Here is a 50,584-nt window from a genome sequence, read left to right on the forward strand (position 1 = left end):
AAATACCGTATAAAATAACAATGCCAATGGTAAAAATAAAAAAAAGAGAGGAGGAAAGTAATAAGGGATGGTATTTACAAAAGTAATTTAAATCACTAGATTGAGATCATTTTCTTGTGTGCACTGATATTATAGGAATCAATATTCTCCCTCGCAGAACATTTCTACTGTATTAGTTTTCCTTGTGCATTTTGTAATCCCATGAATTTCCCATCATTAGTAAAAAAGTTTCCTGTTTTTTCCTACATCAACATGGACTCTCACAATAGAAAAACTTGAGAAGCCAGACTAAATATTTTCTATTGAAAATGGGATGATGAAATGGTTGGAACAAAGACAGAATCCTAATGTCACCCATTGAAGGGTTAATTCAATAATCCCAGTATAAAATTGTCACACTTTGCAAGGTATAGCAATTACAATTTCAAGGGAGAATGAGAACTATAAATTGATTATACAATAAGTACCAATAAACAGAGAAATGAATTCTTGGGAGTTCTTTTCTAACAGAAGACCACTTCTGCAACCTATGGAGGATTCAGAGCATCTTCACTTCACAACATATCCAACTTGTTGCAGTTCATGATTGGTTCAGCTCATTCACTTAATAAGGGCTCTCCACATCTCCACAAATTTCACATCCAAAACCCCTCTTGGTTAAGGATTGAGTTGAGTTGAAAAATCCTATATGGAAATGCTTAAAAGACTAGAGAGTTCAAAGCAACTACAACTTCACATGACCAAATGCTCCTTTGAAGGAACCATAAAGTGGCTGTGATCTTCTGAAACTGAAAATATCATCTATTTTTACTGTGTCAGGTTGAAGTGGTTGACTTAAATCCGAAGAATACTCTGAAGAATGAAGATTTCCGTAAACCCGAACACTTAGAGCCTTCTTATGAGGTGCACCAACTTTTATGTGTTCATTGAAAAAGTTGATCAATTCCTGATGTGCGAGTGTCCTTAATGTTGCAACCTGGTTAAAACCAGCGGTAATAATAAGCAGAGATGAACATTTCTTTCTTTACTGCTCAGAATCTACTAACAAGGTCATGCTCGGTAAAAAGTCTGCTTACAATTTTCTGTTTCGAACGAATAAATTGTTTACTAAAAATTTATTTATATTGTCTTCCAGTCTTTACATAACAACTTGAATATTTTATCCAAATTTCAAAAACAAAACATAGAATGTTTCTATTATTTTTGTAGGATTTTAAAACTATTTAAGTAGATTCTTGATAAAGAAATCGTCAGTGGTAGTGCATAGATCATGTCCTGAAACATCATATGAAAAACTTGAATATAATGACTTCAAATCATACCTCTGATTCTCTCCTATCGAATTTCAACGTCCCATCAGAAATCTCCCGCCAATAAAATCCAGATTCTTCCCTCAAGTTCTTGAATTTCTCAAGCTTCATATCTATTAGAGCATTTACATTGCTCTGCACAACCACCAGTTCATAAACAATGCAAATGATAAGTATAACACAATCCTTTGAAAAGCTCAGTATCTGAAACAAACAGACTCATACCAAAGAAGTCCCAAACAAACTTTGCCTAAAAGTATCATGATATTTTGCAACTACTATGGTTAGGGATTTCAGACACACCATATATGATGTCCCTTTTTGTTCCTTGAGTACTGCTCCTTAGTATTCATACATTAATCTACATGTTAAAAATGTAAATGGCATCTTTACCTTTTAGAAATATTGGGTATGGTATATAACTTCATATATATTCTTTCAATGCAAATATCATGATATAAAACAAAGTCAAAGAAATTCATTAAAAATGCATATCGTTATAATGTTTTATAACAGAGGGTGTTAAAGGCAAATTTGTGTGTATGAATCCTAGTGATCATACACAGTATGAATATACTTCTAATTTCTAATACACAGTACGAATATACTTCTAATTTTTTTTTTTTGTTTTTTTTAATGTCATGACCCCTAGCATGTGTTTCTTAAATAAACTGTAAACAAATAATGTATAAGTAAGCTATTTAAATCATTATACACTGATTTATTGTAACATCTTCCCCCAAGTTAGAGCATTTATGTTAGTCAAGTCAAACTTGATTACAAAAATAGTCTATTCATGCTCTACTGATAATGTTTTTGGGAAGATATGTCCCAAGTGCTATCCAATCAATGCGTTTAATTTGTTCACTAAATAATGGATTAGAAGCAACATGAAGCATCAATTGCGACACCACATTTTGTTTCGATTTGGCACTTGAGTGTAAGACCACATTCTGTTTTTCACTCTTCCATGAAACTAAAATGCCCTCAAATGAAAATATGAGAGCTTTGATAATAATTGATCTTTTAAAAAAGATTCAACTTTAGTATTGACCATCATCTTTAAGATTACATCTACTCCGTTTTAACTTCTGAACTAAAGATCAAGCTTCAAGCAGCCCATCATATGGGTATTAAACTATCTTCTCTTCTCTAAAGTACCCAGTCAAATGCATCTTTCCAATTGAGCTACTTGATAAAATTTTTAGTAGCTAATTGTCGCCAGAAAACATGCAGCCACCACGTTCTATGTTCATCTAATCATACAATGACAATTACTACTCTCACCTTGAATTCATCAATGGTCATGTCAACTAGCTTACTCTCAAACATCTCTAGGAAGGCTTCAACTCTCAAATCAATATTTCGAGGACCCTGCCACATCAAAATAAGGAGAATATCCATGAGGTGACAAGGATACAATAGCAGATGAGATCATGACACTTACCTTCGCAGTGGATTGGATAATAAATTGAAGTCCGCGGATACCAGAGTCATTCCTGCATTTCAAGATAAGTTAATTACTTTGGTAAATTTTCCAATTGAATTGGGTTAAAAGAAATTTTACCTTTGCATTAGAAAAGTAATATAGCCAAGTTGTTCAACAGTTCTAAGCTGATGAAAAGCTGATTGTTTTGCCACAAGAGCAAAAAGCTGAAGCTTCACATTCTGTAGAAAGTCATCTCGATGCACCTAAACATTAAAGATAGCAAATTGCATCAAACCTTAAAATAAAAGAAGAGTTTAGTAGAATTTGGCTGAGTAACAGAGAGTTCCTTCATGTCATCTTATTTCTTTTGTATAACTGTAAAATTTAATTTATCATGTTTCACTGTAGTACGTAGTTTCCAACATAACATAGGGTTTTCGGAGATTGTAATTTCTCTTCACAAAAATTATAACAAATGCTTATTTTTCTACACGGTCTTAGAGCAATGCTGTGAAAAGACCTTAGCATGCAGCTTTACTTGCACCCAGTAAACATAAAGAAAGAAACACTAGCAGCCAGCCAGCAAGGTTGTATAGATCTATTCCAGTTCGTCGGACTCAATGATTTCACAAGCCTAGAACGAAGACTTGCCCATTTAGAAGAAACACGGGATAAGTAACTACTCAAACTCAATGATTTCCAAAGAAACCAATACAGCTTTCATTAAGGTCAGTATATCCGGCCAATTCATCAAAGACGAATCGAACACAGACAGTAAAAACCAGGAGCCAGGAGCTAATAAGCAAGGCTATCAACAAAAACAGGTAGAAAGGTTAATCCTTTTCCTTGACCAACCATTGGCAAGTGCTTTAGATGTGAGCAGATGGAAAAGATGGATAATTAAGCTTGTTGCAAGTCTACATGACCATACAGGCCCTCAACAAGTCTATTCATCTTTGACATCAGCAGCACCATGATGCCTCGTAAGATCACAACTTCAAATGTTGATCTCTATGATGATACACATGACCCATTCAACCATTAGGAGAAAAATTAGGGTGAAGAAGAAGAGAGAAGGGAAATGAAATTAGGAAAAAATTAAGGTTTACTTGACTTCTTTGTTCAATTTTGCGTTTAGGATAATTTTTTAAAAAATATTAGCATATTTAACATTATAACATTAATTAAAAAAATTAACATATATGGGCTATTGACTGGGCTTATTAGCCAAATTAAAATTAGTTGCCTGGGCTTATGAGCAAAATAAAATCACTTACTAAATCTCATGGACTGAAATAGAGTTTATCATAAAAATATGATGAGAGATCCACAAGGATCCTCACTCTAAGGTAGACTCCCAGGCTCTTAGTTCTTAGGAAGTTTTTTCTTTCAATATTCGCCAAAAGTTTAAACATTTACTTATTACTTCTTACTTGTCTGGGTCTGAGAGAGGGGGGGCATGAAACCACCTCGCCAAGTCTTATAATGCACAAGTGACAGGCAGTTGAATCAATGATCCTGCAACTTGTCAGAGAGCCTTTCACCTCTCAACCATAGGAAATGTTATCTCCACCAACTAAATTTTGTTTCATCATTCAAATCTAGGTACTAATACCCACCCCACCCACCCACAGACACACCAAAGGAGAAAAGAACCCGGGGAAAAATAAGAAAAATATTAATATTGAAGGAAAATAAGTGAATTAGTTTAGAACCTGGATATAGTGGACAAGAGCCGAATTTTCATCATTTGGGTTAAGACCCTCTGCGGAATAGAAATAACCAATGCCCCTCGCAAGCTTCACAACTCTATTTGTTGGATGCTGCGATGGATATAATGGTCGTGATATTGGATTTGGCCCCTTGAAAAATATATCTTCAATGTGTTCGATCATTGATTCAGATTCATTCCTTTCAATGTTTCCTGAATAATTAACCATTAAAGTCAAAAGCCTGTGATCCCTAAGATGTTCAAGAGAAGAGAAAGTAATACAGACCTGCAATGTAACATTCCAAGCAAGCACTTGAGAGCAAAGTTGGAGCAAATTTAACTAGATCTTCAGCCCCCAAATGTGGAAGGATTGCAAGTTCCTCCATCAATGGCCATGTGTGATCTTGAAGTATTAATGAACAATAGTACATAGCCTGCTGATATGGCTGTTGAAACTTGAAATTTTGGTACTCCTTCATCACAGTTTCCTAATAGAAAAATCCAATGTTAAATAAGACAATTTCCAACAAATTCACACCCTGAAATAATTTATTTAACTTCAAAGTGACGTATTGCATTTTGCTACCTAATCATCCACCTGCCATTTAGTGACAGTTATTAAATCTTTTTCATTTCTACTTCAAGAAGTACTTAACTATTTACTTCAGTACGTAGTTCTTAAAAAAAGAAAAACAGAACTTTTCATAGATTCAATGAGTACAAAACCTTTGATTTACTTCTATTTTTATTAGTTGAATGAATTTTTTTTTGGATAAGAATATTGATTGAATGATGCAATCTCCTAACATACCATATAACTAATTACTTAAATAATAAATGCTCTAGTCTTTATTTATCTTGTGCAATTTTAATAGCCTTGGGGTGGGCGCGAGTGCACAAGAGAGCAACACTCTGACTCCCAGTTATCCATAAAAGAAAAAAAAAAATTTAATATAGATAATATCCCAGTTTCAACTTTAATTAGTGGATAAAATCTGGTTTCAACTCCTATTAATTAAGGGCTAGTTTGGCATTGATTGGTGTGACCAATTTAGGAGAGAATCTATTAGCTTGGAGATTAACCCAAAAGAGAATATAACAGCCTATTTTCTACGGCTTTACAAGGTAAGGTAGCCGTTAGGCATAAGTAACCAGCTAATAAAAGATCTAACCACCAACCAGATACTTAATCGAATATTGAATAAGAAAATAGTTAGTTACATCACTGATTTTCAAGGCCTTCAAAGTCATTATGATACAATTTTAACCGTTTCTGTTGTTGGGTAAAACTTATTCTATATTAATTTAGTTAAATTTCTTTTATTACGTGATTAGCAAAATTCGGACAGCTTTTGAGATTAGATTCCCCAAAAATCTGGTACCTCTAACAAACTTTCAAGAAATACCTTTTTATCTTTTAAACGATTTCATTATTCTTTTTTTTCTTTCTCATCAATTTCAAACTTAGATTTTCTAACCCATGGAGCTCCCTCAGTCGATTGCTTAGGTAGCATGGTTTCAAAGCAAACAAAACATTTTTAGCCATTCCAGAGCTTTTTTACGATAAGTGTCAAAATAGTAGCATTAGTTAATATTTATGTATTTTTAAAATTTAAGTTTTTAATCAAGTTTCATTAATTCTACTTTTTTTTTTCTAATCTTCTAACAAATAATTTAAAGTAAAAAAAAATATAATTTAAAATTTAAACGTATAAAAATCTAAATAATTATTTTGTGAAAAATTTATAAATTATCATATCAACATAAAGATTATATATAATTGAAATAATATGCAGACTTTGGTCATTATAGCTTAATCACAACAATTTAGTTTTAATTTACCAAACACTATAACCTATTTAGTTATAATTGAAATTTTCTCAACACTTAATTTACTTCATTTTACAGCTAATTTGTTCTAAAGCACAATTAACAGCAATTATTTACATAATTGCAACTATTCCAAACTAGGCCAAAGAAGAGAAGATTTCGATGTTAAGATAGTTTATGCATATGAATGGCAACAATACCTTGATGACGAGAAATCTATCAGGTTTCACATTGAATCTTGCAATTTTTTCAACTACAGTTTCCAGTAGAACCCTTAATTTGTGGTTATAACCGATCAGAGTCACCTAAAAAACAACAATTTAAAAGCAAGAGAGAAATTATGCATTTGATGAGGAGGTGACAAGTTATGAAGTCATAATCTAGTATCAGTTTTGACAGATCATGCACCAAAAAAGAACAGCAAGCCTATCACAAAAATGAGTACTTTTTAGCAAAGCGCTGGTAAGATTATGGAATAAGTCCAAAACGGAATACTTATCCTATATTTATCAATTACTTCCCTAGGGTATGTGGCACAAATAATACACTTTCTACATAGTGTTATCAATTATCTGAATCAGATGGAACAAAAATGGAGTAAATGAATAGCATTCAAGTAATTCAGCAAAGTGAATTAAACTAAGAATAGTATTTACATATTTCATAAATCTGCCACGAGTAACTCCTTGTGGTCTGAAGTCTGATGTAAGACAACAATGTGCATAAACATAGCAATGACTGAAGCCTCAAACATAATGCTAAAGATTATCAATGTGCTTGATAGAACTTAGCTACTATTGATATATAGAATACATATCCAAAAGGGAGATTTCGGGAGCTCCTATCTCTCTTAAACCAAACGAGAGCAATATCCAAAAGATACCTCTCTTCTCTACCTAAGTAAATATATTGGCCATGTTGAGAATCTATATAAATGAATTAAATTTATCCAACCCATCAGCTTAAACTTTTGAGCTGAGTGGTTGTCCATTCATCCTTAACATGGTATCAGAGTGGGATGTCCTGTGTTCGAACCTCTGCGTTGTTGTCTTTCCTCCCCATTTATAATGATTTCCACTTGTTGGCGTTGTGCAATTATCCAAGTCTACAATTGAGGGGGAGTGTTGAGAGTCCATATAAATAAATTAAATTTACCCAACCTATCATCTTAAGCTTTTGGGTTAAGTGGTGGTTTATTTATCTTTAACAGGCCAAATAAGGTCACATTGCAATTAGCAGCTCTGAGCTTCCACTGGAGTCATGTTATCAACAAGTCTTCTACTGCAACAGCTAGGTCGTAGAAGTTTGTATGATACTATCCAGGCTACATATTGCCATGGCTATATCGTCTTGGACCATGTCACCCCATAATTCAACTTTGTCATGAAAAGTCATAAAACTTCTCATGCCTTAACAATCTTACTCGAGTTTTTATACTCTGTTACACGTGGTGAGGTTCTCTTTCTATTTGCCCGACAACCAAACTAGTCAGAGGCATAAGCATTGACTTGGCACTTATGCTCATTAACTCATATGCTTTTTCATTGAACACATCTCCCTCATGCATGCATCCTGTTCCTGTACCCCTATATGATATTTTATCTTAAGCGGCTCAAGGTCATCTTGCCTATTCAATCGGCAAAACACCTAACATATCAATTCCTCTTCTCTATACCAAGGCATTATCAATGCTTAGATGCTTGTTTATTTTCTTAAGTGGCTTATGATTGACCCATTTTAGCCCATGATTGGGACATCCCTCGAAGTACAGCCACCTTGCTATGTGAGATAAGGCTGTCACAATCCATGCTCATGACTAGGGGTGTCTTTATGCACCATCATTTGCCTATAGGCATCATTCTTTCAATCAAACAAGAACTACTTTTTTTTTTCTTTTTTTATTGAGAAACCAAATTTTCATTGAGAGAAAATAAAAGAATATACCAAGGCCATAGAAAAAACAAGCCCAACAAAAGGGAATCCACTTATAAGAACAGATCCCAATCAAACAAGAATTACTTTAAAGATAGACCATAACTAAACTTCCATCCTCTTGGTCCTAGCATGACATACCAAGACTCATGCCTATGCCAATCCAAGATCAAGTACTCATCCAAAGACTAGCACCAAGATCGAAACCTACTGCTTATTGGACGAAGAATGTGCCCATTGACACTTTCCAAGGATTCTTATACCTATTAACTCCATGGATTTGATGGAAAATCAACTAATTTCGTACAAAAGCCAACTTGTCTCCCAAAGATAAAAATTGGAATAAATTGAATCCTTTTTTAACTTATGATTGGATGGAAAATTAATTTAGCCCCAACTCCTTGATCTTTTGGCTGATCAGGTTTCATGTGCCGCCACTTTTGCATCATTCAAAGAAAGTTCCAATTCGGCATTAAAATGATACCTGGAAACCAGCCTCTGTAGGGTTTATGCCATAATATAGTCCAGCAACCTGAGCACTATAAGCTGCAAGAAAAGAAAAATTTAGCTTCCGTCCCTTGAGATTCTTAGAAAATAAATTTGAGAAGCTTACAAGAAAAACCTTTTATTTAAAATTATAAATAAGACCCTAAATACTATGGGTGTTCACAGTTAGGTCCAGTTCGAGAGCCAAACCAAAATTGAACCGAATTATAAAAAAAACCATGCTGAACCAAAGTTGGTGAGCAAACTGCAAACTGACAGTTTGATTGGTTCAGTCTGCAGTTTCATGGGCAAAAAAGAAAACTGAGGGAAAGGAAAAGGATGACAGGGGAGGGGAGACACAGCTGACATGTCATAATTTTTGGCTAAGAAGCACAGAAAAGGACACGCAACATGGACACGACACGGACACGGCGACACGCCAATTTTCGAAAAAGTAGGACACGCCACGCTGGGGACACGTTAATTATTTATATGATTTTTAATTAATATTTAAATGAGAATGATTATATATATATAACTCTAGCCTCAAATTCTCTCATAATAAAGGACTTATTTTCATCTTTGATTCCCTCTTCCCACTCTATAATCTAGCCCTAGTTTTTATCTATTTTATCACAACCCGCTACCTCCTCTCCTCCTCCTCCTTTCTCAACGTTGCTGCGTCTTCCTTCTTCTTTATCTTCTTCTTTGTTCACCTATCTTCTATAAGTTTGGGGGAGTAGTGACTTTGGGTTGATTTTTATTTGGTTTCTAGAGAAGAAAGAACTAAAGGCCTCTAGCTTGATCGTCGGTTGATGAAGAAGAAATAAGAAAACTAGGTAAAAGGGGAAAAATATTAGAATCTGGAAGTGGAAGGAGATCGAAAAAAAGACAATCGCGTGGATTGGAGCCCTTTTATTTAGGGGTTCCCCTTTGTTGGGCTGTTTTTTTGTATTCCCTCTTTGTTTTTTTTGTATATTTTTCATTTCTTTCGATCAAAATTCTGTTTCTTATCAACAAAAAAAAAAAAGACACTTGCATGTCCCAGACGTGTCTCGAGCTTGTCCTCAACGTGTCGGATTTTTTAAAATTAAAAAAATAAAAAAATATTTTCGGACACGTGTCGTGTCGGACACCGACACTTCTTCATTTTGAGCGTGTCTGTGCTACCTAGATTTCTGGGATTGGGATTTGGGAAGCCAATAATAATAATATACATATAAAACCCCATACAGAAACTGCAACACCATATTTTGGTTTTAAACTTTTGAAAAACCGAACCGGAAACTGCATAAACCGAAAAATGGGTTCGCTTTGGCTCAATTTTTTTTTTTTTTTATATTTTCAGTTCCATCAGTTTCAGTGTGCGACCCTAGTAAATACAAGTAAAGTTGCAAGAAAGATTAACAGAATATTATGCTATTCTCAGTAAATCACAGAGAAATTAAACCAACAGAACAAAAAAGAAGAGACAGATATAGAAAAGGAGAAAAAGGAACAAGAACAAGAAGCTGTGAGAGTCCTAGTAGGGATAGTTTGAGAATATTATTAGTGGGATATTATGGTAATTAGTTAGGTCTTAGGGGTGGGTTGGATATAAATAGAGGCTAGTAGGGAGAGAAGCGGGTATCTGGGAGAATAGTTAGTGTGACGAACTTGAGAGAGTTCTTGAGAGATAGCCTCCTCAAAAGGCTATTGATATTGTAGTTTCTCTTTAGAAGATTGCAATATAGTTATCTTGGTTCGTTTGGTATATATGGGTTCCTAACATAAGCCTAGCAAAATACCTCTTTTACTTGGAATAACTTACCGTATTCATTCAAATAATCCATCAATAACCTCGTGAAAATATCCGTTAGGACTTCTGCTTCAGGTGAGATGCCAGCATGAGGACATCTAAAATCAATCTTAACATATGCCTTGGGCGTGAAGAACATTGTGTCAGGTTTGTACCATAATGTTGAATATGATGATTTTCTTAGCAGAACTGGAAACTCAACCTGTTTCAACTTTCAACGGCCAATCATATTAGGAAAAACTTAAACCCACAGAAACTAATAACATCATCTTAATGTGAATAGTATAGTTCATATACAACCTTTTCATGTGCATCCTTAAGTGATAAATCGGTAGGGATGAAAATATTAGGAGCTGGTAGATGCAATTTTACGTCAGGAGCAGATAGCATCCATTCCTGCAGTAAAATAAATAAAATCGTAATTTTCATTTCCTTTCATAGACTTTGCAGCATTTTAACGAACACCCAAAAAGAACAACAGAAGAAAACATGTCAAACTTTCAGAAATGAAATTTAATTATGTACTCGAGACGAATGAATTGAAAATATATATAACATAGAAACTGTATTTGCTTCAATTCTTCTATTGTTTCCTAGCTAGAACGATTTAAATTCATAGACATTCACACCTTAAATCTGATGTAGTTAGTTGTTAGATATGAACACTATTGGTTGAGTTTTAGCTTCTTATATCCTTTCTTTATTTTGGTTTGTAGTTACCTTGTATTTAGTTTTCCAGCAGCCTCTATAAATAGGTGCTGGCTTCTCTAATATAGGCAGATTACTATTTCCTTCAAGAAACTCCAGCACTAGTGTCCATCAAATTGGTATCACAGCACCCAATTTTCAGGGCACTCTTATGGCGGGAAAGAAGCCAGCCACCAACGGTGATTCTTCTCTTGTCAACAAAGAAATTGAACAAATTTCTATCCTCTCACCACGATCATCAACCGCACACTTGTTGTCGGTTGAAGGAGAGGCTAAAGCCATCCAACAGGACTTAGGTGAGATTAAGCAGATTTTGGAAATCATCCATGAGAAACTCGAAGCTTTGGCTATGCAGCAATTCCCGGTTAGAACCACCACACAACACCGAGCAAGAATGGATCAAGAAGTTGGGTTGGATGGCCGAAGGACTGCCTATCCACAAGAAAAGCAGACAGCCCCACCAAGAAGACCCAAGACAATCAATTTGGGACCAAGAAACTTTCAAGAACCGAAACATCTTCGCCCAAAAGTCAACCGAAACCCTTTATTTCAGCGGCGAAATGAGCTGACGTTTGATTCCTCGAGCAACGAAGAAGACAAGGTATTAGCCTATGAAGGTGAGAGGTTTGGTAGGTATCCTAACCCAATTAGACAACAAGAAAATAGTGAATACAAGATGAAAATTGACCTTCCTAGTTTTAATGGCAAAAAGGATATTGAGCTGTCTAGTTTTAATGGCAAAAAGGATATAGAGGGATTTTTGGATTGGATAAAAAATGTAGAAAATTTTTTCAGCTATATGGGAACTCCCAAATATAAGAAGGTTGGGTTGGTAGCTTTAAAACTAAAAGGGGGAGCGTTTGCTTGTTGGGATCAATTGGAAGTTAATAGGCAACGTTATGAAAGCAACCTATTAGGAGTTGGGAGCGTATGAAGAAACTTATGAGAGAGTGTTTTCTCCCAATCAATTTTGAACAGATCTTGTACAATCAATATCAAAATTGTAAACAAGGTTCAAGATCCATAGCCGATTACACGGAAGAATTTCATCGCTTGGGAGCAAGGACAAATCTAGTGGAAAGCCAACACTACCTAGTAGCAAGATACATTGGTGGGTTGCGAGCCGACATTAAGGAACAATTAGCTTTGCAGCCGATTGGGTATCTAAATGAAGCTATTTCTACGGCAACTATCATTGAAGAACAGGTTAGTAACCACTTCAAGAAGCAATATTCAAGAAGGAACAATTGGGAACAAGGAGGGACGTCCAAAAAGAATGTTGCTTCCAGCGATCTTCTTTCTTCCCCAATCCATACCTCTTCTTTCTTCCCCAATCAATGTCTCTGCCACAACCAAAGGTAGGCAACCCGAACTAGATCTTGTTAAGGATAAACAAACTGGCAATGTTGCAGGCAAGAAGAGTGGAAACACGTACAGCCAACCAACATTGGGTAAATGTTTCCAGTGTGGACAAACCGGGCATTTATCTAATGAATGTCCTCAGCGAAAAGCTACAACCTTGGTTGACGAGGAAGACGGCCACGAGGACAGCAGTGAGGATCTGGAAGAGGATATTGATTATGTCGAACCAGATGAAGGAGAACTGGTTTCTTGTGTTCTCCCACGGGTATTGCTGACACCTAAAACCGAAGTAGCCTACCAATGACATGCTCTTTTTAAGACAAGATGCACAATCAATGGGAAGATTTGCAATATCATAGTAGATGGTGGCAGTGGCAGTACCAAAAATATCATTGCAAGTAAGTTAGATACAGCTTTGCATTTACCCTTGACACCTCACCCTGCTCCATATAAGGTGTCATGGATTAAGAAGGGTGGTGAAGCACAAGTCATCCATACTTGCACCATGGCCCTGTCCATTGGTGCTACTTATAAGGATCAAATTGTGTGTGATGTGCTAGACATGGATGTGTCATGTGTTGCTCGAATGTCCATGGCAGTAGGACACTCAAGTTCTACATAAAGGATGAGATAAGAATACTTATGGATTGGTAAAAAGGTGGTTCTCCTACCCTTGAACCCATCTAAATCCCTTGCACAAAAAGAAAATGGCAAAGGGAAAGGGAGTCTGTTCACCATTGCTTCAGCTAAGCAATTACTTGCTCATCCAAAGGAGCCCGTCCTTGGTTTGATTGTAAAGGAGTTTTGCTCGGATAATGGTAGCACGGATATTCACCCGATGGTCCAACAATTATTGAATGATTTTAGTGACATTGTTGAAAGAAACCCCAACAGGATTACCCCCCCCCCCCCTCCGAATATTCAACACAACGTCGACTTCCTTCCGGGGGCTACACTTCCTAATTTAGCCCATTATCGTATGAGGCCATCAGAGTATAAGATACTTCATGATCAAGTTCAAGAATTGCTTGATAGGGGCATATACAGCCTAGTCTTAGCCCTTGTGCGATACCCGTCCTCCTCACACCAAAAAAGGATGGTACTTAGCAAATGTGCGTGGATAGTTGGGCCATAAACAAAATCACGATTAAATATAGATTCCTCATTCTTAGAATCAGTGATCTATTGGACCAATTAAGGGGAGCTACAATTTTTTCTAAAGGAGATCTTAAGACTGGTTATCACCAGATTCGCATTAGACCAATTAGGGGGAGCTACAATTTTTTCTAAAGGAGATCTTAAGACTGGTTATCACCAGATTCACATTAGACCGAGCGATAAATGGAAAGCAACATTCTTTTTTTTTAACAAAATACGAACTTTTCATTGATGGTATGAAAAGGAACAAAATTGTTCAAGGAGGAAAACAACATTCAAAACAAATTAAGGCTTGTTCGAGTGGCTAGTAATGTCGTTTGGACTATCCAATGCCCCCCGCACGTTCATGAGACATATACATGAGGTTTTGCTCCCTTTTATAAATAAATTAGTTGTAGTTTATTTTGATGACATTCTTATCTATAGTCACAGCATGACCGACCATATAGAACACCTTAGATTGCTGTTTTCTACACTAGCCTCTAATAAGTTAGTGATAAATCTTAAGAAATGTCTATTTGTCACAAATGAAATTTCCTTCTTAGGATTCATTATCGGGTATAATAAAGTCAAAATGGACCCTTCCAAAATTCAAGCAATAGCCGAACAGGCCAAACAAAAAACAGTAAAGGATGTCCAATGTTTTTTAGGGATTGCGTCTTTTTACCAGAAATTTATTCGACATTGGCCAATTGTTTAAAAAAGGGCCAAATCTCATGAGCCACAGATTGGAAGTTTCCACCTTATAAAAACTAAATTAAGCCAAAGCGCAGTTCTAGCTCTTCCGAATTTTGATCTCCCTTTTGAGGTAGTTGTAGACGGGGGTTGGAATAGGGGCAGACCTATCCCAAAACAACCATCCTATAGAATATTTTAGTGAGAAACTTATCCCATCTCGACAAAAGTGGAGCACATATGAACAAGAGCTTTATGCTTTAGTCTGTGCATTGAAACAATGGGAACACTATCTTCTAAGAAAAGAGTTTATCTTATTTATTTATCATTTCTCCTTAAGGTCTTTGCACATCAAAAAACAATCAGCCGTATGCATGCCCGATGGTTATCATTTTTACAAAGATTCGATTTTGTAATTAAACACAAGGCCGGTAGCACTAGTAAGGCTGCAGATGCCTTGAGCAGAAAGGGCAGCCTTTTTACACTTCTTAAAGGTGAAATTATTCCTTTGACTACCTACCGGATATGTATGAAGGAGGCAAAGATTTCCAAGACATTTGGCATAAATGTAATAACCATATGGTTGTGGAGGGCTACCTTTTTAAAGAAAATACACTTTGTATCCCCCATACATCTCTTAGGGAGGTTATTTTACGAGATTTTCATGTTGGTGGCCTTACGGGACATTTGGGACGAGACAAAACTCTTGACATTGTCACGACCGGTTTCTTTTGGCCCAAGTCCGTAAAGACGTCTCCAATTATGTTAACAAGTGCTTTACATGCCAGACATATAAAGGTACCACACAAAACAACGAACTTTATACACCTTTACCTATACCCGAAAATATCTGGAAAGATCTTTCAATGGATTTCATCCTGAGGCTTCCTCGAACACAGAGGGGGTGTGATTGTGTTATGGCGGTGGTAGACCGATTTAGCAAAAATGGCACATTTTGTTGCATGTAAAAAGACATCTGATGCCGTAGCTATTACTACTTTGTTTTTTTAGAGAAATTGTTAAACTTCATGGCATTCCGAAATCCATAGTATCTGACCAGGATGTTAAGTTTTTAAGCCACTTTTGGCATTCCCCATGGAAGAAATTTGATACATCCTTGAAATTTAGCACTACTAGCCATCCTCAAACAGATGGCCAAACAGAGGTCACAAATAGGTCACAAATTGGTCTTTGGGCAACCTCATTCGATGTATTAGTGGTGACCACCCTAAGCAATGGGATATCTCTTTGGCTCAAGTGGTGTTGGCTTATAATCACATGAAGAATAGAATCACAAGGAAGTCATCATTCGAGGTTGTTTATACCAGTGACTATATTAAACTCCCTAGATTAACTATAGACCTCACTAATCTACCTTCCTCTATTGATCTCAGCCTTGAAGCCGAGGAAATGGCAAACCGCATTAATGAGCTGCATCAGGAAGTGCGTAATCACATTGCGAAATCAAATGAGAAGTACAAGGCTGCAGCTAACAAGAAGCACCAATTAAAGGAGTTTCAAGTGGCCGATCTCGTCATGATTCATTTGAGGAAAAGCAGATTTCCAGCAGGCACATATTCTAAACAGAAGAAAAAGAATCTAGGCCCCTTCCAATACTCGAACGCTATGGTCCTAATGCATACAAACTTCAACTCCCAGCAATGTATAACATCAGTCCCGTCTTCAACGTTGCTAGCCTTTATAGTTATCATCCTCCAGATGCCTTTACAATAGCTCCATAACTCGAGGACAAGTTGTTTTTTTGGGTCGGGGAAATCGATGTAGTTAGTTGTTAGATATTAACACTATCGGTTGAGTTTTAGCTTCTTATATCCTCTCTTTAGTTTGGTTTGTAGGTACCTTGTATTTAGTTTTCCAGCCACCTCTATAAATGGGTGCTGGCTTCTCTAATTAAGGCAGGTTACTATTTCCTTCAAGAAACTCCAGCACTAGTGTGCATCAAAATCATGAGGATACTCCAACACTAAAACAAATTTGGGAAATTTTAATAATATTTAACTTGGCAGGACAATTTTTACTCTAAACTTTCAATTTTATCAAATTGGACATAAGTATTGTAATATTTACCTTTTGTCGAGCTTTTCTTAAAAGTATCATTAAACATATTTTCACATGCATTCAATGGATTACATACGTAAAGGCTTGATATGAAATTGATGGAGGTTTTAGAGTAAGGCGACACTATAAAGCTAGATTGCTAAATTATATTAAAGTTAAAAATAAAAATGGACTCACACCTCCAAATTTAAGGGTAAGAATTTGATTTTTTTTTCCACATTTCTAAAATTTGCTCCAATATTTTTTTTAAACTCTGTTAGAGTATAGATATTAGTATATTTTATATTCTTGTATTAATATTAATTTGTCCTTTGTCCTTTACCTTCTCCTTATAGGATTAGGTCAACCTTGTATATTTGTCTATCTATATAGACTTCAGTAATGAGAATAAGAATAATCGGGTTCTCTGAAACCTTAGTTTCTACATGGTATTAGAGCTGTCTATATATATAGACTTCAGTAATGAGAATAAGAATAATCGGGTTCTCTGAAACCTTAGTTTCTACATGGTATCAGAGCTCTAGGGTTTTGATGCCCATTAGGGTTTTGATGCCCATTAGGGTTTTGTGCCCATTAGGGTTTTGATGCCCATTAGGGTTTTGTGCCCATTAGGGTTTTGTCCCTTAGAGTTTTGTACATTGCTATCCAACTCAACTCACTACTACCGTCGTTGCCGCCGCCGTTTGCTGATTCGCCAGCGCTGCTGTTTTCCGATTGCTGTTCGTGGGTTTCGTCTCGCCGCCAATCGTCATCGCCGTCACCGTGTGCTTTCGTCGCCGCCAGTCGCCACCCGTCGCCTTCGCCCCTCTGGTTGTCGTGGGGTAGCACTTAGGGTTTCTGGTTTCAGAAAACACCTGATCCGGTTCAAGCAGTCCAGTTCAATCGGTTTGGTTTCAAGTGGTTTGATTCATCTATTTTGTTTGGTTTGGGTGGTTTGGTCTAGTTCTGTCGTTTTGTTCAAATAAGTTCGTTTGTTTGTTATGGCTGAGAAGAAATCAATCGTAACTTCTGAGGTGATCCCAATGATATCAAAAATCACAGAACACAAGTTGAATGGAGCACGAATAGATTATTTGTCTAACAAATTGGGCATGATTAATATCCCTATATATATATATATATATATATATATGCACCAACTTGAGGGGGAGTGTTAGAGTATAGATATTAGTATATTTTATATTCTTGTATTAATATTAATTTGTCCTTTGTCCTTCCTTCTCCTTATAGGATTAGGTCAACCTTGTATATTTGTCTATATATATAGACTTCAGTAATGAGAATAAGAATAATCGGGTTCTTTGAAACTTAGTTTCTACAAAATCAAAATATACATTTATAATCTAAAAAAAAATTAATATGAAATGACAAACCTGAATCAAAGTGCCAGAAATATTCTCAATGGAGTAAGTAGTTCCATACCACGGCTCAACCTTATCAGTCTGGCCTTCGAATTTCTTTGACTCCCAAAAGATGCTACAGAACATAAATTAATCAGTCAATGTGTTTTCTTTAAAAGAAAACAAATCTTTGATTGATGGTATGAAATATTACAAAATGGGAGGAAAGTTTTGTCCTTAACCAAGGAAGATTAAGAAATTTCTTCCAATTGGCCAAACGATCATTAAGAGAATCCTTAGTTTCTGAAGGGAGAGAGATTTACACAAAGATCATGTCTTTTAGGCAAATGGTCCGATAACAAAAGTACTGATACTTTGATTATTCAGAAAATATACAATATTTCAATTTAAATTAGGAAAAACATTACATTTTTTCTTTTAAAATAAAATCAACTTATGGTAAATAAAAGGAACAAGAGTTAATGGGAGGATACCTTATCATCTCTACCATTAGGCGTCCGTATGAAATTAAATTGATAGAAGACAAGTCAAAATTATTACATTTCGAAATTCAATATAAACTTTGTATAGAATTGCATTAAGCTCCCTAACTAAAACAGAACATAAACAGTTGTAAGAAATAAATGCATCTTGCGAGTTTACTCGGTCTATTAGGGGCAAGTTCTTGGACATTGTAGGGGTGTCCTTTGCTCGTAATAGGAAGTGCACGGGTTGAGGAGGTTTGCTCTGCCCCTCTTCAGTTGTGGCAAGCTTGTTTTTTTCGCTATTTTGTGGTATTTGGATTAAGAGGATTAGTAGATTTTTTTAGGGGTGGATAGGTCTTGGGGGAAGTTCGGGATCTAGTTAGGTTTAGCGCCTCTTTGTAGGTGTCGATTTCTAAAGCTTTTTGTAATTACCAGATGGGTGTCATTCTTTTGAATTGGGGTCCCTTTTTGTAGGTGGTTCCCCTCTTGGTGGGCTTGTTTTCTATATGCTCCTTCCTTGTATATTCTTTCGTGAGAAATAAAAGCTCAGTTTCTTATAAAATAAAAATAATAAATTAATATATATATACATATACATATATATATACAATTAACGCTCGTCATTTTGAGACTTTAATGCTTAATTAGAATCAAACCAAACAGTAACTTACCGGAAATTTTCTACAGAAAGCTGATCCAGAACTGTTCCTATTAAGTTTGGATTGAATTTTGAAGGCAAAGACGAACCAACTAACCAATCTTCCGGAGGATACAACTGAACAAATTCCAAAGTAAGCATTTAGACTGGAAGATTACCACTGAAAAAATTCCAAAGTAAGCATTTAAACTTTCTTATCAAACACCTTTTTATTTTAAGATAAGACACTAAAGCTTTTTCTTTCACAAAATCAGCACATGGAGTTTACAAAAACCTACACCAATTGGAAAGAATAAGATATAGGGATATACAGGGTTTTATTTTTTAAAAAATGGTATTTGATCATACTCATGTCATTTCATCTGAATGTACGTGTCATGTTGTGTCATGCTTGGTTTTAGGGTCAAGCAGTAAAGTTTATGATATTCACTGCATTTTTCTACATGCAATTTACAACTTTATTAATTAAATTTTATCAATGCTACATCTCCAACTAGTTAAAATAAAAAATGTAAAAATTAATAATGCACACGCCAAAATGAGTAAACAAAAATGTAATAATGGCATCTTTTTGCCAAATAACTACAAAGCCCCCCATCCAATTTTAAAAACGCATATCTAGAAGAATATCCAGCCAAATCCAAAATTTCAAACCTAGGCTAGGCAAGAGTTCTTCGGGTCATTATTGATGATGCTCAAGTTGCTTTTGTGGAAGGAAGACAAATTTTAGATGCTATGCTTATTGCGGCCGAGGCAGTTGGGGACTTTGAAAGTATGAAGAAGAGGGGTTATTTAATTAAAATTGACTATAAAAAAGCCTACGACATGGTTGATTGGGGCTTTCTAGATGCTGTGTTGTTGCATAAGGGTTTTGGTAAGAGATGGAGGATGTGGATTAAAGGGTGTGATTCCTCGGCAAATTTCTCTGTTTTCATCAATGGGAGGCCTAGGGGGAAAATTTTTGCTACTCATGGTTTGAGACAAGGGGACCCTTATCCCCTTTCCTCTTCACCTTGATTGGAGACTCCTTCAGCCGGCTTGTTAATTTTTGTTGTGAGAGGAGAATCATTCGGGGTTTTACTGTAGGTCGAGAAAGGATTGTGGTGTCACACCTACAGTACGCCGATGATACGATTATCTTTTGCCCGACATACAAAGGTAATTTGGATAGGTGGTGGGCTCTTATCTCCTTGTTCATTAAAGGCTCGGGTCTCCGTATAAACTTGGCCAAGACTTCTCTGATAGGCATCAATATTGGGGAAAATGAGGCTACTTCCAAGGCAGACAAAATTGGGTGTCGGGTTGAGCAAATATTGTTTCGTTATTTGGGTCTTCCTCTTGGAGGGAATCATAGAGTGATTGAGTTTTGGAGACCTCTTGTGGAGAAGTTCAAATTCAAAATTAGAGAAATGGAGAAAATTACTCTTGTCCAAAGGGGGAAGACTGACTTTGGCCCAATCTCCAATCTGTTTTGAATAGTCTTCCTATTTTCTACTTTTCTCTTTTAAGGGCACCGATGAGCATTACGAAGGAGATGGATAAAATTGTGAGGGACTTATTTTGGAGTGGAGCTACCTCTCACGGGTGTAAGAATTTAGTGAAGTGGGATATTTCTTCCCTTCTGGTGAAGCTTGAGGCTTAGGCATTGAGGCTTTCCGCCCAAAAAACAATGCCCTGCTTATGAAGTGGCTGTGGCGTTCTACTCGGGAGGAAAATGCTCTCTGGAGGAGAGTGATTGCTAGTATTTATGGAGTCGACAAATATGGGTGGTTGACAAAAGCTCCCAAAGGAAAGGCAAAAGGTAGACCCTGGTTCGATATAGCCAAAAATCTCTCCGCTTTTCAAGAAATGGTTGTGTTCAAAGCAAATCAAGGTGACCGGTTAAGTTTTTGGATGGACAAATGGGCTGGAAATTTGCCACTTCTGCATGAATTCCCGGGTATGTTTGCTCTTTCCTTAAAACAGAATGCTTATATCAAAGATTGTTGGAATGAGGAGAACCAGACTTGGAGCATTCTAAGATTGTTGGAATGAGGAGAACCAGACTTGGGACCTAGCATTGAGAAGGGGTCTTTTTGATAGAGAAATGGAGAGTTGGGTGAAGTTAGTACACTCTTTTGTCCTTGGCAGAGAACCAGATAACATGGTCTGGCACCCTGAGGGGGATGGTCAGAAATCAGCTTTGTTGAAGCAAATGGCCACCGACTCCCCAAAGCTACAAGCCCCCCTAATCAATTTTATTTAGAAAGACTCTATTCCGAAGAAGGTGAAGGTTTTTCTTTGGTCTTTAGCTTACTGAGCTCTAAACACTTCTGAGAGACTTCAGAAGAAATGCCCAAATTTGTCTATTTCCCCGTCGGTGTGTTGCCTTTGTCTAAGGGAAGCAAAATCTTTAGATCACTTGTTTCTACATTGTACGTTTGCTTCTAAAAGTTGGCAGATTCTGTTTGAGATTTTCGGGTTTGTTGGTTGTATGCCGAGAAAGGTTGAGGATTGGATGATGGAAAGCTTTGCTGGTTGGCATCTCAAAGGAAAGGAATGTTTTTTGTGGAAGTGTGCATTTCGAGCACTTCTTTGGAACCTATGGATGGAAAGGAATATTCGCTCTTTTGATGATAAGTCCAAATCTTTTGATTCTTTTTATAATAGTGTACATATTACAACCTCTTGGTGGTGTCATATGAATACGAAATTCTTTTGTAACTACAACCTCTCCATGATCCTTCAAGACTGGAGAGCGTTGATTCGTTAGTTCCTTTTTGGACGGGGTCTTCTCGTCCCCTGTCCCTTAGGTTGTTTTTGTGTTTCTCTCATTAATGAATTGTCTCTTTATCTAAGAAAAAGAAATAATAAAAATAAAAATTTATACCACATAATATAAACCAAGTTCATTTGGAAAAAAATTACAAATACCTGCATATTTAATGAAAGATTGACTACATAGTCAATTGGACGAATTTTGTCTTGATAATGGAACTTCGTCTCACAAATAGCTGAAAGCTTCATGAAGGTAGAAAAGTTGTCTCAGAATCTTTTGAAATCAAAAGCACAACAACTACTTCATAACAAACATGGACTAAAAATAGTATAAACGAGTAAAAAATTGATTAAAAGACGGTCACTCTTACTTTTTTTTTACCACAATAAACCGCTATTATTCTCTTGTTTCAGACTTCTGGGTATTGAATAACTCATCATCTAACAAGCTATGTGCTTACAAATACAGAAACAAATAAATTTTGGAAGAATATTTGGATATGAAAATTTCCTCCTAACGTCTATATTTCCCAGGCACTATGCAACTTGTAGCATTTCTGTTTCAAGGTTACCTTCCTCATTGAACAATCTATATGGAATTTAAACCAAGCAATATGACCTAAAAGGGCAAGAAAGCAGAATAGGAGAGTCCTTTGTATCATATAAATACTTGGTCCAAACTCCAGACAGATTGGAACTATGTTGAATCATCTACTATTTCTAGACATGTTACAGAAGCCATCTTTGCATATGATAATGATTTTTGAAAAATCAAAGCTGCAAAAGCACCTAGAAAAGTTCACCTTTTGGCTCCACTAATTCCTTGGGAGCTTTTGTAGATTCATTCTTTTAGGGAGAAAATAAAAGAATACAAACGAAAATATTAAAAAAAATGAAAGCTGGAAAGGGGAACTCACAAAGAAATCAAACTAGAGATTATAAAAAGAGCTTCAGTTCTGGAGAATAAAAGACAGAATAGTTATAAAACTCCTTGAACACAAACATCAGAAACGAGGCACTAAAGCTAGCTGTCGACCACACCTCCCCAAAAGACTCTTAATCCTTTTAAAAGTTCTTCTATTCCTCTCAAGCCAAACATTCCAAAAGTAACAACAAAGGTTGCACACCAAAGGGCCCCAGTAAAACAATACCTCTCTTCAATCATCAAGTCGCAGGATCACTTATGAGCAAAAAACACACCAAACCTCCAAGAAACTACTCCAAATCGAATGTTAAAACAAGTACCAAATGTCCCCAAAAAACACAGCAAAAATCTCCAAGAACCCTTTATTTAGGGCTTTGCCATGAAGGGAGTCCTTCCCCTCAAAGAGAACCTTTATGCAAAAACTACTCTAATTAGCTTAATAGCACACTGCAATGGTTATAGCAATGCATGCACATACCTCATCAAATATCCATTTGCATATACCAGATTGCTTCAAAAGGTCAATGTATTTAAAGAGTAGCCCAACAATATCCTGCATGTGCTCTGCAACCACAACAAGAGATTTTTTTTTTTTTTCAGTTCAACAACAAGAAGAGAACTTTTTAAATGATACTCAGCGAAACAGATGAAAAAGAGATAGAGATGGAGGGACAGAGACCTTGACCAGCATCAGTAAGATCAATTATTACTTTGAAAAAGGAAAAGTTCGTGGTAGAATCAGATTCACCAGCAGAGAGCCCTGTTGCCCACCCTGTATTATTTTCCAGGCAATAAAGATTACATCAGATTCCAACAAGAAAATAGTTAATTGAAGGCTGTAAATTGAGATAGAAGACAACAAACAGCTATTATTTTGATGAGAGATTTTTTTACTAAAGAGATAACAAACAAATAATAGAAATTGGTAAATTTATATCATACAAATAAAAACAAAGGCTAGCTAAAAGTGAAACAACCCAATATCCAATCCTGTAAAATAATAATAATAATAATTGAAATAAAAAAATGCTCAAAATACTTCTCATTTCTCTTTATCTTCTATTATAACCTTGCTTAAAATCAATTAAAAAAAATCCATCTGTTAAATATAATTTATTAGTTGCTATTTTACAATTTTATTAATGACATAAATTTAAAAGTTATATATATTTTAGTTTGATATTCTCATGTCTCTTTGAATTTTTTTTTTCCTTTCCTTTCTTTTTCTAAAAAGGAAACAAGAGAAGGTGAAACATTACTACCAAAACAGTACATGAATGTCCCTTTTGGAGTTTGCAAAAAGGCACCCCCAATTTCATTAATTACATAGGGAAGATAGTTACAAAAAAGAAAAATTAGAGTGAAGCACCAGCAAGATAAATGAAATTTTGCCAAATTCAAAAGACTGCCACATTCTCTCTCTCACGCACACACTCTCGATTCTTCTCTGTCTCTCCCCATCTCACTTTCTTTCCATTTGTGTCTCTCACTCCGCACTCTCTCTATCTCACACTCTTTTGATGTTTTCCTTTCTCTCTCTATCTTGCTGTCAATCTCACTCTCTCCAACTCTCCATCTAGAATGTTTACTTGATGTTTTCTTTAGAAAGAAAGTTTATTTGATGTTTATAATTATTACTCTTTTTTTCAATATTATTATATACATTTCATATTTTTTATTTTTCATATATAGTGCACCTCACTGAAATAAGCCCTCAATTTTTTTGTGCCTCACGCTTGAACCCTAAAGGGCTATTGCGCTTTAGTGAGTGTCAAGCTTTATTGTTGATAATAAGATCGTTGATGAATGTAAATGTAAAATACGAAAAGGTGGTGATTAAACAAATTGAGAAGGCGAATGACAAAGTCAATTGAATTTTCCTTGACAGAGATTTGGAAGTTAATGCTTTGGTTTGACTTAGAGAAAAGGGTTGGGTAAAACTAAGGTCAAGAGAGGAATTAAGCTCTCCCCTCATTGGTGGACAAAGGCTTATCTAAGGATTTGATCAATGGTCTCTCTATGGGAATTGGTGTATCAAGTGTCAAACCTTCAATGCACGTTAACACCCTCCTTTCTTCTGTAGCTAACGCTTCTAGCCAATTTGCGTAACATTATGAAGGCTATTGAAGCTGCTTCGGAACTTAGAATCAATGTGAGTAAGTCAGCCATTGCTAGATTAACTTGACGACACCGAAAGCTAAAGATTTCGATGCTATCTAGGGATGCCCACCCAATCAATGATTCTTATCTTTCTGGGATCTGGTGGCTCAAAATGTATCTTCTAGATTGAATAAGTGGAAGAAGAGATGCTCAAAAGGGGGTAGACCATAGACTAACACTAAACGAAGTCATGCTTTCTAGTCTCCCCACCTATTTCTTTTCTACGTTTCGTGGCAAAATAAAATTTGCAAAACCAATGATAGATAAATCCAAAAATATTTGCGGGAAAGTGCTAATAAAGTGGGGGGTACAAACATTGTTAGCTGAGAGATGTGAAATCCCCCTACTCTCAAGGTGGCCTTGGCTGATGTAAAAATAAAAAACAAAAAATAAAAAATAATAATAGTGCTCTACTCTTAAAGTGGCCAGGTAGATTCCTGGATGAACGAGTTTGCCATTGAAGCCAAGTTCTCATCCATTAGTGGTAGTTGTTTCCTGATTGAATGCAAGGTCGCTAGTGGAAGAAGCCCATGGTGGAGCATCCTTAAATTGAAAAGTACTTTTCAAAGGATTTTTGCTAAAAAAGGAGAGACAACTCTACCATTTGCTTTTGGACATATGATTTGTGTAAGGTAGGATGTGGCTACTTAAAGGACAAAATTTCGAGACTATTTGCTGTCTCCAATTTGAAGTTCTGTAGAAATGAGGCTTGGGACTTGAGCTTGATGAAATGGTCTCCATCTTTTAAAAGACAGCCTCGGGGAAGAGAGGTAGGTGAGTGGATACCTTCAATGACAACCCTGAGTAACTTAAACCTATTACCGTTACAAGATGAGAAGTGTAGACCATTGAGAAAGATGGTGTCTATTCAATTAAGCCCAGGCCCTAGGCCTTTCCCTCTTAACTTCGAAATACTTTGGAAGTAAAAAGTTCCCAAGAAGTTCAACACATTCTTGTGGACACTAGCAATTGGGTCTGAGCACAACCGAAAGGATTCAGAAAAGGACTTTAATCTTAATGGTGTGTGGTTTGCAAAAAGAATAGTAAAACAGAGAATATTTACTCCAAAATGAAGTCGTCTAATATAGTCAGCCAAACAAGTCAATATATGAAAGTTGAAGTGCAGATCTCACTCTTGAAAGTCTGAAACTTTTGGTTAATATGTACAATAACGCACCCAATGTTTTCAGAACATAATACAAGGATCCTTCTCCTTCATGGCCAATAAGATGACCTAGATATCGGCATGGTCCTTCCTTATAATGATGAATCTCAGGAGTTATTGGCCAAACAATTCTCAATTTATGACCTTGTTTAATTGGGATGGCTCTAACAAGAACCTGAAATGCAGAGAACATAAGGTTGTAACCAGAAGTAATCACATTTTTTAATTAGTATCAAAAACCTCCCGTTAAGAAGAGAGCAGCCACTTCAAAAATATACTTTCAGAAGCAATCACTTCAAAATTAAAAATCAAGTCAATAAATTCAAGTCCCAAAAAGTTCCCTCCAAATGAGTGCATACACAATCCTTTGTCAGCATATCATTAGGGGTGATGAAATACATATACCTTGAGATGTTCTGACGTGCATGGCTGACCAGGAAAATGAGCACAATTGCAGTTATGGTTTGGAATATCTTGAAATATGTTTTCCACAAGGCTTTGTACTTTATCTAGGTTTTCTGAATAAGGTAATAAATAAGAAAGTCAAGTTAAAAATGATTCATTCTGCAAAGCACAAAAACCCAATTTATAGTGGGCAGGATGAGTACTAACCCTTTGCATATACAACCAGATGCATGATATTGGATGAATAATTTTTTTCATGGAATCTTATAAGTTCATGTCTTGTATCAAGCCCTTTAGCTTTTGGTTGAACCTCCAAAGTGTCCCAATTCCCTGTGTAAGTAAAAATATCTGGCACAATAAGGAAACTAGTCGCCTTCTACACACAACCAACAGGTAAATTGCATGAACTAGAAGAATTTCCCTGGAATCATGACATAGTTAAACTAATTCCAGATGTACTATCTTCCAGAAACGTATTTCACAGACTCACGGTTAAAATATAACTGTTTCTTAATGTAAACTAGAAGGGAGGATTATAAATTTTAACAAATTAATGAGGGAGAAGATATTAACAAGCCAATTCCCTGAGCAAATAAATCTGAACCATCTTCATCCACATGCAAATAATTTACATATTCTGATATGCAATAAAACTTGTAGCTTATCAAATCAATCAAATGACAGCACTTATGAAATCCATATAATGTTATAACCTGTGCTGAATTTATGGTATGGATGACTTTCAGAACTTATATGTCTCTGAAGCTGCATAAAGTGACAACTTTTAGTCAGAAAGGTGATCGACAGAAATATAAATAAGTCCAAACACTAACTTGAGAAAAAGGTCATACTGTTAAGTGTTATGATTAGAAAAATATTAAGGTAACATTTATGTCGTTGAACTCCTACAGTTCTGGAAAACCTCCCTTCTATATTATTTTGTTCCCTTACTTCTGCAAAGCTGTACAGGTTCTTTCTTAATTATTTTCCACTTAATTCATAACATAGTCAAGTTACATAGTGTATAACTTAGTGTAGTATCATATCAATGAGTTTGCTAATCATAGAAGTACTTGTGTGGTCCGCAATATGGTATCGAAGCAATTATTCTGAAAGAAAAATTGAGAGAAAATCGGGTAGCCCTGGCTGTCACAAAGGACAGCTACATGTTTAGGAGGTTAACTTTCTAACCCAACTACTACTAGCAATATCAGAAGCTCCAATGAAACTATTATCCCTCTAACCAGACATAAGCTTACTGGAAAACTTTCCCTTTGATGGTAATAATCGGTTAGGATGTTTATGAGCAGTAAAAGCAAAGATAACTGTCACAAAAGAGCAACTGTTAAACCAGCAACTCCTATCACAAATTAAAATTTGGAAAGCCAAGAACAATATGGTTATCTCATTAATTCAATGATGAATGAAACTGGTAGAAATTTTACTCCTTTAGCAAACGGCAAAGGAGAAATGAGATGCAGGCAAAAACGAATTAAACCACATGCTCCACCGCTTGTGCGGGCCCCCGTCAATTCCTTTGATATCAAGGAAAATCTATTCTGGTTTCAAAAGATACGCCACTAGCCTACCTACATTGGAAAACACTTGAAGAGCCATTCAAAACCAAAGACATTCTTCAGATCTCAGCCAAGGCAACCAACCTAATATTGCACCTTATTCTTTTCTATTTTCTTTCCTTTCCTTTTTGAAAGAAAACTAAAGAATATATTTGTTAATTTGAGAGAGTAAAAAATATACTCCTTGATTCAAACATGTAACTTAGGTCATCTTACATAGGAGAATGACCTACTACAAACAAGGAAAGTAATAAACACCATAAAGGCTGAATATCAACAATAAAGACTAAATATTGACAACTAATATTGACACTTAATATTTACACAAATATTAATAAATCCAACACTCCCCCTCAAGCTGGTTTGAAGATGTCGTCCATAGCCAGCTTGCTGATTAAATTGTCGAATTGTTTCTTTGGAAGTCCCTTGGTTAAAACATCGGCAATTTGCTCTGTTGTCGGAAGATAAGGGATACATATTGTACCTGCATCAATCTTCTCTTGTCAACCTCGATATGTTTGGTTCGGTCATGTAGCACTGGGTTATGAGCTATAGATATGGCAGACTTATTGTCACAATAAATTCGTATAGGTGTCGGCTGAGGAATCTTCAATTCTTCAAGTATCCTTTTGATCTATATACCTTCACAAATTCCATGAACCAATGCTCTAAACTCTGCTTCAGCACTACTCCTGGCCACTACATTTTGTTTTTTGCTCCTCCATGTAACTAGGTTTCCTTCAACAAAGGAACAGTAACCAGAAGTAGACCTTCTGTCGGTAGTACTTCCAGCCCAATCTGCATCAGTATAAACTTCTACTTGGAAGTGGTTATTCTTTTCGAATAAAATACCTTTTCCAGGAGTTCCCTTCAAATATCTCAAGATTCTGTAGACAGCTTCAAAATGAGTTGGTCCAGGTGCATGCATGAATTGACTTACCATACTTACAGCAAATGCAATATCTGGTCGTGTATGTGACAGATAAATTAATCTTCCCACGAGTCTCTGGTATTGCTCTCTATCCTTTATTTCTTCTGCGTTTTCTGCTTGTAATTTCAAGTTAGGTTCAATAGGAGTTTCTGCGATCCTACAACCAAGCAATCCTGTTTCTCCAAGTAAGTCAAGAACATATTTTCTTTGATTAACGAATATACCTTTCTTCGATCTTGCGAATTCCATTCCTAGAAAATATTTTAATGTTCCCAAGTCCTTGATTTGAAACTCACTTGCCAGATTTTTCTTGAGACCAGCTAGTCCTGCTTCATCATCACCAGTGAGAATAATATCATCTACATAGACAATCAGAATTGAGATTTTATTATTCTCAGAGTGTTTATAAAATATAGTATGGTCAGCTTGACTCTGGAGAAATCCATAACTCGATATGACTTTTCCAAACCGTTCGAACCAAGCTCTAGGAGACTGTTTGAGGCCATAGAGAGATTTCTTTAATCTGCAGATTTTATTCCAACCGAGTTCTTTTTCAAAACCTGGTGGCAAATCCATAAAAACTTCTTCCTCAAGGTTGCCATTGAGAAAAGCATTTTTCACATCAAGCTGGTGGAGAGGCCAATTTGAATTAACTGCAAGAGACAAAAGAACTCTAATAGAGTTAATTTTTGCAACAGGAGCAAACGTTTCCTGATAATCTATCCCGTAGGTTTGTGTGAAGCCTTTAGCTACCAATCTAGCCTTGTATCTCTCGATGCTACCATCTGCATTACATTTTACGGTAAACACCCATTTACATCCCACTGGTTTCTTATCCTTTGGCAATTCTACTATCTCCCAAGTACTGTTTTGCTTTAGAGCATTCATCTCCTCCATGACAGCTAGTTTCCAATTTGGATCTTCTAAAGCTTCATGTATATTCCTTGGAACAAACAAATTAGTTATCCTAGATGTGAAGGCCTTATGACTATTTGATAGTTTTTCATATGAAATGTAGTTCGAAATAGGATATTTGGTACAACTTCGAACGCCTTTTCTAATGGCTATGGGAACATCAAGGTCAGAGACAACAGGTGAATTATTTTGAAAATTTGAAGAAGAGGGATTACCAGACAATGTTGAAGATGGAGGATTATCAGACAGTTCAGTTTCATTTCTCGGAGTCTCAGATTGGCTTTGTGAAGGAGTAACTATTTGATCTTGGTTCCTCTGATTGAATTTCCTTCTAGTATAAAACTTTAACTCTGAACTAGGATTCGCAAAATCGTTTTGTAGTATTTCTCCCCCTGATTGGACAGTTTCTATGCTTAGCATCGAAGGACTAGTAAAATCCAAATAGGTAGGACTAGGAAGGGGAACAGAAATATCCCAAAAATTATCTTCCAAATTCATTTTCTCCCCCTGAAGAGAATTTTGGGTAAAATATGGTTGATTTTCTAAGAAAGACACATCCATACACAAAAAATTTTTGTCTGAGAATCAAAACATTTGTAACCTTTTTGACCTGAAGCATAGCCTAAGAAAACACATTTAATAGCGCAAGGGTCAAGTTTCGACCTGAAATGACTAGGTGTGTGAACGTAAGTAGTACACCCAAAAACTTTGAGAGGTAGATCAGAATATATGCGGGATGTTGGAAAAATATTTTTAAATGACTCAATGGGAGTTTTGAAATTTAAAACTTTAGTAGGCATCCTATTTATTAGGTAGGTCGCTGTGAGAATCGTTTCCCCCCATAAATATTTTGGAACATGCATAGAAAACATTATAGCACGTGCTACTTCAAGTAAATACCTATTTTTTCTTTCAGCAATCTCATTTTGTTGAGGAGTATCCTGACAAGTAGACTGATGAACCATACCTTTTTTTTTCAAAAAATTTCCCAAAAACTCATTAAAATACTCAGTTCCATTATCAGAATGTAAAATACAAATTTTTGTTTGAAATTGAGTTTCAATCATCTCATAAAAGTTTTTGAAAATGTCTTTCACCTCAGATTTTTTTGACATTAAATAAACCCAAGACAGGCGAGTATGATCGTCAATGAAAGTAATAAACCATCTTCTTCCACTATGAGTACTGATTTTAGAAGGACCCCAAACATCACTGTGAATTAAATAAAATGGTTTGGAAGCTTTATAAGGTTTTGGAAAATATGTGGAGCGATGATTTTTTGCGAAAAACAACTTTCACAATTAAAAGATGAACAATCAATTCCCTTAAATAACTTTGGAAACAGATATTTTAAATAGAAAAAACTGGGATGTCCTAGTCTACGATGCCAAAGCATAATTTGTTCCCTAACAGGAAGAGAACTAATACTACTAAGACCCTGAGTTATTTTATTACTAAAGGTACCTTCATCATGTAACTTAGCTCTGATACCATGTTAATTTGAGAGAGTAAAAAATATACTCCTTGATTCAAATATGTAACTTAGGTCTTCTTATATAGGAGAATGACCTACTACAAACAAGGAAAGTAATAAACACCATAAAGACTGAATATCAACAATAAAGACTAAATATTGACAACTAATATTAACACCTAATATTTACACAAATATTAATAAATCCAACAATATTAATGAAGAGAAATCACACAAATAGAGATGAGATATCCCCACAAGCCAAAGGATTACAGACGGAACTCCCAGTTGGCATCTGTGAGGTAACTCCTCACAATTCTTCTTGGAATTTACTGAATTGAGCCCGTAGGCAATACAAAGATACCCCACCAGTTCGAGAGGGTGGGTCGCTCTCCTCACTATCCTTTCTACACTGAAATCAAAGCTGCCCTCTCCAACTCACTAGGGGAATATATTTACCCAATCCCCAACCTTCCTTTCTTACTTTCTTACACTCAAGCGCACTTTCTCTCTCTTAACCATTACAATCATTCTCTCCCTTCTCAAGTACAATTCCCCTATTGCCCCTTCTAGAATAAGTCCTAGTAATTGGGGGTCTAACAACTTCGCCCCCGTTCGGATCCACCTTGTCCCTAAGGTGGAAGTCAGGAAACTGTTGTGCAAGGTCCTTCATTGTTTCCCAGGTAGCTTCCTCAGGTGGAAGACCCTTCCAACTCACTAGCACTTCGGCCTCTCCAGTGGTTGCATTATAGCCCATAGCAAATATCTCCTCAGGAATAGCCTTCCATTCGATTTCAGCTGTCAAATACGGGGGCAGGTGTTGTACGGCCGCCCACATGCCGCGTGCTGGCTTCAATTGGGAGACGTGAAAGACTAGATGGATGGTGGCATCTTCCAGCAGGGCTAAGCGGTATGCCACCTTTCCAACGCGTGTTGTGATCTCATAAGGGCCAAAGAACTTGGCAGATAGTTTCTCATTTCGTTTCCTGGCTAAGGACTTCTGTCGATAGGGTCTCAGTTTTAGAAAGACCATATCTCCCTCAGCAAAACTCCTGTTCAGTTCTTTTTTCATCCGCATATTTCTTCATTCTTCCCTGTGCTCGTGTCAAATTCTCTTTAAGCACGTCCAACGCTTGATCCCTCTCACTCAATTGTTGATCAAGCGTGTCATTCACTGTGCGGGATGCTTCATAGCTGAGTAGGGGAGGAGGTGTGCGCCCGTACACCGCTTGGAAAGGAGTCACTCCCAACGATCCATGGAAGGTGGTATTGTACCAATACTCAGCCCATGGCACCCATTTAACCCATGTACGAGGGGACTCGCTGCAGAAGCATCGCAGGTATGTCTCAAGGCACTTATTAACAATCTCTGTCTGGCCGTCAAGTTTGCAGATGATAGGCCGTACTCCTCCGCAACTTCGTGCCTTGAAGACGGAATAACTCTGTCCAGAAATGGCTGAGAAAAACCTTGTCACGATCCGATATAATTGATTGAGGAAACCCGTGTAGCTCACGACTTCCTTAATGAATGTTGTAGCCACCGTCTTGGCAGTAAAGGGGTGGCTCATTGGAATGAAGTGAGCATATTTGTTCAATCGATCAACGACCACGAAAATAGTGTCCTGCCCACCTGATTTCGGGAGTCCTTCGACAAAGTCCATAGTGATGTCTTCCCAGATTCGATCAGGAACAGCCAAAGGTTGCAACAACACTACCAGTGACACTGCTAACGCCTTATTGCGCTGGCAAACCTCGCATTCCTCCACAAATTTCTTGGTATCTGTTTTCATTTCCTGCCAGTACAGTTCTTCACACATCCTTTTATATGTTCTGAGAAAGCCTGAGTGGCCCTCTAAAACAGTATTGTGGTATAGGTGTAATATAGACGGCAACAAGGTTGAAGTTTTAGATAAAACCATTCGATTTTTGTACCTTAAGTCACCTTGTTGCAAGCTGAATTTTGGATGGCTGTCGGGGTCCTGTTTGAGGTCTGTCATGATTTTGGTCAGGTACTCGTCGACTTGAAGCTCCAACTTGATTAGCTCGACATCCAACAGGTTAGGGGTGGATAGGACATTCAAATAAGGACCAGGGGCCATGCGGGACAGGGCATCTACTGCCTTATTGTCAAGGCCTGGTTTGTACTGGATTTCGAAGTCGTATCCCAGTAGCTTTGATACCCATCTCTGATATTCTGGTTGCACTATCCTCTGTTCCAACAAAAATTTCAGAGTTTGTTGATCCGTCCGGACAATGAAGCGTTGCCCTAATAGATACGGACGCCACTTTTGGATGGCCAACGCCACAGCCATGAGCTCTCGTTCATAGACTGACTTGGCCTAATTCTGTCGGGATAGAATGTGGCTAAAATAGGCTATGGGCCTCTGTTCCTGCATCAAAACAGCCCCCAGACCTGTTCCAGAAGCATCAGTTTCCACAATAAAAGGTAAGTTGAAGTCTGGTAAGGCTAACACTGGTAGTGAACACATAGCCTTCTTAGGCGCCATGAATGCCTCTGTCGCTTGGTCATTCCACTCAAAGGAGTCTTTCTTCAATAGCTGGGTGAGGGGGAGCAGCCAACGTGCCATAATGCACAACAAACTTCCGATAATATCCAGTAAGGCCAAGTAAGCCTCTCAACTCTCGCACGTTGGTTGGTATTGGCCACTACAACAAAGCTTGAATCTTCCCTTGATCAACTTCGACCCCATCTGTCGATATCCAGTGCCCAAGGTACTCGATCTTGGATTGCGCAAAGTGGCATTTCTTAAAGTTAGCACAGAGGGCGTTATCTCGCAAGACATTGAAGACCACAGTGAGGTGGTTTACATGAGTATGCAAATCCAAACTATAAATCAATATGTCATCAAAGAAAACGAGTACAAACTTACGCAAGTACGGGCGGAAAATGTGATTCATCAGTGACTGGAAGGTGGCAGGGGCGTTGGTGAGCCCGAAGGGCATGACCAAGAATTCATAGTGTCCCTCATGAGTTCCAGTTTTTGGGACATCCCCTGGTGCTATTCTAATCTGATGGTAGCCGGACTTCAGATCAATCTTGGAGTAGATGCTAGATCCATGGAGCTCGTACAATAATTCTTCAATTACCGGAATAGGGAATTTATCAGGGACGGTCACCTGATTTAGTGCTCTATAGTCCACGCAAAATCGCCAACTCCTGTATTTTTTCTTGACAAGGATTACCGGGCTGGAGTATGGACTAATGCTCGATTGAATGATCCCCTTGGTGATCATTTCCGCAATCATATTCTCAATTTCTGTCTTTTGAACCTGAGCGTAGCGGTAGGGCCTCACATTAACAGGCGATTCTCCTTCCTTCAACTGGATTCTGTGATCAATTGCCCTAGGGGGCGGCAGGTAATCAAAGCTCTGAAATACATCCTTATACTCCTCTAGCAAGTCTTGCATTACAGGGGGTGTCATTCCCGCCTTCCCTGAGCTCTATCTCTAGTATGTCTTCCTCTGTAGTCAATGCTCGTAATTCCACTAAGAATCCCAAGTCAGATGCTTCCCATGAGCCATTCTTTTCAAGGATACTTCCATTCGGGTGAGGGTCGGATCCCCCTTCAAAACAATCCTCTTATCTCCCCTCGTAAAAGTCATTGTCAAAGCAGGCCAATCGGTCTCCATTTTGCCCATAGCTTGCAGCCATTTCATCCCAAGTATGACATCTAAATCGTTGAGCTCAATAGGTAGGAAATCCTCTACCACTGTGACTTAGGGCAATTCCAACACTACCCCACAACAGATGCCCTTTCCTTTAACGTCAGCTCCTGTCCCTGCTATTATGCCGTAGTTATAGGTGTCCGATTGAACAATCTTCAGCTCATCTACCAGTTTCTGAGAAATAAAATTATGAGGGGCTCCACAGTCTAGGAGGACCACCACATCTCTACCCTACATCACTCCCTTTATTTTAATCATTCCCGATGTGGTAAGGCCGACCACCATATTGAGACGGCACATGACCGCTTTTCCTATTTCCCCGGATGTTTCTCCTACTTCTTCCATTCGGTCTTCCTCCTCCAACGTCAATAGTTCATCATCGTGAACCATAAACACCCGAAGCTGCTGATTCTTACACCGATGTCCCGCGGTGTACTTTTCATCGCACTTGAAGCAAAGGCCCTTCTCCCGTCGTTTCCGATACTCTTCTTCAGACAAACGTTTGTAAGGTGCTTCTTTTCGGACTGTCGGCACCGCATTGGCTGCCATTGTTAACCCCGATTTGCTGGTCAAAGTCACGGTACGGGTCGAAGTTGTTTCAGGGACGGAAACCTTCGCCACGACCTTCCCTCTTATGGAATTGACTTTTAGGTTTCGGTCCATGGTTCCTTCTCCCGCCTCCTGAACCGCAGTGGCGATGTCTTCTACCTATTGGGCCCTTCGCATTATTTGGTCCAATCCTTTGGGCTCAGTGGCCAAAACTTCAGCTCAGATCACAGGGTCCAGTCCATTTAGGAATGCGTTTTCGAGTACCTCGTCGGGTAGTTGGGGCAGGGGAGCCGACAACGCCTCAAAGGTCTCTTGATACTCTGCGACCATGCCTTCCTGCTTAATCGCCAGTAGCTTGGCGCATTGGCGGCCTTCTTTCGATTTTCGAAACCTATCGAGGAGTCAAGTCTTCAAATTGTCCCAATCGGTAAAACGATCCCTGTTTTCATGGTATCGATACCATGTCAAAGCAACTCCATTGAAACTTATGACCGACACAATCATTTTCTCATCATCAGATAGTTTGTGAATTTCAAAATATTGTTCAACGCGGAATAACCAAGAGTTAGGGTCCTTACCTAGGAAGATCGGCATCTCCACCTTCTTAAATTTGTTTCAATCGTATCTTGGTTCCTGAATCTGAATGATCCTCGACGATTCCCCTATTTGCTTATTCTTCAACACCGACGACTCTCCCAGTTGCGAAATCGACGGAGATTTGTCGCCGATTATCTCCAACATAAAGCCTTCTAGCATCATTTGAATCTGTTTGCTCATCGACCTCTGTTCGTCGACTTTTCCACACAGAGTGGTGATCGCACTTTTAATGTCGGAAATCTCCTTCTCTGTGGCTTCCAGCGTGCCTCAAGTTCCTTGACCGTCATCGTCGAAACAATTTCCCAATCTCATATTACTCTTATACCAATTTGTGAGGTAACTCCTCACAATTCTTCTTGGAATTTACTGAATTGAGCCCGTAGGCAATACAAAGATACCCCACTAGTTCGAAAGGGTGGGTCGCTCTCCTCACTATCCTTTCTACACTGAAATACAAGCTGCCCTCTCCTACTCACTAGGGGAATACATTTACCCAATCCCCAACCTTCCTTTCTTACAGCCCAAGCCCACTTTCTCTCTCTTAATCGTTACAATCATTCTCTCCCCTCGTAAGTATAATTTCCCTATTGCCCCTTCTAGAATAAGTCCTAGTAATTGGGGGTCTAACAGCATCATATGAACAATATCATAATTATAGAAGGGTTTTAGAAAGATAACACCAGATGAATGCAAAGATCCTGACTATTATATTTCTCTTTAAAGACCGTCTCATTCCTCCCAATATTGCACCTTATTGAATCCTAGAAATGCTTGGAGATGTGTGAGAGAATTAAATTGGCTTTCATTCCGAATGTTGCCGGATATAATAAAATCCACTAAGAAAAAATGGATATTCAAGTTCCTACCCAGACCTAATAAGAACTTAGACAAGGTTAGATGAAGAATCATAGAGACGAACAAAACCATTAAGCAAACTTCATCGTCTTTTGTGGAATATTGAAGAGAGGAAAGGGTAGAAAACTCATGCTTAGTGTCATGATCCAATACTCAAGCATAGATTGTGACAATGAACAAAAGAAAAAACAACACCATCATGCAACCTTTATGAAGTCTGTTACACAAATTCTTTTTTTTTTTTATAGGAAACTTTAGAAATCAATAAACCTCAAAAAGAAGAAACAGGTGAAGTCTGTTACACAAATTCAAAGAGAAGAAAATGGCAGAAAAATCATGGTTGGTGAAACAATCCGATACTCAAGCATGGATTGTGACGGATACAAGTGAGGATTTAGAGACAAATTGATGGCATATGATAATAAGCCAGGGATGGGATTGGGGTTTTGTGGCCAAGTGTTCAAGTAGGACATGGTGTTAGCTCTCCATTTTTTTTCTTTTTTGGCAAAGAAACTAATGTCATGTTTACTTTCTTGATCATTGAGAAAAATGAAAGAATGGCCCACCAACGAGCCAACAAACAGACCAAAAAAGGTGGGTCTATAAAAACAACAACCCAACAAGGAGCATAAACTAGCCTAATGAAACAAGAAATAACTCCGATCCAAAATAATAAGACCTGGCGAATAATTACAAAATCCCTCAAACCAACACCCACCGAAGCATAAACCTAACCAACAACCAGACTTCCGTCCAAGACCTCTCCCCTCACTAAAGATTCTATTATTCCCGTCAATCCAAATACACCATAACACTGCCAAAAAACCAGCCCTCCGAAGAACATTTCCTTCTCTCTCAAGGGAGAGCGAAACAAAACCTCCTCAAACATAAGGCAACAATCCCTGTTACGAGCCCAACTAACTTCAAAAGTCTCAAATCGAGCCAGACAAACTAACAACTTCAAAGGGTGTGGCTCAAATCCTTGGACGCCTTCCTACAGAGGATGCACCACGACCCCAACAACATCGGGGAATACCTCTAAATCCAATACATAGTGTTAACACGCCATACAAAGCTTTTCAAGCAAATAATTTGACCTTATTGGAAATATTAACCTTCCATAACGAGGATAAATGGGAAGAGTATAGAGAAATTGTAATCAAAATTATCATTCTCTTTGATGTTGTCTACTAGAATGAATAAATTAGTCAAATTTAGAATCATTTCCCCAAATATGGAGAAACTTCATTCCCTTCAAAAGCTTCATCAATTTAGAATTTTCACCGGGACGAATGGAAGATTCGCTTGTGAGAATCGATTTATTTGCCGCTTGGATAGATTGTGGGATGATCTTTGGGATTTGGCACATTTTAATGCTTCTCAGTGGGATCGTAACTCAAATTTGTTTTGTAACTATCCTTTACTTCTGATACCAAAAGTAGTTTTTTGTACTCCCCAATTTTTATTGGCCTTCTTTGTGGCCCTTGTATTTTTTTTTTTTTTCATTCTTCTCAAACAAAGTTGCCTTATCATTAAAAGATAAATCTACTTCTGGGGTAGTTTGTACTTTCATTTAAATGTAAGTTGGTTTTTCATTTTTTTTTTTTAAAAAAAGAATTAATTGGTAATAGCAGAACTTCTGACATTTCATCTCCTTAGTCTTAGTCTATACAAGGAAATCAAGAATCTGATGTAATTTTGGGACTTCCCAGCAGAGAGAAAAATGATATCTACAGCCTTTTTAAGGATTTGTTGGAAAAGAAAGTTACAAGATTACAGGAGGGATTAGAAAGGTTACAATAAGGTTTTATCCTCGGAATGAATTTTCTACTGGGGTAGTGAGGTTTATTTGGAAGCTAAAAATATTTCATCTTTTTTTTTCTGTCATGGCAAGTGGGAGTTTTTTGTTTTCCCTTTTTTTAATCTCTGAGGCCTTTCAGATTAGACTCGCCATTTTTCCTGTCCTCCAAAACTCATTGATAATAATAGTAGAAGTACACATATCTTTGAATTTATTGAACATCCAAATAAGTGATCATGGAAGCATCAATTACCTGGTGCATTCTCCAACCATCAGATAACAAATTCTTTTGATTCTCTGCAGTACAGATGCTTCTTTTTTAATAGAATATGAGGCTTCATTATGAAAGATGAAAGTACAAGAGGCCACGCAAAAAAAAAAAACGTAAAAGCTATTAATCATAATATAAATCATAGAGAAAATTACATTTCTAATCTTTGGGCTTTTACTTTTGTCTATTTGTCACTAAGTTCCCAAATCTTACAATTTAAATCCAGTTTTTACTTCTATAATTTACTACATTAATTAAATAAAAACTTCGAGCCTTTATCCTCCTTTTAATTGAAACCACCATCATTCCCCAGAAACCCAATAGCACCATGAGAAGATAGAAGACAAAAGAGAAAATAAATAAATAAATGAAAATGAAAATGAAATTGAGAGAGAAGAGAGAGGACCAGGGATTTTGGGTGCAAATTTCGGGTTGTAGATGTTTTCAAGGTTGAAGATTATGTGTTTTGGATTCTTTTGTTTTTTAATGGGTTGAAGAAGAACAACCTATTTCTGTTTTGGCATATTCAATTTTAGTAAAATAATATAAAAATATTTTTCTTGCCACGAAATCGATAAAAAAAAACATAATCAATGTTTTGACACAGTGTCAGCATAATTAATTCTAAAATCTTTAGTCAATTCTGTATTGCTTCATGGACCACTTAGACATTTTCAAAACTCAGTGTATGAATTGTAAGATTTGGAGACACGTGAATCAATTATATACAAAGGTAAACTCAAATATAAATTTGCCTACATTAATATTTATATATACACACACAATGTAAATATATTCTACCAGAATCAACAGCTTTGATTTCTCTCATTGTAGCATCGGGAGACATCAAAGGCTTGATGAAAAATTGAGCAAATCTGGAAGTAAAAAATGGTAAATCATAATCAGGCGACATTTTATGTAGGAAACAATAGGAAGAGTGATAGCATATACCTATCCAAGGCCTCCTCAAAACAATCAGCATTGACCTCAAAATAATAATTTGTCTGCTCAGATGCCGTAAAGGCATTCATGCTACCTCCATGCTATGTGCCAACACAAAAAACATATTCAGCAAAACGTGCACATGAAGAATGAGAAGAATAATTTGACACAAATACAAAAAATGACACAAATAGAAGAAAACAAAATGTCAAAATTCAAAAGTTTTGGCATTCAAATATTCAGGATCTCTATAAAAATTTTAAAACAAGCCTCAGAAAATAAAGGATTTATATATTTTCAAGAGCTAAAACTATATTGTAAATAGTTAAACTACCATTAATTTCAATGAAATCATTTCTCATCTTAAAAAGATCACCATCAGTCTTCAAAATTTAAGCCATTAGGTTGGAGTTAATTTGATCATATACACTATTTTAAATTCTACCTATAACGTGGGAATATGAGAGTTACATTGGTGAATTTTATTAGCAGTTCCAACACATGAAAATGCCACGAATTTCAACCGAATATCTTTCACATGAAGACAATTTTAAATCTACTACTGAAATTAAAAACCAATAGTATTAGATTAGTATTTAATAACTGTAATACAAAGCTGTCAATCTGAATGAGACTTCTTTCCTCCTCTAGATTTAAACAAACATACATGATACAATTAAAATAGTACCAGTAAATTTAAAGAATAATTTAATACTGTACCCATTTCCAACTCCAAAAAAAAAAAGGAGTAAAATAAGAGAATTTATGTTGTTTCCAGTTACCCAAAGATAAATGAAAAGTCCTAAACATTATCGGTATATTCATTTTTTTTATGAGAAACCATACTTTCATTAAGCAAATGAAAGGATATACAACCAAATTAACCCAAGCCAAAAGGAGCTGAAACAAAAAAGCATGGGCAATATCTTCAAATAAAACTTTTCTTTCATTTGAAAGATGTTCATTCAAACTCTTCTACAGCAAAACAGAAAAGAGACAGAATTGCACGTTTCCATTGTACACTCCAAATTTTAAAGTTCTATTGGAGCATATCTATGTCTAAATATTATTATTTCATGCTTCTGGTGTCCTAAACTTCATGCTGGTAAAGATCTGTATAATAAAAAAAATGATGAACCAAATAAAGAGTAAACTAGCTATGCTAACAGCATCCCATCAATTTCACATACTTGCATGAATGAGCAAGTGCAAAGAGCCAAATGTATTTCCGTGAATATCAATTATGGGTACCTCTGTGATATATTTCGAATAACTATCCTCTAATGGATACTTTTCACTTGCATAAAACAGCATATGCTCTGTCAAGAAATAGTAAATAAGTTTATTAAAAAGAAACCAAAAAAAAAAAAAACTGATACACAAGAACTAGCAAACACATCCCAGCAACTCCAATCATAAGCCTCCCTTACGTGGAACTTCCAATGCATGTTAGTATTTTGGAGCCTTAGGTGCATTTTCTAAAAATTATTTTTCTTAAAACTGTTTGAACTGTTTTCTATTGTTTTTAATTTATAACACTATTAGAAACATATATTTACTTATTTCATTTTCATTTATTTCCTTTACATATTAATTTTAAAAATATCACGCATTTAAATCAAATGGACAAATAATTCCAAAAGCATCCATTACTCTGAAACTGCTTTTAAAATAAACATTTATTTCATAAACTTTCTTTAGTTATGACTTCCAAACCAGGTGTTGATTTTATCCATCTCTCAAATGTTTTACCATGCCGTACATAATAAGTATTCTCAAAATACATAAAAGCTGGCAAATAACTTGGAAAACTAGATGCATAAACATCATGAATGTAAGTCTAAAGTGAAGTAATTGGGCTTAAGTGACAAAGTGAATCCAGTGGATAAAAAATAAAAATAAAAAAAAAAACATACCAAGTTCTTACCAAGAAAATGGGCTAAACCCTCTAAGCCTTTGGGGTCGCTGAAGGACCCAACGTTCACGGTCATGGAAGCAGCACTCTGAAACCCAATCAGAAGAACACATTTTACGGACACACACATGAATTCAACCACGAAGAGCCCTAATTTGAGCAAGCTCAGTTGGATGCACAAGTGAAAATCAAAAAGAAAACAAGAATCAGATTGGGAAAAAACAGAAAAAACTGGAAGTCAACTTTGCCTTATCGGTATCAGGGTCACTGACGAGCAGGACCTCAAGAGAGTTCCTGAGGACGATTCTCCGGTACTCTCTTTTGTCTGTACGGGGTTTCACTATCTCATGAGTCACCTGTTCCTTCACAACCGCCATTTCTTCTTCCCCCCTTCAATAGCCTAATCCAAGAGTAGGAACAGAGAAACCCAATAGCAAGAGCTGTAAAAATCGAGCGAAGAAGTGAAATTATTCAGCAAAACAAGAACGACAAAGAAAAGAGTGTGTGATCTGCCGTACTTACAGAGAGAAGGAGAGTGTTGAATCGGAAATTTTGGTGCGTAATCAGTGATCGAGCAAAGTTTTTCAGACAAATTTGATTGGAACGATGATGGAAGAAACCTCAAGAGGAAAATGGATTTGACCGATTTCGCTGCGAAGACTTCATTCTGGTTTTGTTTCGTCCGTTTTGGCCGTTATGGAATGGTGTATTTACGAAAATGCCCCTCTACGGGGTGGGCGGCCTGGTTTAGAAAAATGTTTCTTTGACGGGATTAAAAATTGTCTTGCCCCACAAGAAAATTTCATTATACATTTTTTTTTATTTTGAATGGGAAATTTTTATTATACATATGGTTTAATTTTAAGGTAATTAATAAAAACAAATTAACTTGTTTAAAATGATAAGTTGTCAGGAAAAAGACACTACCTTTTTGAATTGAAGAAGCTCAACCTTGAAAAAGAAAGGTGGCAGGCCGACGTTGAACGCTTCAACTTGGCCACTGAAGAAGGCGAAGACTGGGCAAAGACTAGGCCCACTTACTGCTTACTGCCATGCCATGGTTTAAGCTTTAGGCATAGACGGAACTTTTTTTTAGGTATTAGGGAGGGGAGGACACTACTCAGCACCTAAGGTGGGGTTCAATGCCTAACAAAAACGGCCAAAAGAAAAAAAAAAAGAGATGTGGAAAGAAAGAACGCATGCATGGAGATTTCGTCTGTCGGAGGTTCGAGAATCTACGAAAGGGAACGAGGAATTCTCAACGAAAAAAGTGCTTTCTGAACCGAACGTGAAAATCGTTTTCCATCAGACGGCTGTTTCCGTAACTCCACTCTCGACTTGGATTATATATCCAAAAAGGTCCACTCTCGGCCATTCCACACGCTGCCACGCAGAGGCGTGGTTATCTGGAGTGGATTCTCTCTTTTCTGGTGGATGCCGAAACTGCTGCCCCATTGACTAAGAAGGTATAGCTCAACTTATTAATTCTCACCCACGTGTTTAGGCATCTTGACTTTTGAATTAGTGATTAAAATTAAAAAAAAAAAAAAGTAAATTATTGATGAGACTCGTGTCAATTGCTAAAATTAAAAATTATATTGGGTAAATTACCCTTTTGTCTCTTAGTTTGGTTTGGTTTAATATTTGGATCATAAAATTTTAAAATTTGTTTTTGAGTTAAGATGACACTTAATTTGATTCGATTTATATTGGGTAAATTATACTTTTTAAACATCGTATTAACTTCCATTAAATTTTGTTATTACATGATTTTTCTTTTTTTTTCTCTCTTTTCCTTCCTCTCTGCTTTCCATGTTTCCTCTCTTTCTTCGACAGATTGTTATTGCTCATTGGCATGGACAAATTGTTGCTTTGATAGTCATCGATCTTCGTCATTCGACCTCAACCGTGGTCAGCAAGCAATAGTCATTCCTCATATAATCTATAATATCTTAAAACGAAAAGATGTATGAAAAATATTTTTAGATACTTTTATCTTTTTCTTAATTTTTAATTTACCAACTATGCTATTAATAATTTATTATAAATATTAAATTAATTATTAATTATCATTTATAATCTATATCATAAAAGTGGCTATTGAAACTTTACCCGTCCTTTTTACTCTTTTAATTTAAACCTTTTATTTTCAACTTTGATGGCAATTGTGTCACCCATATCTCTCTCCTCTCTCTCTCAATTCTCATCCTCTTTCTCCACTAGTTCCAAATATATGCATAATTAAATATATAGTAATTAACATTTAATTCCAAACAATATTATTTCGAGACATATTTACTTTTAGTTCAATAGTAGCAGGAATAATATATCAATTGTACTAAAAAAAAAGTAAGAATAATAGATCAAACTATCCACCTTTAAAATGGTAATAAGTACCTTGGACGAATCTACGTAGGGGTTGGAGAGAAAAAACTATACATTCGGCTTAGATATTTAATAGTAGTAAGGAGGAAATTTATCCTTACTACTAAGTAGCCAAGTATTTTTCTTCGTTGAGTAATCTATCCACTATAAAAAATTTGAATTTTCATGACGTATATCTTTGGTCCGTTGACATCATGCCTCTCTCCACTTTAATTTTATAAATTTTAGAGTTAAACTCAAAAGACAAGTTTTAATTAGAATATACAATTGGCAAGTAAGATTTTCCCTCTGGTTAGAACTCTAGATTTATAGAATGTGATTTTAAAGTAATTTTTCGGGTTGGGTTTGAAAATTGAAATCCCATTTTGTCAAAAAAAAAAATCATCCAAAATAGTTCGAAATTTGGTAGGATTTTAAATGAAAGTTGACCTCGTTCCAATGTTACCCTTATGGTTAGTTGTATTGAAGAAATCGAAATAAATAAATAAAACTCTCTCATCTATGCATTAGTTAGTAATGTAGAGATGGAGGTGGTGCTACGATAGTGTGTCAACGTATAGATAAGTGAATGATATAAACAAGAGAAGAAATAAAACGAAGGGCATGAGATAAAAAGGGAAGGAAGAAAATGAAGAAGAAGATAGAAAGAGAAGGAAGAAAATGGAGAAAGAGATCGAAAGAGAAGAAAAAAAGGAGATGAGGTCGTGACGAGTTGCAGTAGAAAGAAATACGAAGAGGAAAGAGATTGGAGAAAAAACGCGGAGACCACAAGATGGGGTCAGAAAATGAGAAGTACACACTCTACATATATTTTTTATCATTTCACTAGTAGAAATCCTATGTACTCGTTAAAATTAGTAAAAAATTAATTTATTCAGAGTTTGTAATCAGTATTTTGTTTGTCAAAAAAAACAATAACAAACAAAACAATAAAACACTAATTCAGAAGTTAAACAAATATCTGTGATGATTGCCTTATTTCTAAATGCATTAATTTTTTACTACATATTATATATAAAATCTCAAACTATCCCACGTATTCATTTGGGCAGGTAAAACGAATGGATGAAGGGATGCCACGTGGCAAACGAGGAGAGGAGGGTAGTTGGGGAGAGTAAAAATTTGGATGGGTTGGTAAAGAGAAGCGCCCCTATAAAATAAAGGGGTGGAAGAGGGGAGTGTGAGTATCGTTTTTTATTCGTGTGGAGGCAAAATGGAGAGTGGAAAAAGGGAAAATAAAATGAAGATTTTATGCCTCCATGGATTCAGAACCAGTGGGAGTTTCCTTAGAAAGCAACTCAGCAAATGGGATCCTTCGATCTTCGCTCATTTTGACTTGGTATTATATTTTATATATCAGTTTCTACTCCTCTTCTAAATTACTAAATTAGCATTGGTGTTTCGATGAGTCGTATTATCGTATTCAATGGTTTGGATCTATTGCACAAGAGAAACTTTTATCTTTCTTTACCATGTAACTTACGACATCTAATCGTCGGCAAGTAATTGGAAAGAATATTGTACTTAGGTGTTTTGACACGACACATTCCAAAATACTAGTCGAGAACGAGTCCCGACGACTACAGATTTTGACTAGCTACGGAGCTTGTAATCAAATTTCTTCTAATACTTGAATCTAACTTTGACTCACAAGTTCTGGAAATAAAACTATGATATTTTGTGGAATAACTATTCTCACATGTTTACACTCGATGTTCACCATTATTAATTTTTTTTTATAAATAAAAGGGAGGAATGCAAAAAAATAAGATATTTTTCTCTTGAAAAAAATAAAGAGCTATTAAATTTTAATAGTAATCCACAGAAAAATGGTGCTTAAAAATTAAAGTACTATTAAGTTGGAAAAGAATATTTTCGATAGTTTATGTTATAAAAAATAAAATCTTTTCCTTTTAACTTTGGTAGACTCTACTTGGATGAGGAAGTCGACTTTTTAATTAAAGTGAAATTAATATTCTTAATTTGTTGGGTTCTCATCCTTTAACGATGTCGCACGACTATAGATATTTTGCATAGTTTGACGGGAATATATTTGTACCAACATTGAGCTTAACTCGACGGTTAAGAGACCTGATCATTTATTAAAGATGAGAGATGAAATTTTTTATTTTCTATTTGTTGTACCAAAAGAAATGAGAATATTTTTGTGGGTATTATTAATCATGTTAGTTGAGTTTAAGCATATTTTTTTGAATTTAGGCGAGCTCGTCTACGTGTTTGATTTTATAATTAATGTGACCTAATTTTGAGTATTTTGTTGGTTGAAATTTTTTTTATTGATGTGTTAGTTTATGGACTTTTTTTTAATTTAGTTGTGAGGAGATATTATTTCCACCGCTTACTCTAATTAAACAAATTAATGGTTTAATTAGAAGAAACTGGAAGTTTTGACAAGAAAATTGCGTCATAACATAGATAAAATTGAAATTTTTAGACTTGGAAAAAATTAACAACTTACCAAGAAGACAGAAAGCAATTGCCCACGGAATGAAAAATCCCTCATATTGATGACTGTGAGATGACCATGGTTTATATAAAAAATTAGCCACGAAAGGATAAATACAACTTTATAATAAATAAAACTAAAAAGTTTTTTAATTACCCATAAATTGGATAATTGTTTGGTGGAAGTTGCGTTGTATCTAACTTAAATTGTATCTAACTTAAATCTAAGATCTCAAACATATTCTTTCAAGTCTCGTATGGATAAGACTGTTATTATTTATCAGGAAGGTTTGATTCCTATATCCGTATTTATCGGAAAGAAAAAGATAATACCATAATCATTGATGGTATAATTCAGGGTACATTATCAATTTGCTCTTAATTCATATTTTTCATTCCTTTTTTTACTCTACACTTAATCTCAATTATTATTATTATTATTTTGAATAGGATTTTCCAGATGGCATGTGTCCTGCAGGAGGAAAGTCAGACATTGAAGGATATTTTCCACCGCCTTATTTTGAGTGGTTCCAATTCAATCAGGTACAATTAAATTAGACATTTTTTAATATTTTCGAGAATTAATATTTTTAATATTTCAAAAATGAAGAATAATGTGATATTTATTGGGCTTGAACTTGAACATGGCAGGAGTTCACAGAATACACAAACTTAGAACAATGCATAGGTTACTTGTGCAACTACATCACAACCAACGGCCCATTTGATGGATTGTTGGGCTTTTCCCAGGTACATTTATTTCTTTTGTTTATTTCTCGATTTAAATACTATTTTGGTCACGTATTTTATACTTTGGTTGATTTGATTTTTATCGGTATACTCTCAACTTTTATTAAAACATCTTTTTTTATTCTTGTATTTTTAAGAAGTGACCATTTTAGTTCTTATTTGCAAAATTTTAATATAAATTTCATATACGATGGAAATTTTTTAATACAAATTTATGACTACAATTTCAATAAATATTTTTTTAGTGAAGTGTCATGCTAAAAGTATGATAGAAAAAATGGGTAAGGACAAAAATAGTTACTTTTTAAAAGTACAGGGACCAAAACAAACGTTTCAAAAGTACTCATACTAAAATGAACATAAGTTGAAAGTATAAGGACCAAAATTGATGAAATTAAAAACACCAACATTGATCTCTATTTCTAATTTAGTCCCTAAAATTTAAAAGTTTTATATTAATCCCTTAGGTTTTAGTAAATTTTAAATTCAGTTTTTATTGTTGGGATATGACATGAGTAAGGAAATAATTAGAAAAAATGGGTTGTCTTATTTGAACCTATTAACTTTTTAAAAGAAATAAAAATTTCATAACCACTCAAATATGTTCCGTTTGTCATGTCTTACCATTTATTAATATCTATAGATAATTAATATAGTCATGAACTATATATTATAAATTTAGAGAGAGAAAAAAAAAGAAATACTCGTATTATAAATTTAGAAAGGATATAGAAGGTTAAAGAAAGTTCGATAGCAAAAAAGAAATGGAAGATTAAAATTAACTCGACTAGATTACTTTGAACATTCAAGATAGTAGATGTTATGCAACAAAAAGAACGAGTCATTTCACCATTTTATTAAAATTTTTAATCATAAAGACTAAATTTACCATTTTATTAAAATTTTTAATGATAAAGACTAAATTTGGAGCTTTTAAAATTTGTGGAACTAAAATAAAAAATTTTGGGCAAATTTTAGAATCAAAACTATGTTTTATTCTTTTATTTTTAATTCTAAGTATATTATGAGACTTCAATTTATATTAATGGTGGACCAATTTAATTTTTCAATCTTTATTTTAGGGTGCCACGCTATCAGCACTCTTGTTGGGTTATCAAGCACAGGTACGCATAATTGAGATTAATAATTAGAAATATGATGCACTAAAAAAACAATAGTAATTAAAAAGTAAATACATTACCAAAATTACAGTATCAGTCAGAATTTAGGTTAATCAATATCTAGATTAATCAGTAATTGTGTAAATCAAGAATTATTATAAAAAAAATAAAAACATACTAATTAACAATATCATATCAAGTCTATTGATGATCATTGTTTTTCTAAAAATATCATATATGTAATTTATTCGGAATTACTTTTACAAAACAACATATTGCAAATGGTTTTTAAAATATTAAAAAAGATATAATAGTTGAGAATCATTTTTGGACGTAGTTGTCCTTTATTTATTCAATTGATTTTATTTAAATTAAAATGATATTAATGTTATAGAACTAAAATGATTTCCAATGAATTAAAATGTCCCCATATTTGAAATATGTATTTGTACTTTCATAACATTCGTTTTGGTTCATGCACTTTTAAAAAGTGACCAATTTGATCTTTATTTGCAAAATTGTAACACAAGTTTTATACACAATACTAACTCATCAATACAAATTTATGACTGCATTTCAATAAATTTAGTAAGTAGATGTCTGTTAAAATAATGATCGAAAGAAATTATATAAAAATAAATACGAATGGATGAAAATAGTTACCTTTTTAAAGTACATGGATCAAAGTAGTCGGCTTGAAAGTGCATAAATTAAAACGAACAAAAATTAGAATAACAAAAACCACAATCAATCATTTTGAAAGTATAGGGATTAGAAATAAGCTAAAGTAGAGAATACATGGACTAGAATAGTATTTAGAGTATAGACCGATATATTTATTTGAAGAATTTAATTTGAAAAAATGGGAATAAAACAGGGAAAGGTGTTGAAGGAGCATCCACCAATCAAATTGTTGGTGTCAATATCAGGATCAAAATTCAGAGATGAAAAAATATGTGAAGTTGCCTACAAACACAAAATAGAGGCTAAATCTGTTCATTTGATTGGGGAAAAGGATTGGTTGAAACTGCCTTCTCAAGAACTTGCTTCTGCCTTCCATGACCCTTTGATCATAAGGCATCCTCAAGGCCACACTGTCCCTAGATTAGGTCTTTTTCCTCGCTCTCTCGAAATGTGCGTTTATTTTTTAAAAGTGATGCTTGACAATGATCCATAAACGATTTTTAGAAAATCTAAAACCATTCTAAATGTCCATTCTGCATTTTAAACTTTCAAATTTAAAATTTGGAAACACTGAATTACAAAAATGTTGATTTCAAGATTTTTACTAATTGATGGTAGAACTGCAGTTTTCAAAAACAAATCTTATATTTATTGAATTTAGTGAATCTGGAGACAAGAAACACAATATGAATTCTCTACCAAAGAGGCTCTAAGTGATTATCGAGTGGAGTGGTTTTTGTTTGATTGAGAGGGAATTGGTTTTTAAAATATAGATGTTATATTTTTTTAGTTTAAAAATGTCATTAATTATAATTAAATCTCTTTGTCTAAGAACACTTATTCTAAAATCACTTTTTGTGTTGTTTTGCTATAGATGAAGCAGCCACCAAGGAGCTCCAATGCTGGGTTGATGCAGTACTCTCCGGTCATGATCATGTTATTGAAGATGAAGAAGTCAAGGAGAATTATGTCATTGACAAAATGGATGAGAAAATTGAGAATGGGCTCTCCAAATTAGACCATGAAAGTAAGGAATAGTACTAACATCAAAACCTTATTATATAATTTAAGGTTGATTTCGTTCGAGTACTTTGATGTTTGAGGTGTGGTTGGAGATGCGTTTGATTGGTGATCTAATCGGGTTCGAAAATAAACTAATTTAAGAATAATATTTAGTAATTATGGGCGAGTAAATATTTCTTACAAACTATTTGTCATGTGTTTTTGACAATTAAGAGAATAATGCAAATTGCAAAAAGAGGGAAGAGAGATTTTTTCCTTTTAATTGTCT

The 50,584-nt window shown here is 35.7% G+C and overlaps 2 protein-coding genes across 7 annotated transcripts; one reads left to right on the forward strand and one right to left on the reverse strand.

Moving 5' to 3' along the window:
• Positions 1-339: 339 nt before the first annotated feature.
• Positions 340-42,567, reverse strand: LOC111021555 (Insulinase (Peptidase family M16) family protein). 6 transcript variants are annotated; one of them, XM_022298568.2, is made up of 27 exons: positions 42,410-42,566; positions 42,136-42,287; positions 41,900-41,975; positions 41,224-41,291; positions 39,982-40,073; positions 39,832-39,905; positions 39,013-39,056; positions 27,087-27,138; positions 26,581-26,703; positions 26,374-26,486; positions 25,981-26,143; positions 23,323-23,415; positions 23,122-23,207; positions 21,875-21,961; positions 18,975-19,078; positions 17,852-17,954; positions 10,797-10,892; positions 10,509-10,698; positions 8,697-8,758; positions 6,481-6,585; positions 4,737-4,938; positions 4,455-4,663; positions 2,878-3,002; positions 2,758-2,809; positions 2,598-2,684; positions 1,323-1,445; positions 340-976 (listed from the first exon to the last, which is right to left on the reverse strand). In XM_022298568.2, exons 2-27 carry the CDS (start codon positions 42,262-42,264, stop codon positions 725-727), a joined length of 2,910 nt encoding a protein of 969 aa, XP_022154260.1. In that variant the 5' UTR covers positions 42,265-42,287; positions 42,410-42,566; the 3' UTR covers positions 340-724. The 6 variants fall into 6 exon arrangements, with proteins under 6 accessions (XP_022154260.1, XP_087980165.1, XP_087980166.1 ...); XM_088124039.1 differs by having other exon boundaries at positions 10,509-10,707; XM_088124040.1 differs by having other exon boundaries at positions 10,509-10,707; positions 42,136-42,327; positions 42,410-42,565.
• A 2,885-nt stretch (positions 42,568-45,452) lies between these two features.
• LOC111021534 (uncharacterized) lies at positions 45,453-50,382 on the forward strand. Its single transcript, XM_022298532.2, has 6 exons — positions 45,453-45,611; positions 47,189-47,281; positions 47,390-47,488; positions 48,571-48,612; positions 49,487-49,718; positions 50,168-50,382. Exons 1-6 carry the CDS (start codon positions 45,486-45,488, stop codon positions 50,329-50,331), a joined length of 756 nt encoding a protein of 251 aa, XP_022154224.1. The 5' UTR covers positions 45,453-45,485; the 3' UTR covers positions 50,332-50,382.
• Positions 50,383-50,584: the final 202 nt, after the last annotated feature.

Source organism: Momordica charantia (genome assembly GCF_013281855.1).
Source record: "Momordica charantia cultivar OHB3-1 chromosome 5 unlocalized genomic scaffold, Mcharantia_2.0 BLBB01000005.1, whole genome shotgun sequence".
Taxonomy (NCBI): Eukaryota; Viridiplantae; Streptophyta; class Magnoliopsida; order Cucurbitales; family Cucurbitaceae; genus Momordica; species Momordica charantia.

What these genes read in the sequence shown, in the direction of transcription:
- LOC111021555 (XM_088124039.1), bottom strand. Translation starts at nt 42,264, where the DNA reads ATGGCGGTTGTGAAGGAACAGGTGACTCATGAGATAGTGAAACCCCGT. An exon ending in ATAGATTTCTCGTCATCAAG is followed by an intron (nt 4,939 to 6,480) that starts GTATTGTTGCCA and finishes TTTTTCTATTAG; the next exon opens with GAAACTGTGATGAAGGAGTA. An exon ending in ATTACTTTTCTAATGCAAAG is followed by an intron (nt 2,810 to 2,877) that starts GTAAAATTTCTT and finishes CTTGAAATGCAG; the next exon opens with GAATGACTCTGGTATCCGCG.
- LOC111021534 (XM_022298532.2), top strand. Translation starts at nt 45,486, where the DNA reads ATGGAGAGTGGAAAAAGGGAAAATAAAATGAAGATTTTATGCCTCCAT. An exon ending in TCTTCGCTCATTTTGACTTG is followed by an intron (nt 45,612 to 47,188) that starts GTATTATATTTT and finishes TATTTTGAATAG; the next exon opens with GATTTTCCAGATGGCATGTG. An exon ending in GATTGTTGGGCTTTTCCCAG is followed by an intron (nt 47,489 to 48,570) that starts GTACATTTATTT and finishes TCTTTATTTTAG; the next exon opens with GGTGCCACGCTATCAGCACT.